This window comes from Ixodes scapularis, unplaced genomic scaffold (genome assembly GCF_016920785.2).
Source record: "Ixodes scapularis isolate PalLabHiFi unplaced genomic scaffold, ASM1692078v2 PGA_scaffold0__279_contigs__length_252992795, whole genome shotgun sequence".
Taxonomy (NCBI): domain Eukaryota; kingdom Metazoa; phylum Arthropoda; class Arachnida; order Ixodida; family Ixodidae; genus Ixodes; species Ixodes scapularis.
In genome coordinates, this window is record NW_024609835.1 from 104314249 (window position 1) to 104386337 (window position 72089).

The window sequence follows — 72089 nt, forward strand, 5'->3', positions numbered from 1 at the left end:
TTCATTAGACTTGAAAGGCTATTGTCTTAACTAGCACTGTCGTGTGATATGTTCATTTGAAACATTACCAGAAGTGGGAAAATATTGTGCCCGCGTTGTTCTATGAAAATAAAATACGAAAACAGCGCCCACGTCATTTTCGCGCTAACAATACCGCTCTGTCGCTGCGCGGCACTCTTAGCGCGAATACCACATCCGCGATTTTTCGGTTAGTGCTCCACATATTTACTTCCCAACTGCACTCGAAGAAAAAAAAGTTTGTAGTCGGGTGCATCGGGCGCACATGCTCCCCTTTCCTGGAAGACGCGCCCTCCGTTACCCAGCCAGTGTATACTTGTACACCGACCATAAGCCCCCTTCTCTACCTTAAAACCTATAGGTGTATCAATGCACTCAGCTTAGTAAACCGCCACGCTAGACACGCTTCCCGATCAGCTTGTGCTTAAATCGGATAAGATTGGATATTTCAGGCTTTGTGTTTTGGAACAGCATAAACAAGACGTCTCTCATATATTGATTAAACTTAAGCTAGTCTCAGTAATGTTTTATATAGGTGCTAGGATACTGATTTCCTGAGCCAACGGAAGCTAACAGCTTCGGTTAAAACCGCCACGGAAACGTTCAAAATTGAACCACACGTAAAAGAAAAAGAAAATGAACATCTCGACCTAGATATGCAGAACGCTGGTTTTGTTGTTAACAACGTGGTTGTTGGCGGGTGGTGGGCAACGCCGTGACGCTATTGGTGCTATCGTGGTGATTGACGCCAGTGATGCTCGGCCGTACTACACAGTAAAAGTGTTTACACCTTTAAGGGTGTAAAAGGGGTGTTATAGCAACTTACACCCTCGTCTACTCCCTTTTACAACCCTAAAAACTAGGAATACAACCTCATAATTTTAACGAAAAGGGTGCTGTTTCGTGTTACACCCTACATTTAGTGAAGATTGTGAGAAGGGTGTAGAAGAGGGTGCTAAATAAATAATGTGAAATGGTTTTGGAAAGCTTATACATGGCTCTGTCCATAACGTACAGGTAAGATTTCTGCTTGAAAAGCAACAGTTGTTAGCAGCCTAGTTTTTTATAATGTCAGTTGGAATTCATGCAAATAGCTGATAATAAAGTGCCTCTTTTGCATACAATTTTTATCTTTGCAATCGAAATTTTATATATGAGTTCATATTTCACTTTCTTACAAATCACTCCATGCTCAGAAATTGCAAAGTAGGGTGAAATGCTCTATACTAGCATTTTTTACATATATTTATTGATGGAACTGTACAGTAAAGAAATCAGTTAGTCTCGAGTTTATATCTGGCAACATGAAATCAAAATATAGTGAAAATGTTTGACAAATATTCATGACATGCTGCTAGAACCTGTCACATGACCATGTCAACCTGAGTAAAATATTCATTTGAGAATATGGTGACATGCACAAAAACTCACACACATAAAGGGGCAAATCAATACCACCTAGAACACAAGGCCTGCGCGTTTCCTCCTCTAAACGTCATCACTAGTAGATCCCCTCAGCGCCCCCTAGCTAGCCCGGATGAGCAACATTGTCTGCTACATCGTCTGCTCCATCGCCTGCTTCAGTGGTTTGTGTAACAGATAATGAAACAGATGCTCACGCCGAGTGTCTCTTGCAAATAGCATACGATGAAGTTAGACGTTCACGTGGAGCGTCAAATGCATGAGTGAAATTGCCTTACTGCTGCGCGAAGAGCTGAAAAGCCTTTCGTTGGACGCTGGGCGCTGACACTGGACGCCATTTTCGAGACGATGTTTGTAAACATACCCCGGGTAGCTGCTTCGAAGCGTCCTACCGCAGAACGAGCGCGCGCGCTAGAAATGCGCGTCTCAAAGCCAGGAGCACGTGCTAGCTCGCGCTCCTGGCCGAGGGAGCGTTCGCGTGCACGTCGCAAACGCACTGGAAGCTCGCTATCAGCTCGCGCTCAGCAGTCACGCACACAGCTGCGGTCGCAAGTGAATGCGACGTAGTTGCGACGCGGCTCCTATTCTCGTCAAGCTTCGGGGTGTTTGCCGCTTGGGGCGGGTCGGGGATCTACTAACGAAACGTCATGCGCAGGCCTTGTCTTCTAGGTGGTATTGGGCAAATCCCATAATAAACCAGTCCGAGACATCCCATACAAAAATGGCCTATGGTCGTGTATGGAAAATTCAATGGCAGGCTATCACCCCTTGTAGCTTTGCATGGTCGGCCTTAGAAATTTATAGATACAGCTACAGACAGGCATAGAAAAGTTTAGGGCCCTGTGTCTAAAGACTCGGGGCTATGTTTCAATAATAATAATAATAGTAATAATAATAATAATAATAATCAATAAGTTAGTGTTTTAACAGTGTCCAGGGACGTCCAATTGTTCTTCTTGCGGGCGCAGTGCAATAGAACGCACAAACAGACGCTTGCGCGCTCGCAGTCGCACTCATACACGCGCGCACGCACGTACACATGCATGCACACGCGCAAACCCACGCCCGCGCGCAGACGCACACGCACGCAAAACCAGAGACGCACACACGCATGCACGCGGACGCATCCACACGCGCGCGCACAAACACGCACGCGCATACACGCACACACACGCAAACAATTACGACGAAGGAAACGTTGCTTAAGTTAGTTTCGGTTCGGTTTACACAAAAAAGAAAAGAACCTAAAGTTTAAAAAAAAATTTAAGATTTACTCACTTTTTGTAATGTTTTACATTATTATTCTAAGGACATTCTTATTGCTACTAATATAATAATAATTTGCTTAGTATCGTTCTTAAAAAAATAACAATAAATAAAAAGGAAAAGAGACTCTTGAAGACTGCGCAAGGCAATCGCTATTGCAATCAGCTTCCGTTGTGCTCGGTTGAATGGTCGTTGAAGTTTAAGAGGTTTCGGAAATCTCTTTTTTTTACGTTTTAGCCGTTTTAGTGGATATTTTAGATATCTTCCTTACGAATACCGTGTTCAAGAATAGCAATCGATGACTGAGAGCTGGGAGACGCTGCGTCTTGCCAACGCCCGCAAGTTTAGAACCGCCCATGCACGACTCGTACAAACGCCGGTAAGCAACTTTCTTTTGTTTCTGCGAAGTGGGCTGCTGTTTCAAACTTGTCGTGTACCATGTGCTTGCTAAGCTATGATTGATTCTAACTATGCTTCTGCCCTCTGTTATTTCGTTATTTGAAAAGAGCGTAACTTCTTTAAAACCTGTGGATCGCTCCGCAGTGTGAGAAAGATTCCCGTGCGGCGGAACCGTGGGCATTTCTGGGCGCCGTCGTGCGGCGCTCGTCCGACGACGCTTGCGCGGAGCGTTCAAGTGCCGTCTGACGGCAGTTCAAGCATTCAGTCGCCGTCCCAAAGTGTTAATCACAGGTCATGCTAGTTCTGACGTCTTGTACCAACAGCCGCTCGCCACCGATTTGTTTCATATAGCGGGAGCGAGAAAAACGTTACAAGAGCGAGCATGCAGCATGATTTTTTGCATAAGCTAATTAATGCCTGTGCCGTAGAGATGCGCGGTCTCTTCGTCATATTTCCGAGGGTAAAAGCACTGAAAACAACAGACAAACAACGCCCTGTGTTGTTTGTTTCTTTTACTTGTACGTTGTTTTTAGAGCTTTTACCCTCTAATATTAGGTCTCTTCGCGTTTACCGAACCGGCACACTTTTTACGTTTACGATTGTGTGATGCAAAAAATAAAAGGAGTTTAGATGTCACGTTTTTTAGTAGTGGGGAAAGCCCTTACAAAAATCAGAGCAGCTAGAAAAAGCAAAAACATGAAAAAAGGCGGAAAAAATTAACTAATCTCAAACCTGAATATTTGATGGAGTTCAAACACTACCACCGTACCAACTCGCCCGGTTATTCTTTCTGTCAAAGAATAAGAGCCAAGAGTAATAAACATATAAATGCCAACTATTAATTGGTTACAAAGGCGTAATTGGTGCAGTGCAGCCCTACGCTACTCTACTCTTTTGATGATATCAGGTAATGTGTAAACGCATAGGGCAGTTCATAGCAACCATTTATGCCCGACCCATTATATTGAGTTTTTTCTTTATATAAAAGTTATATGAAAAAGTGCTCTTCCTAAATTTAGCCGCACCACTGTATGTACAATACCGTGTAACGTTTATGTATGTTCTCAGGAAAAGAAAAGGACGCATTAAAAAATGGCCAATAATTTTGTTTCCTCTCTGTTAGAGCTTTTTTTACGTACATGCAAAATGTGGGTCAATTTCACTCTAAAAGAGTGAAATTGACATTTCCTGCAGGGCTGGAAGGCCTGACTCAGTTTGGCTAGCAGCTTGAAACCTATGGGAACCTGGGGAACTGAACCACAGGAGTGAGAGTGACACCCGCCTTGCACTTCCTGAATGATGGCACCATGAGGAAGGGGTAGCTGCCCTAAAGTGAATGCAATAGCAGGTAGGTCGTTCCAGTGAGCCCCTATACAGATGATACCAAGCAGAAAATTATTAATAAATGTGTTTTAAAAACATGGAATGTTAATGGCACGGACAAGAAGGAGGAGATCAACACAGCGCTGTGTGGTGTTCATATCCTCCGTTCCCATATTCTCCATGATTTTTTCTTCAATAATTGGCTACTAACTAGTCCAATAATCAGCACTAGTTAATAAAAGTATGCTGCTATTTATCAGTATGCATTAACACCGTGCTTGCAGTTGAATCCTACAGTCATTTATTAGTAAACAAAAATGAGGGTGCAAGCTAGCTAAACAGGCTAAACAAATAATTTATTAAAGACGGATTCTCTGAAGGATGACAGAAACGCAGAGAAGTATCAAACACAGCTGAGTATTAATGGGCAAAAAATGAATAGGCGACCCAAAAAAGAAAACTTAGGGGAAGACATGAAGTCAGTCTTTACAATTCCTCTTCTGCTTGCAATCACTTTTCAAAGGGAATTGCTTCCTGGTCCATACAGCGCTTTACTGTTCACAACCCCTGACATACCCAAGGACAGTAAACATAAAAACGCAACCTAGTAACATTTGGGTAAATGTGATTGAACAAACAACAGGGAATGCCTTGAGCTTTCAACCTAGGAAATAAAAAATATGACAACATCAAGATTTAAAAAACAGACGGACGCATCACACCTGTTTCTAACAAAAATATAGGCCAAGAAACGTCTTCCACTCGATGGCAAAACACAGGGAAGGCACTAATAGATTTCTAGGTTTCATCATTGTTAGTGATTCTTTCAGTATACACTTGTGGTCACTCTCTTTAGTCAAAATTATTTCAGTAGTCTTCTATAACGCCACACAATTATTACATTAGATCACGTGTTTTGACACAGCTGAATACAGATCTTTATTTTTCTGCAACATTTATACTAAGTTCAATCGGTCCTTAATGCAGGGTTTTGTCGCGTGTAGTGTTCTATGAGTCGAGCGAGAATTTCTAGCGGTCCTTGGGACATGTCGTGCTGTAGACTTATGTATTGCTGGCTTTTCTTTGTTACTTTGTGGGATATGGCAAGCGGTATTGAATTTATTGCAGGTCCCAGCTGCACCAAGCGTGTAGACTCACCGTCTAAGACCGCAAGCCGCTATCTTCAAGCCGCGCAGAGTGTTCTATGAGGTGAGCAATCATGTTTGGCAGTCTTTGGTACATGCAGTGCTGGGGGTTTATGTAAAACTGGCCTTGTCCGTTGGAACCAGTTTTACTTCAGACAAAAGTGGACCTCTATAGTGGGATGGTGCACGGCTGCATGCACATGCACCCGGAATTTATTATATTTATATACATAAATACAAAGCTTTCTATTTTAATTCAAACAAAGTAAAAAAAAAAATACGGCGTGAGTGTTACTTGGATGTTGACTTCAATGTGTGTTTCTGGGGCTCAGAGGACATTACATAAGGGGAAAACCCTTAGCAGTATGTTATTCAAAACTAATTAACCAAATTTTTTAATAATGGTTTTATGGGGTATGTTTGAATTCTAGTTTCAAAGGCAGTGAATATTAAAGACTAACACAATTGACACAATTTGCGAATGGCAACAAGTTTCGAAATATTCAGTGATCAAAATCTGCCTTTTCGTCGCCCAATTCCAAAATCTTGCGCGCAGAAGGCCTCAGGATGTCGTGCGGACCTGGTTGCTTCGGACGCACCTTCACTATCCTGGAAGTATGACGCCGATGCTTCCGCCAAGGACACACTGTCGAGATTGTAACGACGTACCCGGTATGACTAGGGGACTCTTCTGCCCATTATTAACGGCACGAAATCTTGAGCTCAAGCTGAGCACGGTTTTAGCATCCGACATTAAAAACGCAAAAGTTGGACAATGAATACCTCCAAGCCGCTTGGCTTTTTGTGAATGGTTTAAATAGGTATAGCCTTTAATATTGACTGGCTTTTAACACTGCAGTTGCAACATGGTCCATAAAGCCATGAATTACAAAGCTAACAGATTTTGGTCAATTAGTCAACGTACTGTGACAGTTATCCCCTCTACTAATGTCCGCCGAGTCCCACGAACACGCAGTGAAGACATCGACAGAACTCTCACGGCCTTTTTTTAAAATTTTGTTAGCTTTCAAATAGAATGCTGTGCAGAGTGTATACACGTAAAACGACTTGTAGAATGTAATCATGCACATAATTGTTACAAAACTTTGCTTTTCACCCAATTAAGTATTGCATTTGTCATTGCAACCTTCCAAACATAAGCAAAGCATCCAGTTTGGTACTCAAAGTGTATTCTATTCGGCAATAAATCAACGGACTACTACTTGGTTCGCCTTTAACTTCACTGTGAAAATAATAGGCATCTGCGAATCATGGATTTTGGCTTAAAAGGGGATAATAATTTAAGCTTATTAACTTTTCAGTTGAATGTCATATAGTTTCTGCACATCTCTCCAAGCCCGTGAATTTTGGGTCCGTTTACATGAAGTCATCCAGCAGCCGCTGGTTACCTTTTGGGCCACTGAGATTGCTCTTCTCTTGACGCAGACAGCTCATTGTATATTTTGTCAGAACAACTTTGTCTGTCACGGATTCGAGGGGTGCATTGAGGTGCAAACGCAACAATGTATCATAGATAGCTGTAGAAATATATTATCACGAGCACCTTTTAATGTGTAATCACCCCCTCCACCGTTGAAAACCGGAGCCGTCAACCTTGACACGCGGCATGCTGGATTTTTGCTGCACCGGTTGGTGTTAGGACGGGGGAGTTCATATGGCCGGCGACTGTACTTAAAATGTAGCTCTTGAAAATTAATTTTTACAGCTATATGCGAAACATTTTTATGTTGGCTGTTTTCTGTAACCTTTTTCTTTGGGTTTTTCAGTGTAGAGGAGGAGGCAAAAAAAATTAACATTGGCCAAGGGACAAATATTAGCATCTACCGTTATGGTCAGTCGGCAGCTCTGTACGGTTCATAAATCCAGGGTGGCGAGGTGAGAAGGGTGCGTCTGTGGCAAACATAGATTGTAGCACCTAAGCTCCCCGCCTTCTGTCGGTGTTTGTCCCTTTTTTTTTTTTTTTGCAACTCGACTTCCCTTGGCTAGGTTCGCTGATACCGAAAAGAACCCATTATCGCACCCAATGAACGCTGGCGACCGATGACACCGCCTGACAAAGCGTATCTGCCCAAACGTCCCTGCTTTTTGCCTTCTTCTTTTATACATATTGTTTCTCATCTGTGCATTTGTTGTTGGCCTCTTACCCATACAATAACCTCACATGTACACAGGAAGACTGCTGTCAGCAGAAAGAAAACCGGCCGCTGTAGAAGTCAATGATGTGATTGCTGCGCCAATTGCGCCAAACTGCGCCAAAGAGCTAACCCTGCTACATCCTGCTACATTTTGCCAAAATATGGGTAATCTGCGCCAAGCCTGCGCCAAAACACCAATTTCGGTCACCTTTCAAGACCGAAACTACACTGAGTACCGTAATTGAGCATGCCTGCATGTGTTGTGTGGTGCAAGCGGCCACCCGACACAGAGTACCATGCATCCTGTCTTGTATGGTTTTCCCGCCGTCTCACGTCTCGCGCTCTCGTGGGTCTCATCTCGGGTCTTTTGTTTAAATATTTTCAACGAAAGACGCGAGTTTGTGCAGACGCTCCGACGCTACCGTGCCGGGTACCTGCCATGCCGTCATGCTGTGAAATGAAACCACGTTTTTGCCTGGTGGAAGTGACTTTGTGAGCTGAAGCACTCGCTCCTGAAAACAATGGCCGTGGGAAAACTATATATGGTCCCTGCCTTCCAGTCACCGTGGTCGTGCGACGTCGGGTGTTGCCGTCCCCACGTCGCTGCAGATATGGCGCTTTCTAAAACGAAACTAAGTACGGCTGCATGTTCATCAATATTCCTGCTCTTATTTAAATCATACGTTACTACAAAAATCCCTCTTTACCTCAAAGACTGCTGTGACGAAGTATTGATTACGTAAGTTTCTCTCGGGGGGCTTCCTTTCGAGAGGGACCCCAATACGTGAAAAATCTGCCGCGAAAGAAAGTTGATGAAGAGAAGAGAGCTAATACCAAGAAGGCAGTGTATGAACGCTGAACCCGCACATCGCGCTTGTTTGTCTCGAGCTCAGTCATTGCACAAGGCGCTCCAAGAACTTTCTGACCCTGGCTCGCGATGTCTTGCATCGACGTGCTCAGGTTCTTTTTTTTTTTTTTGTGCGTGTCTAGCTTGCACCTGGTTTGGCGTCCTGGCAAGCACGCGACGCTGGACGTTTTTGTGTCGTATGCCCGACAGTTACATTTTGCACACAATTTTGGGAATCGGTTGGTGACGGGGCAGAGTGGCATATGGTCTTGGTTTCGATCGAACAGCCGTTGTCTCCGCTCGCGCGACGAAGCACGTGCAACTGCAAGCCTGCCGAAGTCGCCCTCAAGTGAATGCGAACGTGATTGCACGACAGAGACACCAGCCGGGATGCTTGCAAATCCATCGTTTTACGTTTGCTTACTTTGGCCGAAAATGTGGCACGTCGGGAACCAGTAAAATGGTGGCAAGCGGTTTTTCGGAATTGCTCGGCAATGCCTACAGCACTGTACATTTGTGGGATGTCTCAGCACTAAAACTACAAGCAGCGAGTTCCGTTGCAACAAGACGCATCAGAACCCAACAAAGCACGAAGGGCCCTTCGTTAAAAGGAATATTTTTTTTCTAAGAATATTTTTCCCTAAAAGTCATTTTTGCTGCTTCTAAACATTGTCTTGGCTGCTCCAAAAGGCACTTTTGCTGCTCCAAAACACTGTTCTGGCTGCTCCAAAGGTCACATTTGCTGCTCCAAAACACTGTTTTGGCTGCTACGAAAGGTGCTCCAAAATGGCTTAGGCCAATCACATCACTGAGAAGTCAAAAGTGAGAGCAAAGCAAAAAGTCACTCATTGCCAAAATAAACCAGTGATGCGTCGGATTTTTGAGTGGCTTTTTTTTTAATCTCCAAACCTGTCAGCTCATTTCTAACAATAAATGTAACAAGATACATAAGTCTAGCAGCGTATCATAATACATCGCAAAAGTATTTCACTACTGAAACACAAATAAATTTCGGAAATGCATTTCGGTACAGAAATAGAGATGCTCACAAGTGCCCCTAAGATTACATCGCAATGCTTGCATGTTGTGATGTTGCCCCGATTGTAATTCTTCATTCGTTTTACATTGCTGCAGACGCCGGTTACTTGTTCCAACATAAGCCCTGTATGCCTGTGTGGAGGCTGATGCTCTTGGCCTTAACTGCAGCGAATAATAGCAGCTGACAAGAGCAAACATGTTTTGGCCTTCTACATTAAAATATGTTTTGCTTTATCCTTTTACCTAACGCAAGACGAGAACACCCCACCGGCACCATGTGTCCTCTACAACAAGCAAGAGCTGGACGATGCAGACTTTCTTCACCTTGTTGAGGATCGTGAGCGCTTGTTTTCCGTTTTTAATGCAGAAGAGGGGCTGTGCATGTTCTTGGCAGCATATTGGCTTTTCAGCATCCAGTACGAATGCAAGGCCTCCAACACACTGGTTGCTCTGGAGAAGATTTTCCTTGGCTTGAATGACGCTAATCCAAGGACAGTCGTAATTAAATTTTTGAATAAAGTTTGCAGAAAGGTACGTGGTTGAAGAGACGTTTTGTGAGCCGTTTTAAAAGTGTATAATCCCCTTTTCTCGCCAGTATTATCAGGCTAATTTTTATTTTGCTTCCAGAACGACTGATAGAAGGTTTTATGGAGGCATGTTTTCTTTTTCTTTCTTTAAATGTTGGGCACTTCCTGTGATAACTAATGCTGACCTCCCGTAGACGAGGTGCTTAGAATTTAGCTGTATGAGTTCCTTATCCATAGTCGTCTTCCAGAACTTTATAATGTTCTTTGTACGTGAGCAAGAGGATAGCGTCTTCTACTGAAACGTTTGCTTTTTTGCCGTAGAGCGCAAGTTCATTCTGTAATATTTTTCATTGCATGTTTGCAGATAGCATTATTTATTTCATGGAATTTATTTATTTCATTGTATTTTCCATTTCTCAAGGCTGCTCAATAAATGTTCAATTTAACACATTCTAATTGATGTCATAATTAGCTTCACCTAATGAAATACTGCTGTGGTTCAGTCAAGGGCTAAACCACCCCCCTCTACCCTGCTTCCAATTAGTAAACAGATGCGCGTAGGAGACAAGTGATAAGCGAAGCGTGTTGCCTGCAATCCTCTGAGACAAACAAAACATGTCACTTGATCTCCAAACAGGAAAGCTTTGCATGCTTCGTTTGTGGCAGACCATGATGTTCACAATGGTTCAGCCGTGTAGTGCGATGCTTGGGGCCACTGCTTGCTCACTTAGAGTTCGAGAATGCGGGGTGCCGTAACACTTCCCAAGTGCCCACGGGGTTATGATGTAACTTGCAAGGAGCTCTTTTGTATTACTTCTTCATGAAGTAAGTTGTGTTTAGTGTGACTCATTGTTTCTCTATCACGTGCCTCGTATCTGGTGATGTGGCAATCCCTCTAAGTGAAAAAAGTGTAAATGTGTTCAGTAAACATGATAAGCTATAAATCATATAATAAAAATTTAAGAATATGCAATACCATATATGATTTTCGTACAATTTACAAGTTCAGATATGTGTATTGGACACATTTCAATGAAATGTTCACTGGGGTCTATACTTCATTTCACCCTTCGTCCGTGCGCGGCGGACGCTACCAGCCAATCCAGCGTCGAGAGAGCGTCATGTGACCTTGAACTCCACATAACCAAAACGTCGCATATGATACTCTCCCGGCGCCAGATTGACTGGGGTGGCCCAGCATCCACTGGGCCACCCCAGCAGGTGCCGATTTCATGCCAAGCACCCTTCACCAAGGGTGTCAGCGAGCACCCTTTGTGAAGGGTGCTTGCCTGAACGCCATAAGGGTGTTAGCCCAGGGACAAACTGATTTACACCCTTAAGTGTGTAAAAACCTTTACTGTGTACTCAAGGCTTCTCTTTCCCATTAGTGCCAGTAAGCTTGTGTAAAGTGAAAAATTTTGTAACTGAACAGTAGAGAGTTTTAGTAGATCGCTCCCATGACTCCGATAACGAAACCCGATACTCCGCCACCGCGTCCCTTGCGCATGCATGGTATCGTTATCGGGACTATCGGAGGTATCGGAACGATCTACTAAGACTCTCTATTGTTGCACTGTCCCTTCACCTAAAGTTACTTCTTTTTATTTTTATTTTTACTGCTGCACTACCGAGGGATCTTAATGGTGGGACAACACACCATCCCTGAACCTACGACGACTGGCGTCGTAAGACTTAGTACTCAAAAAGTCCAATAAATATTGAGCAGCCTTGCAGCAGCTTCGCGTGTCATTACTATGTAAGTGTTTCTGGGGTTGAGTTATAAAACACGACCTCCCGAAACTCTAGACAGTCTCCTGAGGAACACTGAGGCAGTCTGTGATAAATTATGTATTAAGTGTATAACTACAGCCACTTTCGGCCAGTGACTGGCCGGAAGTTAGTGGCCAGTGGCTGGCCGAAAGTGACTGCCAAAGGTGAATGGCAAGTAACTGGCCTAAAGTGAATGGCTAGTCACTGGCCAAATGTGAATGGCCAGTCACTGGCCAAAGGTGAATGGCCAGTCTCTGACCTAAAGTGAATGGCCAGCCACTGGACAAAGGTGAATGGCCAGTCACTGGCTTAAAGTGAATGGCCAGTCACTGGCCTAAAGTGAATGGCCAGCGACTGGCATAAAGTGAATGGCAAGTCACCAGACGAGGACGAAAACACTTCTATTGCCGAGCACTTTGGCCAAGCTTGGGCCATCGAAAATCTGGTTGGCCATAGTACACTTGCCAGCGATGGCCCATTCACAACGTGCTGCTTGGGGTAGTCTCGTTTTTGTTCCTTGCAACGCACGTTTCTGCGATTCCTGATGATCTCAACTGTTTGCCCTCTCTTCCATTTGCCCAACCGATCCATCGGTGACGAAAAGCTAAGCTTCTCATCACCGTTGAATCGCTGGCCACCGGGGATACGGTGACGAAAAGCTAGGCTTCTCGTCACCGTTGAATCGCTGGCCACCGGGGATACGTACAGGGTGTCACAAAAGAAAATTTACACGGTCTTTTTTACCGCAAAAATAAACCAGGCATCGCCGAACGCTCATTCTCCGCCCAAAGGTAGAGCTAGAGGTCACAACCATATGCCAAAGTTTCAGCGCGATCCGATAACTTAATCGAAAGTTATAAGTGATTTTCTGAAAATTTCAATGGGAAAATGGAGCCCATTTTTGCCCGTTTTCGGTTTCGGGTGCCATAGAGCCCCATGTGTTTGAAAACTCCGTCGGCCGCCATTTTCCCATTGAAATTTTCAGAAAATCACTTATAACTTTTGATTAAGTTATCGGATCGGGCTGAAACTTTGGCATATGGTTGTGACCTCTAGCTCTACCTTTGGGCGGAAAATGAGCGTTCGACGATGCCTAGTTTATTTTTGTGGTAAAGAAGACCGTGTAAATTTTCTTTTCTGACACCCTGTAGAAACCTCGATGCTGTCGGCATATTGTCGGCGCACTGCGAAACAAAAAAAAACAGTACAATGTCCCAGCTGTTCACCGGGAACGAAGACTTTATTGTAGATAACCCCCTCTCTCCGCAAAGTAAGCGCGGCTCACGAGTTGGCATGCATAGTGTAACAAATTAAACGTGTTAGAATAAATATATACCAACACTCGTTCGCAAAACATTTTTTTACTCACCATAGACACACTTGCAAGGCTTATGTACCGTCATATGTCTTGGATCCCGGACTGCTGAAGAGTGATGTGTTCGCGGAATGCTGCCGTCGGTTAGTTTAGTAGTCCCTCTGAACTACCGCTTTGCTTGACGTGCTAATAGGTTGATGGTGCGTCATTAAAATAACAGCCGGATCGAAATGAATGTTCAGCAGAACCAAGCAGAATTATTAGCCCTCGTTGAGCGACGCCACGGCAATTTTGCTTCTAGGTACTGCTCCTCCCTCGGCGCCCCTGCTCTCCAAGTCACGTGACCTAGAATTCCCCCTTTTAGGGACAATAGTTAACTTTAAACCACGGTTCGCGTTCGAGAAAACGGGCCCAGGTGGCACAGCCTGTAGCGCGAGCCACGCGCTCCTCTGTTCGCATTTCATTTTTCCCCGATAGTGCAAATAAAAACCTTGGCGACCATAGATACCCTGTCAGTGACCCTTAAACCCCTTTGCACCGGGGCATCTCAGCGTGGCTGAATAATGGTGGGCTAGAAGGGAAGGTGTGACCAAATACTTTACTGGGGTAAATACATTCCACTCCGCTCATTTGCACTAGAGAGAACGCCTACAGCACCGAATCCAGCCCTGACGGAGGGGAACCCCGCGTCAGTTTGCGCGCATATGCACGAAGTTCGCGGCAGCCGCGGCGGTGTCGTCTCCGATTCCACCTAAAGCCCCTTCATGTTTTAAAAGTAGCACAAGGTGCGTCGATGCACGAGGCACGTGCAACGTGGAACCCTTGGGAAGATCATGGCGGCACAGCGCAGCAAACTGTTTGGCACAGCACTGAGCTAGATTTTAGACGCCATGTTCTTCCTAGAAGGGGCGCGCGTCACGTGTCTTGGGCATTTCCATAACAACGGATTTGGCATGTAGACGTGGTAATGGTTGGGTCCATGTGTTCCGTTCGCGGCTGCAAGACCCGCAGAGGATAGGGAAACACGTTTCCTTCTTTCGTTTTTCTCGATACCCAGACATTTAAGTATACAGCCTCTATTATCTCCTGTATTTCATACTGACCTAATTTTGATCAAGAATATATTTTGAGCATTTCATGCTGGGAATGGGCAGTTCGCTGCAGGTCTGGACATATTGACGCCGCTTTCGAAAAACAAAAACCGAAGTTTTTGCATAAAAAGCGCGTGTGTTCCGATCACTTTCAAGAGACGGATTACTGCAACCCGAACTTGAGAAGTCAGGGGTAAGTATACATACGGGTATTATCGATATTCTACCCCTTCAGCCTTAATATCTGAGTCATGAGTTTAAATGAAGTTAACGCCGTGGACTGGATTTTAAGATTGCCGACATTGGACGTGCTCGCGCTCCACAAACTCGTTCAAGCAGGCTCCGAATCGTTTCGTCGACACTCTCTTCATTGACAGCAGACTTCGTAAAAAACTCGTTTCATTGACAGCACGCTTAGGGAAATTTTGACGTGAGTGCATTACTGGAATCCGCGTCAATCTATGCCGACTACCCGTCCATGCCACCTCGCGGCGGCAGACAGGCGCTCATTAGAAAAAACAGCTATTTCGAGCTGTCGATAAAACGTCGCTCGATGAACTGATTGCCACCCTTCAAGCAAGAAGCTTACACTGGTGCACGTGTTATGTCCGCGTTTTCTGTACCGAAGCCTCAAGACGCCGCAATTTTGTACAATATACCCTTTTCAAAATATCTGGCAACGGTGAAAATCCGCTAAACGAGTGCCGCAACATTGGGCGGCCGACACCATCTTGCAGGGTTGTTCCGGACGCCCGGACGCGCGTGCGGCTGTAGGTGCTGCTCTCTCCAACGACACTTTCTTATTTACCTCGCTCCTGCATGGCTACAAGCGGGGTTTTCCCCATCACCGGCTGGGTAACCGACATCTCCCAACTTCCAGCTGTGAAAGACAACGAGGTGGAACGTTTCTACGAGAGTCGATCGGAATCGGTGCGTTGCTTCGAGAGAAGTTACAATTTCCTTGTGGAGGTGTTTGTCATCTCGTCGTCCGTGAAAGCAAACTACGCTAGAAAATGGTAAGAGCACCTTCGATATTGCAAAATTCGACAGGCTTCGATTCGCATAGGTGTCTCTCGCTGAGAAAAGCAACCGGCCAGCGATCGTCGAACAGATATCGCTGAGGTTCTCGCCGATCGTTGGATGTCCGTATTTTGTACCACGAAAAAATATTTTTACGGGGGCAGGCAGGCCGAACGCAGACGTTCACTTTCTTTGTTGCTGCCTCAAATAAGTACATCGCGTTACGCCAGTCGTACTGACTAACAGTGTACTACTACAAGCGATTGCGAAATGTAATTGCTCTTTCGTGCTGCTTCGCGCTCTTTAACCCCATTTTGCACGCTGCAATTCTTCTCCAAAAATAACGTGATCCCTGTCGCTTTCTGACTCAAATCGTAGTCATTTTCACCCACGGAGTGTGGAAAGTATCAGTCAGTGATACTGTGTAGTCTCCTTCCTAGCTGAAACAAGGGAATCGGACTACGAATGCTGCAAACTGCACTTAGGAACAGGGTATCCAAGGCACGATACTCAGTGCTGGCTTTTACTTTTGTTGGCCGCGCGATCGTGTCTAAACCCGTCAAAACATGACGCGAACATCGATAAGTACGTACCCTTGTTCCGGACGAGTCCAAATACCCACTCTGTTTACAGAGGGGCACGCAGCAGTAGGTAGGCATCACACACGTGGTCGAAAATGCACGCGCCGCACGCCAGTCACGCGAATTCAACTGGTATCGGCGCTGCCGCCGCCAACCCTGCAAAATGGCGGCTGACGCTGATTGCCGCTGCGTTTAATAGATGGCGCTGTTTTTTTTTTTGTTTTTTTAAAGGGTCTATAGTAAATTTGACCTTGCAGACTGAAAAGAGGAAGCCTACCATCAAATGCCTGCCGTCCCCATCTGAGCGGCTAGACATTATTCAAAGCGAGAATCTTGGGAATATCAGATATGGCCAAAAAAGTAAGAATGTTTTCAGCTTATTATAATCTCGTCTATCAGACTTGAGAATTTGACCCTTTGTGTACGCTCGTTCACATTATCTGATACAAGATGCACTCAACTTGCAGCACCCCTGTCGAGCCTGACCACTTTAACACGACCTGCCGAGCCTGACGTGGACAAGCTGCCACCAACAATGTTCAACGATAGCACGTAACTCTTTTGTGCAGCACAGTCACAGGGTGAGTAGGGTTTCCAAGACCATTTACTCATATTCTAAAAATTTAAAAGTTGGTTTGACCCTTTTATACGCTCGTTCATATTATCTGATACAAGATACCCTCAACTTGCAGCACCCCTGTCGAGCTTAACCGCTCCAACATGACCTGCCGGGCCTGACATAGGCGTGCTGGCATCAGTCACGTTCAACGATGCCATGTCAAAAGGGGCTGGACATAGGCTTGAAAATGCAAGAAAGCCAAAATGGTCGCAGAAACACTACCTTCAGTAGAATGCCCACCTGAAGGCCAAGCTGCGCAAATCCCAAAAGCTAGCATGTGCACAGAGAAGGCTTGTTAGGCGGGTAAAGACTGAGGTTAATTCTCTGGGGCAGGCTTCCTCATAAAACAGGATGTTCGATGATTTTGTGCGGAGATCGCCGTCTCGGGATTTTCTTCTCAGTCAGCTAAAATTTTATCAAGAGACACCAAAAGGCCGTCGCTACACAGAGTACGATAAGAACTTTGTGCAAGCATTACACTAATGTTCAGCAAGGTCATATGTATTCTTGCGGGAGACGGTTTGCTTGCCGAGTGTGTCTTCCCTCTGGAGGTGGCTGGCCACTCTTGAAGTGCGTCCAGGTCTGAGCGAGAGTATCCTGAGGATCTTGAAACTCAAGGAAAATGGCTCACTAGTTTCAGAAAGGCTCGCATCTTTTCTTTCAGACGAGATTGGGCTAAAGGAGCATATTTCTTACGATGCACGCGGCGACTACTTTGAGGGCTTTCTAGATGGCGCGGGCAAGATTGTTCACGCAAATAGAGCTCTTACGGTAATGATTAAAAACATCAAACAAGGGCATTAGCAGATCCTAGGGCACTTTCTAAATTCTCACACACGATGCCATGCCAGGAACAGCTTTAAAAGAGATTGTCCTGAACGCCCTGAATCGAATACGCCAGACTGGCTTCATTCCGAAGGTCGTCGTAGTATGGGATCGAGGACAAAACACCATCTCCCTGCGCAAGCTATTAGGATTGATTTCTGAGAATCCATTTTTTTAAACAAAAATGACAAAGTTTTTTTTTGTTTGTTTTTATGACCCTAAAGGGCGAAGCGGTAACAACCTCGAGAAGTTTGATTGTTTGCATGGTGATAAGGTCTACAAGTGGATCACATCAAGGCATTCTACGAGGACAAAAATATGATTCTAATAGCCTCGTCCCACTAGACGGACAAACACCGGTTTTTGTCCGATGACACTACAAAGTTCCGTGTCGCCGATGCTGTCTCACTGCAACGACCAACACCAGCGACAATCGCCGACAAGCGCCGATAAACGATCGACGACGGACGAGTTCTTGTCTGTCGCTGGACTTGAAGCGCAGCAAGCACTCCCACTGAGGAACATCTCTCGGAGACAAACTCATCCTCCTCGCCCACTTAAGCCTTCTGTTGCCTCCCTTCCCACCCTCTTACCCTTCCTCCCGGAACGAGAAGCCCTTGGCGGCCACTCCTCGTTCACGCTGTTCCGTCAGTTCTGTTCCCTCAATGGCGCGTAGTGGTCGCGGGAGTGGCTTGCTGGCCGGCGCCGGGCGGTCGTGTTGCGAAAGGGAATTTGCTGTTGCTGGTTTTCCTCGCGAAAACTTGGTGCGCGAGGTGGTGCTTCAAGACGCCGAAGTCTACGCCCCTGCATCAGGATGGATACACGCATGTGCGAGGACTGAACAAAGTAAGCCTGCTAACCGCGAAGTAGGACACGACGTTCCGCAGCAAGCCGTTCCGGCGGACGAGAGACTTGCCATCACGTTCTGTGATAATCGTGATACCGTATTGTCCACCGAAAAACGCCTGCCCTCGATCATTTGATTATGAAGCTATAAACATCTTTAAAATCGGCGTCACATTCCGTGGCGGTCACCTAGAATGCCTCGAACGGCCCAAAAAGGAACGATTCAGGAATTCTAGTTCGGAAAAAGTTTGGTGTCGATTGTCACTACTGTTTGCAAAAAATCGCCAACGGCAAATGATGAGAAGCAGAAGCTATAATCAAGAAATAAAATAATCGTCTCCACTTTCATCGTGTTTGTCGGCGCGTTTTATGCCAAAAGAGCAAAACACGAAAACTGCGTCGCGAGAATCTGTTTTTCTTTGTATTTTGAAGTGTTTTTTTGTTGACAACTCGATTCCCAAAAGGAATCCTCTTTCCTTGCCCCCGTGTTCTGCGTTGTGTCCGCCAGGTCGGACGGCAGACTCCGACAAACAGGCTGACTGTCGGTGTCGTCTGTAACTCGTTATCATGTGTCGCTGTCGTTTGTTGTTGTCTAGTGGGACGCGGCTAGAAGGGATAGAAGTGCACGCATGACAAACGGAGTACGCAACGTTGTCGTCGTCGTCGTCGTCTCCTTCACACACCGGAGATGCGACGGAAAAAAAACGCGGTTGGGGTGTAGCCATGCGACTTCCAGTACTTGGAGTACTTCCCTCTTCCTCTACATTTCACCCTCCTTGTTGGTACACATCATAGAGTCATTGTAATAACTCTATATGGTACACATCGCCCACATGTCGCAGCCATGAGCCTCCGTGCACATGCTTCAGTTTCGCTTTCAGACAGTTAAAGGGGCCCTGCAATGACTTTTTACTGTTTTTTTTAATTTGCACCGAACCTGAGCGCACTGAACGTAGTAACTTAGTGAAACTTTTCTTTTCGCGAAATTCGTTTTATTTTAAAAGTTATAGGCAATTTAGAATTACAAAAACAAGCAAAAAATAACCTCCTTCATGACGTCGTAGGTCCTGGCTTGAGTGGCCGTGAACTAGAGGAGGTATAGTGAGCTCATCGAGCGCTCACGGCCGCCGCACTCCGTGTCGACGGCGCGAGAGGGCGTCACTAAAGCATGTTCTGGATAGGCTGTATGCAGCGGGCAGCCAAAGCGGCTTTAATTGCATTTGCTGCGTGATTGAACACTAATTCGGCATGACACTTCATTGGCCACGAACGACAGCAAACACGGCGTAAAGATCAGGTCAGAATGGGAGCCACTTCGCGCTGCCATACCGCGAAACGGCCAAACCGCAAGACAAAGCCTCTCGCCGAAGGCCTTCGGAACGCTCGGAGCCGGTCGGATCCTCCTGTCCATACGACTGCAGTGCCACCGCGTACATCCGGGATTTTTCCGTGTCGGCGCCTTATCCCACTACTCCTTTCTAGTATGCGCCGCCTTTTCCACCGCTTGGCGGCGGGTATGTCGACGGGTCATTCCTTCTTTCCGTACTTTATAAACTGCATTTCTTTCTTTTTTTTTCATCTATAATAGTGAACAAAAACTACTTTTATAAATAATTGAAACGGTTCGCGCCTCTTATATTTTGTATTTCGACCAAAAAGAAGTTTTTAGAGGCTCTGACCAGTAGTAAGCCCAGGACCAAAGACGTCACATTTTGCGCGCTTTCGGTACCGCGGGTCGCCCTCGTCGGTGGAGGAGGTTTCCGCGTCGTCCGGTTAAAATATGACGCACTGATATTTAGTTACTCATTCCGTGACCGCTGGCTTGCCCGAGCCCCAAGAGACGTGGAAACCGCATAAAAGGTAGACGCTTAAATATGATTGCAGGGCCCCTTTAAGTATTTTTATTTGTTTTGTTTTTATTCTACGTAACTGTAGCAAATTATTAATTGGTTAGTATCCGGTCACCTTATTAGACTAACAAAAAATCTAAAAAAAATTATTTGTTGTTTGTCAAAACCGTGTTTTTTGACCCGGGTATATAAACTTCACGTCGGATAAAGCTCGAATTTCGTGAGAATATGACTGTAGCCGCTGTAATAGAACGCGGAAGTTTGAGAACATGACAATACCTGGAGCAAGAATAGTTGAAAAAAAACTATGTTGAATATACCTGAGACTGGGGTAGAAAAGAACGTAAAAGTCGAAGAAACAGAAAGGGACAGGACGACGTCTCTTGAGACGTCGTCCTGTCCCTTTCTGTTCCTTCAACTTTTGCGTTCTTTTCTACCCCAGCCGCAGGTATATTCAACATGGTTAGTATCCACCTGCTCGCCTGCACCCTTACTATTTTATCTTTGAAAAAAACTATTTTTGTTTTCTGGGTCGACTTTTTTTTTAAGCTTGATGTCGTGAAAACAAGAACTGGCATTAAGGACGCTTGTGGTATTTATATTCGTTGAAAAACACTTTTCAGCAAGAAAGAGGATATTGTTTCCTTTCTTGCTGAGAAGTTGTTTTAAACATATGTTACAATGTAAGTTCTTGTTTTAACAACGTTAAGCTAGGTGCACGTCGGCGCATAGAGGAATTTCGTTTTTCTAATTATCCTTTGATCCAGGTAATGTCATATTTCCAAACTATCAGGTTCTATCCCAAGCGCTATTGTTGCATTCTCAATTAATTTGAGCCATCTGCAATGCAAAACGAGTTTATTCACCCGGGCTAAAAAACACGGTTTGCTTTTCTCGAGAACTCCCCTGCATACCATACGCCGTGTACCTTCAAAGTTATTCTCTGACAGAGAATTGCATCAGTACTACTTATTGCTATGTTTCCATTATTCACTCATAAAAGGTGATATGGCTGCACACTCCTCCTAATGCAGTGTTTTATCTCTGAAAGCGACCCCTATGTACTGGACAATAAATATCAACTTTTCCAGGAAAGCTCGCTTCCGAGGACAGTGAAAGAAGAAAACTGCTCGGCCGTGTTCGTTGGTTCACTGCTCGCCTCGCCTGTTGTTCTTCGTCGTCCACACTTCCGAGAACACAAGGTGTCCTCTTTAAAGCGTCCGCCACGGGTGAGGGGATCCATGCAGAGACTGAGTAATTTTGAAACAGCAGCCTTGATTCTCATTGTTCTTGCGTTCATCACGAAAGCGGGTAAGTTCGCTGTTTGAACTGTGCTCCCAAAGCTTTTATTCCAAAGCCTGCACTGCTCGTCGAGCTCGGGGGCTCGGCGAACACTGCAAGTATTAAGAAAAAAGTCAGCACATGAAGCGTTCGAACGCTGAACGTAGGCATCCGGCGTTTGCGTCTGAACAGTAAGTAGAGACAAGGGCAGCTAAGTGGGTGCACTAAAAACACTAGCTGCCTTTGTCTCGTCTCTCTCTCTATGCGTTCGGACAGACAAAGGCGGCTAGCCTTGGCGTCTACCCACTAATAGACCTCTCGCGAAATTGAAGAGATCCTATAGCGGCGTGGCGCCGTGAAAACGTTTCAAGATCCTCTTGTACACAGTTCCGGTTTCGATTTGCCAAACTCACTTCACGACATTCTGTTACGATCATATACAATGCTCGCGTTTTGGAATTTGTGACTTTCCCTAAATTCACGTTAAAATGTAGGTGTTGCCAAATATTTAGGATAAAAGACTGGGACTCGTTTTTGGAGAATCTACCTACTCGCCAGAGTTTGTGACCACGAAAACAGAAATACGAAGGCGCATATGAAATAGGTTACTGATCCGGTCATCCTGTCCCAGCTGCTCAATGGGCTCCTTAAATTATCCGGTCGCCGCAAGGGCCATGCTTCGCTTTGTACTGGCAGCCAGGCGCCAGAAAAGTATGAGAGGCTGTTGACCGCTCCTCGCTTAACCTAGGCAGGTCCTTACAGCCGCTGGAGGTGCGTGTTTCAATGGTGGCATTCACGAAGATGAATAGGTGCAATCCTAGAGAGCGCTAATTTCATTTTCATACTGCGCTGAGATGTACCACTTCGTAATCGGTGCGAATGAAACCAAAACCATGCCACTCCTCTCCATGGCCAAAAAGATACCGTAATGCAACACGCTTAGTGTTGCACGCTGGGATTTTCGGAAGTAGTCTATTCTCCCAGTCAGAGCTCGGCTGCTCTGGCGTCCACCGCGCTTTCATTTTCTCCCCTTCCTCAGTCTCTACCCGTCTTGAGACGCCGTTTGTCCCCTTTTTTTCTTAATTCCTTCGTGCACGTTTGAATTTTTCGTTTTTATTACCCAAGCCTCAAGTCAGCTTACACCGTAGTAAACATCCACCAGTTCCTCCGCACCCCAAATGTTTCTATGCAAGGAATAGACGCTTTTTAAAGGTCCATTCGCCATTAGTTGGACACAAATCGTGTGATTGGATCGATCCAAGTCCTAGCCGAACTCTGGCATATCCCTCGTGTCCAATACGTGCTCAGAGTACGTGATCAAGCAATAGGGGACAGGCGATGGCGCGGATTCTTGAGAAGGGTCGATTGCGGCTCAGCCTACGTATAATCCGTTTCATAAATAGCTGGAGCGGGCACATTTTATGGTTTTGTCTGAGTGAGAACGCGTGAAAGCGATCTGCAAGATCAAACCCTGTGCTCGCGCCCGCAGCTTTGACAAAATTGTACACTAAGAATGAAACACAATATTCGTGGCGAGAATTTGTGGTATCGCCGCCTTGTAGAGTTTTAGACAACCCAGAGGGAAGATACTTCAAAGTTCCTCTGCTTGAACAAGCACGTGCATTGCCAAGCTTCTGTGCACTATGGAAATGTAAAACATAACAGCGTGTGTAGCACGTGCACTACCCATCAGGGTTGCGGAGTTGCCACCCCGGAGTTGGAATGATTCCGGAATCATTCCGCATTTTCACGACCCCGGAATGGAATGGGAATGGAATGGCGGCAACGTTGAGGGGAATGGAATGGGAATGGAATTAGGTGCCTTTTGCCCGGAATGGAATGGGAATGGAATTAGGTGCCTTTTGCCCGGAATGGAATGGGAATGGAATGGGCACGGTTCTTTTTCTTTTTTTTTTTTTTTTAGTGTCTACGGTCAGCTAAACCGAGCCAGTCACCGAGTCAGTTGCTCAGAAATAAAATGAGCGGGAAACTGCTAGCCCGCGTGGAGCCCTAACAGACTTATACGCCAAAAAAATGCAAGAGAAAAAACAAGCGTCAAAGCAAAGAGCAAAGGGGGAAAGGGGGGTAGCGTGGCGCCTTTCACGGACGCGCAGGCGTCGGGCTTCGATGGCGTTACACGAGAGCGAAACAAGAAACCAGGCACCAAGCAAAAGAAAAGGGAGCGGCAAAGAAAGAAACCGCCATGCACAACTCCTCATCGTCCTTCTTGTCATGCTTTTTTGTTGTTGTTGCGACGGTTTATAGAATGCACGCGCGCTCACAGACTGAGGTGTGGGAGCGGAAGCGACTCCTAACTCGCAGAGCTCGTATAACTCGTTGCGAGTGGCCGTGCTCGTTGACCCGGGCGCCGCCGAAAGATGATCAGGTATTGTTTTCTTAAAGTTCGAGGCGCGTTGTTTAGCAGGCAGCCAACCCTGCTGCCTTCCACGTTCATTCGTGCGCACTCATTTGAAGTGTGAAATGTGGGTTTGCTTCGGCATTAAAACAAAGCGAGATTCACTTCCCTCTTCTCCTCTTGCGCTTTGCTCCGAGGCTTGTTTTTTATACTGCGTTTGTAGTGTAAGTCCGCCTATTACTTGGTCTTTGTTCCGATGCTTGTTTTCTGTGTTATATATATTTTAGTGGGTTGGCGTTACAAGCAAGCTAGCGGATTCCCGCTCATTTCCTTTGACTTAGTCTCTGCATACTTCGTTTCACCTTGCGATGGACCGCTGCGGACGCTACGAGTCACCCTAGGCAATCCAGCACCGTTAGTGGGACTGCAGAGTCACGCGACACTCAGAAAGCACATTCGATGGCTCTGGTGCTGTCTGTTGAGGTCCATCGTAAGGTGAAGTAGACTATCGTCACCGCTTTTGGTGTGACCGAACTGACTAGACCTGGAGAAAGATCGTCCCGCGTCAGACGAGGCGCGACCGTTGCTGTGAGGGCAACTGAGAAGGAGAGCTGGCTGATAGCTGCCACTGAGGTTTTGGTTCCCCGCGGGCTGTCCGGTCTGCATTCGTGCTCTTTGTCCTGAACCCTATTTGAGGCGGTGAGAAGTCAGTTGGACGGTGTTGTTGAGGAAACACGGGGAATGTCAATTCGAACGGTGCGGTATTACCCCGTTAATTCTATCTTGATGTGAAGAGCTTTGTCAACGCTGACTTCCCGACCCGTCGCCACAACGCGAACAACCGACACCGAGGTAGAAGAATGAATCGGTTGGTTCCGTCTGCTGCCTGAACCCGCTACTCGATCAGCGCGAAGAGGAACATCACAACTCGGACGAGAAGACGAGATAAATACAAATCGAGTCATGGTATCGTAGAGGACATTTTTCTACATTAGTCACGAAGAAAATAAACAAGCTGCACGCTGAAAGTTGTTCAACGAAACTATACACGGTGCAGTCGGCGTATATCATCGAACTTTATTCGCAATCTGAAGAGGAAACACGAGAATGAGTATGCGAAGGGTGGAAAAGGGCAGGCGAACCAGCCAAAAAATTGAATTAAATATGATAAGAAATATCGAGTTTCGTAAAGCAAGCGTGAACTTATGCGTTTTAAAACAGGTTTCGTTACATGGTCTGTACGGTCCCTCGTGCTGTGCCGCAGAGGTTGCATTTTGTCAGAGGATGTGTTCTTGCCGCTGTGCATGGAGTCGCTTCCAGCAGTGTACTAGCCGTGTTGCTGTGCAGGTATTTAAAGAATACAGTAATATAGTTTATTTCTGCGCCAGGCACGAACTGGATATTTTTATGCTATTATCAAACAAACACGCTGGCCGTACGTGTATGCCCTTCAAGACAAATGCCAAAAAGTTTGCCGGAAAATTAGTGTATTTAAGTTTTGCTGTTTGTTACGAGCCACGTGGTCGCGAGACTGATGTCTTAAACAAGCATCGACATATCAAGGGGCTTTCTCGATGTTTGCAGTACATTTTAAATAAACACTTTTTGCCACCAGCGGTCCGCTTAGTGAAAATCGGTGCTTTTTTGAAGAATTTAGCTTTTTTTTTTTTTTTTTTTTTGCAATTGTCTCTGCATTTGACAATGTCAGCTTTATGCTGCTTATGCCGGCAACAAAATGCCAATTTTTACGGTTAGGAATTAAAGGAATGGAATGGAACGATTTAGCCATTCCAGGAGTGGGAATGGGCTCAGTGCCTCCATTCCTAGGAATTGAAAGGAATTGAATTATCGAAAACTCTAATTCCCCGGAATGGAATTGGAATGGAATGGGGGTGCCCATTCCGCAACACTGCTACCCATAGTGAGCTGAACCAATACCACCTAGAAGACAAGGCCTGCGCATGACGTTTCGTTAGTAGATCCCCGACCCGCCCCAAGCGGCAAACAGCCCGAAGCTTGACGAGAGTAGGAGCCGCGTCGCAACTACGTCGCATTCACTTGCGGCCGCAGCTGTGTGCGTGACTGCTGAGCGCGAGCTGATAGCGAGCTTCCAGTGCATTTGCGACGTGCACGCGAACGCTCCCTCGGCCAGGAGCGCGAGCTAGCACGCGCTCCTGGCTTTGAGACGCGCATTTCTAGCGCGCGCGCTCGTTCTGCGGTAGAACGCTTCGAAGCAGCTACCCGAGGTATAAACAGCGCCCTCAAAAATGGCGTCCAGTGTCAGCGTCCAGCGTCCAACGAAAGGCTTTTCAGCCCTTCGCGCAGCAGTAAAGCAATTTCGCTCATGCATTTGACGCTCCACGTGAACGTTTAACTTCATCGTATGCTATTTGCAAGAGACACTCGGCGTGAGCATCTGTTTCATTATCTGTTACACAAACCACTGAAGCAGGCGATGGAGCAGACGATGGAGCAGACGATGTTGCTCATCCGGGCTAGCTAGGGGGCGTTGAGGGGATCTACTAGTGATGACGTTTAGAGGAAGAAACGCGCAGGCCTTGTGTTCTAGGTGGTATTGGCTAAAGCCCCTTCATGTTTCAAAAGTAGCGCAAGGTTCGTCGATGCACGAGGCACGTGCAACGTGCAGCCCTTGGGAAGATTATGGCGGCACAGCGCAGCACTGAAGCACTGATACACTGCAGCACTGAGCTAGGTTTCAGACGCCATAAATTTCCCTGAAGTGGCGCGCGGCACGTGCTTCGAGAATTTCTACAACAATGAATGGCGCCACTTTTCCCAGGATAAAGGGGCTTTAACTACCCATAGTCAGCAAAACAGAAGCGCCCCTAGTAAGCTTCTCACCTCAAATACACCATTTCAATATTTACGAGTCCTCAGCCCAGCGCGCGATCTTCTCAGCCCAGCACGTGGATCTTCGTCGCTTCGGAAAGCGAGAAAATCACGCTCCATACGCAAGAGCACTCAAAATGGAACCGGCCAGAAGCCCTTTTTTGAAAAGGTCTATAGTGTTATATAGAGACTTTTTTAAGATATGTCTTTTCCCAGTAAACCTCACCATACATAAATTGTTTTAGAACGTACGCACATTTATACTCCGTTCCCCCTTAAAAGGATACTACAACGAAATTTCTTCGCTTATTTCTTAGTTTATTCGTGTTCAAGAGAGCACTGTCACATCAGACACACTAATTTCTTGTTGCCAAAGGCAAGAAAAGTAATTTTAAAACGAATTAAATGATTAGCAAAGAGCACCTGATGGATGTCGCTGAAGCCTCGTTCTTAATGCCCATCTAGGAACCTTGACAGGAAGTGACGCTGCCTGCCTCGCCTAAAATTGTACATGCATCATTGAACCTGACGTCATCCCGCCAGATCTTCAGTCACCACAAGAGAAGAGCGGCAGGACGAACTCCCCTGTCACCGGGACTCTGTTTTTTGTGTTCCAGACGTCCCTGTACAGCATCATAGAAGATAAACCCGTCACTCAAAATTCATACAAAAGCAGCTTGGGGGTTAGTTGCGGTGGCCCGATCCCTGGCTTGCTACGGCCGCTTCAGTGGCTGGAATGGCTAGGATATCCCCTCGACGTCAGCGTCGCCGCTGTTTTGCTTGTCCCGAGACAATCTACGTCACCATTGCGCCGGATGTGACGTGCTCTCCGCTGACTGCTCTCCGGGTGCTTGCCAGAGTGGCTGTTTATAACAAGAAATGCAGCCATCCTGCTCAAAATACAAACGTGCTATTGTCATTTACGGATATTGAGAATAAAAAATAGGCTGAGTAGCCTATTTCTGAAAACGACAGGAATATTTCAAAATTTGTTCAAGTACCCCTTTAAGCTAGAACTGCAGTCAATGCCACAAGCGCGATAGCACGAGCTCGCTGCTTTGAAACGTTCTGCCGCAGACCGAGCACTCACAGCAGAAATGCACCTTTCACAACCAAGAGCGCGGTTTAGCCCGAGCTGGTAGCTCTGGCTGCAGTCCCGGCTTAAGGGTGAACGGAGTATATATGTGCCTAACGCTCTAAAACAATTTATATGGTGTCAATGGAGTATAGGCGACCACACCTGGGTCTTCAGCTGCTGAGAGCGTGCTGACAGAGGGCTTCTACAGAGCTTCTATACGTGAACACCACGCAATCAAGATTACCGGTCTTCGCAGCCTATAAGTGTGGCGTCCACTGAATACACCCTATAGACGTTTTCTGTTTTCTATCGTTCTCAGTCACGTGGGTTTCGTATCGGGTACGCGAGACGAAAAAATAATAAAGTATTTAAATTTGAAATATGCGAAAAAATTATAGGTCAGGCAAAACAACAATATCTGACAATCACAGCATCTTTCGTGAACTCCTTCCAGCGAGTGGAGAGATCAAATCGATGTTTTACCGCATAGCAGAAGTGACGATGTTCAAGATGGCTGTGCCCTTGTAAATAAAGCATTAGGCCGCTGCGGAGGAGCTGCTATCGGCAAGGCGCATGCGCAGACGCTTCACGCGAACCGGGTTCTTGCGCATGCGCACTGCCTGCACCTCGTGTGGGAACTACCCGTTAGCCCACACCTCGAGTGGGTTTGTTCGTAAACAGCGCGTTGGCCGCCGAGAAACAGAGCAAGAGGAGCAGACGAGAGGGCGCGGGGACGTCAGAACGCCGAAGTCTGGGTGGAAGAATTATTGGAAAGACCTAAAGCTTTGTTTCCACTGCACTCGTCAAACTCGTAACAACGCGGAACGCCGAAGTCGGGCGTTCCGGAGGGCGGGCTAGCTCGCGCTTGTAGCTTTGGCTGCAGCTCCAACTTAGGGGTAAAACAGAGTATATATAGCTTTAAAGTCTACCCACTGATCCTTTCAACCACAGAACTCGGCGTTCTGACGCACGCCCCCCCCCCCCCCCCCCCCCCCCCCCCCCCGCCGCGCGCTCTCTTCTCGTCCTCTCACTGCTCTAGTAATACGTAATACTTTCGGTAAACCACTCTGACTGCGATTTGGTTTTCTTTCAGCAGAGAGGCCGCTAAATCGCTTCGTGCGTCACTACGAACCCCTTTCATACAAACCAATCATCGTGAGCCACAGCCAGAGCAGGCGGAAACGCTCCTTGGAACAAGAGCGCGAACGTGTGCGCTTCACAATCCAGAGCCAAAAGAGGTGAGCGGCAAAGAATGAGACGCGCATTGCTGGGTTTAATCCCTCAAGCTGTAAAAAATAGACAGCTTACATAAAGCACGTGGCGTTTAAAAATAAAATCTGATCCACTGCACATTGGTGAAACAACCGACACAGCGGAACGTGCAAGTAGCGCGAGTGGGTAGCTTCGACTTGTGCTCCCGCTACATGAGGGCTCGTGCAACCGGGGCGCAATCGAACGCCAGAAGCTCACACTTGTGTCCACCACTGTGCAGGGATTCCACAGCTTCCAGCGGAGGGCACAATTTCGAAAGGGGTCTATAGACCGATCTCACTAAGCGCTCCACGCTTGCGTAACGCCGCCATAACTGTAGTTCACAATATATGTATACGTGACCGTGCATGAGACAGCTCTTGCCGTCTCGTGCTCTGCTCGCACACTTCTCCAGCGGGGTTGTCGCGCACGCAGAAAGACTATGCAGTTCCCGCGATACATGGCGACAGCGATGGCGTACTCAAACAAGCCGGTAAGATCGCTATATTACGGATTGTACTTTCTTTACTGAAGTGCCATTATTGTTTCGCGGTAAACAAAGATTAGAGAGCGCGACATTTTGAATTAAGAAAACGGACAATTAGAAAGTGGGCACGCCAAGGAAAAAGGATAAAGATCGCCCAACGAACGACGACTGGCAACGACATTGGATCGACACCATCAGATTCTTTCACACCATGTGAACGGTAAACTTGTTATTTTTCTTAACATCGATTCTCGGCGTTTATTGCGCAAAACTTAATGGTGCTGAAGCCCGGGAACTTCAGGCCAGGAATGACCCTCAACGAAAACGAACTCAGTTGCGGAGCCCTGAACGAATGGACGCAAAAGGTGCGGTTACACTCCAACCTAACGTCGGCGGGCCCAACGTAACTCAGCGTAGCGAGCATACACAGATATTGATTGGTCGCCGATATCGAGTTCCTGCTCGCCGGCAAATTAAACGCGCGCGTTCTGCATTCTTCGTGCCCCAAACGCAGCGTATACGCTGCGTTTGGTGCACTCTTTGTCGGAGTATAACCGATCCTTAAGGACTCACTGTTGAGCGAAATTTTAATCGACATCGGGAGAAGGGAGCCGTTTTTTCAGCTGAAGCTTACCTACCCTTTGATTAATACAAACATGGAAAGAGTGCGAACGAAGAGGACTGCTCGCAGAGCACAGAACGCCCGAATCGTCAGAAGCCATCGCTAGTCTCGACACGACGGATACAACTGTAATCAAGCCGACCGCAAGAAAGCTGCAAGCAAATTATGAACTTGAGGGGGACTCACCCGCTCGTCACCTAATAGGGAAATTTCGATACACAAACCTGAATTTCAAGAATGCACAAGATTAATAATTCTTCTGAAGGCTCATTATAAAGACGTAAGGACGGTCGTACGGCCCTTTACTTTTTTGTTGAGCGCTGAACCGTTTTAATAAAGCCAGGAATATGACCGTTTTGACTGTTTTGAGCGCGTTTTCAGGCCTTTTTTAAATAAAATTACTACTTAAAAGAAAAACGTGACAAAGAGCTTGGCCGTACGTGGTAGAAGTGCCTCCAATCGTATTTTTAAGATCATGACGAAACAACTAAATATGGTTGTATTTGCGTATTTGTGTAAATAAACTCGCCCGGTTAATTTTATTTTCTGCATAAAAAACGAGATGGCGACACAAGTACTAAATGCCTTAAACCGGAGAATTTGTCGTTTCAGAGCGCAGCTCTTAGGCGCCCGTTTCCGGCTTGAGCGGCGTCGCCGGTGCATTATGGCACGCGTGACGTCACTGATGACGTCATCAGAATCGTCATCGTCACTGATGACGTCATCAGGGACGTCATCAGTGACGTCACCGTCATCGTCACTGATGACGTCATTAGTGACGTCACTGATGACGTAATCGGCATTGTCATCGTCACTGATGACGTCATCAGTGACGTCACTGATGACGTCATCGGCATCCGCATTGTCATCGTCATCGTCCCTGATGACGTCACCTGTGACATCACTGATGACGTCATCGGCATCGTCACTTATGACGTCATCAGTGACGTGACTGATGACGTCATCGACATCCGCATCGTTATCGTCATCGTCACTGATGACGTCATCGGCATCGTCATCGGCACTGATCACGTCGTCAGTGACGTCACTGATGACGTCATCGTCATCGTCACGTGAATAGAAGTGACGTGACCCCCGTGAAGTCACGTGACCTCGGTGACGTCACGTGACCCCCGTGAGGTCATGTGACCCTCGTGAGACGACGGCGACGCCGCTCGGAGGGAGGAGTAACAGACAGGATGAGAAGGTGAGGAGGAGGGAGGAGGGGTATACCTTCCCCTCCAGTACCTTTCCCTTCTCCTCCTCAAGAGCTGCGCTCTAATCCGGCGTTACAGGGAGTTGTAAACGGCTCTCATTTTTTCCTCTCGAGCTCGCATTCCACTAGATTCTTGATAGCTCGGGGATCGGTATACCACGTAGAGCAAAAGTTCGCGCTGCAAAACCAAGTAACACTGTAACCCAGTGATCGTGGATTCAATACACCTTTTGGCGATTTACCTAAGCATCAAAAAGAATGCCGGGGACGTAAGTACACGCGCTACTCGCGCTGGGATCTTCAGTTCGAACTGTTTGAAAGAAAAAATCTTATTCAAATGGCACTTCGCACGCGCGTTCAATGGACGCTTTATTTTGGGTATTTACTTCGATTTTTTTTTTTGAAGGGAAGGCGAGCACGTGCAGCGCGTGTACCTATGTTCCCAACGTTTTCTTTATTGCTTGGTTAATGTAGCGAAAGGTCTATCTGCGGCGAGATGTAGGGTGCCTTCATGTGCGCTTTGCTTAGGGTGGAGACATCTGGCTACTTTGTCCCACAGTTTTATTTTTATTTTTTGTTCAGAAGCGCGTGAAAGAGCGTGTCCTCGCACGCGTTTGTGGCGCTGACTGTGCTATGGCGACATTTTATTTTTGTCGATTTATTTGTATTTTACCCGTGAGCGCGTGCTGTCGGCATCGGGTACTATACGAACGGTGGCATCACCCTAAACAAGAGGACATTGAGGCACCCTAGTGAGATGTTTTGGTGGCGCAATCCTATGGTTCCCTCTCGTGACGTCATTACCTTGTGAGCAACGAGTTCGGTGGTCTTTGCAATGAGCATGGTGAAAGCTTGAGATCATTGCGGTCTGAAAGGCACACTGCCAACACTGTGAAGATTGAAGTTGTTACATTACTCTTATTTCTGTCGATGAGAAATCCTTTGCTCACGTCATAGTCAGCATTGGGCCAATGATGGAAGGCTAATCACAGCGACGCTTTCGCTTGCGCACGTCGAAAATGGGAAAGCAGCACGCTGGCGGCGTCGCCGCTGTCGCCTGTTGTTCGTAGAGGGCCTAGATTGTAGAGAGAATCCAACTCAAACCATGGGGAGCGTTTGCAGTTTAATGGCAGACGAATCCATCGGAGATTGGTGGCAATAGTGCGCATGCGCTCCGTTATCGCGTGGCTATATAGGAGGAAGTCAGGCTAAAGTCCCTAAATAATAGCTTTCCACAAGTAGCGACATTCATTGAAGCGCCGCCTGCGTGAACGTGCAGGTTTCAGGAAGCGAATGGCTGCGCACATCAGCGGTTTGAACTGAATGCCGCTATTTGCTTCCAGCGGAATGTGCTTTGTCATTCGTATTGGTTGTCGTTACTTGTAAAAGAAGTGTCAAGGGACTTTGAGGCAGGCGGAAAGCCAGAGACGCTAGCGGACGACCAACGCGTTTATTACTTGTAGATCGTATTCCAAACGCAGCTCATAAACAGCGTGACCCCCATCGAGCAGTTGGAAATTCTTTGTAACGCAGGCTTTCTGATTGTTCGCTGTCACCTGGCGGTTGTCGCCGCCTACTCGTCGGGAAGCAATTGTGACGAATTGCTTAAGCCTAGTGTGCCCCCCATTATTCCAACGGGATTTAAGGTTCTTGAAAAAGCCGAATTTTTTTTCTTTAGCGCAATACTTGATCGAACATAATCTGAGTTCAGCGGCTAAAAATGACCTACCGATGAGAAGTATATGTTTCCCACTAGGGGCACTTTGGTCGGAGCTTGAGCTATGTCCGCTCCTTCCTTATTCCCCTCCCCTATTTCATTCTGGGGACCTAACTTGGTACTTAGTTAAAATGTCGGCCAGAATCCCGGCGGCTGAGATTGGTCGGAGCCAAAGTCGAGTTCGGCGTCGGCCAAGCATCGTACCGGCGTACGGTCGTGTATCACAATTGCGTTGTGCACGTTAAAGACACCAGACTAGCAGCGGTATACTGCATTGGCTTCATCTCCAACAAGGGCACCAGACGCCCTCGGGGCTGACTTTCCGCTGTCTAAACATACATGCAACAAAAATACAATAGACCCTTTCCGAAATTCAGTGCCATCTGGTGGTTCGTAAAGCAGTTTAGGCTTTGCCATATCAATGGCGGAAATGATCTTGTATCGGCACCGTCACTTTCGCAAGTCAACGGCACGCAAGGAATTGTTCAGTGTGAGTTCTTTCTCGATCACTTTCAGTTCGATGGTGACCAAGAACCTGCATTCAGAACGAAGCTCCAACCCACTCAGATGCCTCGAGAAATTCTATGCACCGAAGTGCTTTAAAGCCGATTGTGTGCCGCCCACAGATTGACTGAATCTAAGTTATTAGAAATAAACGCTTAGTAGCGCTTGTGTTCCATTTCTACGTCGCGTCGTACTGACCCCCCGAATGTACAGGCCTCGCATCATCCGCGTAGGAGCATCTTCAACGTCTTCCGTTATTAGTCACTAGAAGGTCACCATTGGTATGGCACAGGTGCCGTTCTACAGATTATGATAGTTATCAAAGTGGCCAGACTGAATTTCGGAAAGGGTCTATTGACGTTGGTCAGCACTTTTTGAACGTTGCAGAAAAGAATAACTAACATGCCCATTCGTGACCGACCCAAGGTTCTGCAACCTTGTCGCGAAGCTGCCGCACACCCGCGATAACGTATACCCATCCTTTGTGACGCCTTATCGCCCCCTAGACGGGCCTCACGTGCGTTCATTGTGCAGGCTGCATGCCTTTCTTTGGCAACTGCGCTTACGAGCACAAATAAATACCTACCTACCTGCAAACAAATATTTTGGTTTGTTTAATGCGTTACATCAGTGAGAGCGGTCGCGTTCCTTGATGACACGTGGAAAAGATCAATGCTGGCAAGTGCTGCTGAAACCAGATTTGACGAACAATAAAGTAAATGCCTTTCATAATAGTGTTATGTTGTTGTTTTGTTGGCCTCGCTTATTTACGCTAGCGAGGGCGTCGCCGTCAACCTGCTGCGTCTGCGGCTCATATTGCCGTGCGGGAACCGATAAAAGCAGCTGCGCCCAGCAGTGCATGGGTCTTCTTCGTCCTGCTGCCGAGATGCAATAAACGCAGTCAGGCCAACTACAGTTTTCGTCTCGGTGGGCTGCCCGGAAACGCAACAATAGGGTGTTTAAAAAGAAGAAAAAAAATTAAAGCCGTTTACAACTCCCTGTAACGCCGAATTTGAGCGCAGCTCTTGAGGAGGAGGAGGGAAGGGTACTGGGGGGATCAGTTGACCTCGGAAGAGGGGGGTCACGTGACCTGGGAGATCACGTGACCTCGGGGGAGGGGTCACGTGACGATGACGTCATCAGTGATGATGACGATGCGGATGCCGATTACGTCATTGGCATCCGCACCGCCACCGTCATCATGACTGATGACGTCATCAGTGACGTCACTGATGACGTCATCGGCATCGTCATCGTCATCATCACTGATGACGTCATCGTCACGTGACCCCCCAGGTCACGTGACCCCCCCCTAGGTCCTCCCGAAGGAGCCCGAGGTCCTCCCGAGGTCCTCCCGAAGGAAGCCGAGGTCCTTCCGAGGTCCTCCCGAAGGAACCCGAGGTGCTTCCGAGGTCCTCCCGAAGGAACCCGAGGTGCTTCCGAGGTCCTCCCGAAGGAACCCGAGGTCCTAGGGGGGTCACGTGACGATGACGTCATCAGTGATGATGACGATGCGGATGCCGATGAAGTCATTGGCATCCGCATCGCCATCGTCATCGTCACTGATGACGTCGTCAGTGACGTCACTGATGACGTCATCGACATCCGCATTGGCATCGTCATCATCACTGATGACGTCATCGTCACGTGACCCCCCCCCCCCCCCTATGTGCTCCCGAAGGAACCCGAGGTCCTCCCGAGGCCCTCCCGAAGGAACCCGAGGTCCTTCCGAGGTCCTCCCGAAGGAACCCGAGGTCCTCCCGAAGGAACGGTCCTCCCGAAGGACCTCGGGTTCCTTCGGGAGGACCTCGGGAGGACCTCGGGTTCCTTCGGGAAAATTTACCCATAATGCACCGCGCGGTTACGCCGACGGCGACGGCGACGCCGACGCCGCTCAAGCCGGAAACGGGCGCCTAAGAGCTGCGCTCTAAAAAGTGGAAGCCGTTTACAACCACCTTTAACGCCGAATTAGGGCGCAGCTCTAGGAGGATAAGGGAAGGGTACTGAGGGGGGGGGGGGGGTGGTCATGTGACCCCCCCAAGGTCACGTGACACCCCCAGGTCACGTGACCTTGGGGGGGTCACGTGACCTGGGGCGTCACGTGACCTCGGGGGGTCATGTGGCCTGGGGGTATCACGTGACCTCGGGCGATCACATGACCCCGGGGGTGTCATGTGACCCCCCCAGAGAAACTGTTCCGCTAGATTTAGCGGGGAAATTTTCCCGCTAGATTTAGGGGGAACATTTTTTTCACTAGATTTAGCGGGGAAATTTTTCCACTAAATTTAGCGGGGAAATTTACCTATAATGGCACCACGCGGTTACGCCAACGGTGACGCCGACGCCGACCGCGACGCCGCTCAAGCCGGAAACAGGCACCTAAGAGCTGCGCTCTAAAAGAGTGTTACCGCTGGCTACCGCGGCCACGGTGCACTGCATCTGGCGCTCATTGAAGTGGGTCGTACAACGTCTCGGGCAGACTGAACGTTTATTCAAGGGCTCTGCTTCTTTTTATCAGCTAGTGTGTTAGTGAGCAGAAGAAAGAACAGAACAACAAAAAGGAGGGCAAGTAGATTAGAATAAGATAATAGCAGCGTCACTGTCTGTCATAGCACTCCTCCACCTTTAAGGTGGGTAACGGTCCGGTGGCTTCCGTCTTCTAGTGGAACGCCTCAGCTGGCTCGTTGGCCGAGTGGTGATAGTGACGGGGGTGTCATCCACGGGAGTCCTTGAAGGGTCTGTGACCAGCTCCTCTTCGCGGGGGTCGCCAGTATGGGCCGTTGATCCCTCCACGATCGGGGGTAGGGCCTCCACTGTAGTCGCATGCTCTGTGGGGACAATTCGGTTTTTCAATTGGTCATGGTGTCTTCGTTGTTGGCTCACCTGCGAGTCGCGCACACGAAAAATTCTAGCGCCCATGGTCGCGTCTATTGTAGCTGCTTCCCATTTGTTCCCCTTTCCGTAACTACAGCTCCACACCGCCTGCACTTTCTGAAAAGTTCGTTGTGGTACCTCCTTCGCCGTCCTGGGCCGAGGTACAACGTTGTCGAGGCACGAGCGGGCTTCGTATCCGAGAAACAACATGGCCGGTGGTTTTCCACATCCTAGCATAGTTCGACGACACTGATGGAGAAACCGGGCAAGACGAGTCTGAAGGGATCCCACGTAGTTTTTTTACCAGCCCTTACTTGATGGTGCGAACGGCCCGCTCGGCCAGCCCGTTCGACTGGGGCTGGTAGGGCGCCGTTGTCAGGTGGATGATGTTGCTCTGCTTCACGAACCTGCGAAGTTCGTCACTTGTAAATTGCGGCTCGTTGTCCGACACAACGGCAGTTGGCAACCCAAACCGTCCAAAAATGGCACGCAAGGCTTCGATAGTCGTAAGGGAACTGGCCGTCTTCATTGGAATAACCACGAGCCACTTGCTGTGCGAGTCAAGGACAATCAGCAGCATGTGATTATCGACCGGCCTCGCAAAATCGACATGCAATCTTGACCACCTTCCTCGCGTGTCCGGCCAGCTAACGGGAGACTTTGCTGGTGGCATACAGGATTATACGCAAACCTGGCAGAGTTTGGCCAAACGTTCAGCGTCGCTGTCAACTCAGGGGTACCAAAAAAGCGAGAACGCGAGCTTCTTCATCGCCGCAATTCCTTGGTGCGTGGCCTGTAACATCTCTAGCATTGTTTCTCTCGCCTTTGTTGGGATTACCGCACGGTGCCCCAGTAGTTAAGCCCATGACTCAGCGTCAGCTCGTCCCCTGCGGTCAAAATACAGGCACAACGCCAGCTGTGGCTCCGGCAAATGCTGTGGCTAGCCGTTCTGTATCAAACTACGAATTTGCCGTAATTGCAAATCGTTATCTGTGAGTGCCGTATAGTCGCTGGGCCGATATCACGCCGTCATTGAACTGTTCGGTCAGCAGTACATACTCCTTCGCATCTTTCTCAGCAAAACGTGCGCTTTGGTCCTCCATACCGGGGACCGGTAAGCGACTAAAGGCATCCTGCCGTAATGATGCTTTTTCCTGGCTTATTCTTGGTGGTGTATGAGTAGGCACTCAGCAGTAGCACCCAGCGCTGTATTCTCGGAGCCGCCATCGCGGGAATCGGTATTTCCGGGTGAAAGAGCCTCACGAGGGGTTTGTGGTCGGTAATTAGCCTGAAGGTATGCCCAAGCAAGTATTGACGAAATTTGGTACAACCAAACACAAGAGCAAGCGCCTCACGCTCGAGCTGCGAGTAATTTCGCTCCGCCGCCGAAAGCGCCCGAGAACGAAATCCGATCGGGCGCTCCTTGCCATCTTCTCTGTGCGAATGTACTGTCCCGATCCCTGTGGGTAACGCATCACATGCTAACCATAATGGCTTCTTCGGGTCGTAGTGCTCGAGGAAGTTTGCCTCCCGAAGTAGAGTCTTTGTTCGTTTGAAAGCTTCCTCCTGGACAACGCCCCACTTTAATACTATCCCCTTCTTCAGAAGATCGTACGAAGGCCCCAAGCTCGAGGCTACGTCTGACAGGAATTTGTGGTAATAGGTCACTAATCCCAAAAACGCCCTTAATTCTGTCACGCAGGTTGGTGAGGGTAATGAAATCATCGCAGCCACGTTTTCCGCTTAAGATGTAGGCTCTTTCGCGTCAATTCGCTGACCTAAGAAATCGATTTCTTGCTGCCGAAACTTGCATTTCTCTGGTTGCAGCCTTAACCCGGACTCTCGCAGCCGCCGCAACACCGTCTGGAGAAGGCTGCTGTCGTGTTGTTTCTCGGCCACAATAATCTCGTTCAGATATACCTGTACACCAGGCAATCCTTGCAACACCGCTTCAATGCGTCTTTGAAAAATAGCCGGAGCTGACGCGACACCGAAGGGTAGCCGATTAAAGGCAAACAAACCCTTCTGTGTGTTCACCACTTTCAGCATACTGGCTGCTTCATACAAGGGCAGCTGGTTATATGCATCTTTCAAGTCAATCGTGCTAAAGACTTCCCCGCCGTTTAGCGCCGCAAAAATGTCTTCAATTCGTGGCAGTTCGACATGGGAGGCACCGCTAACCGTTATTTTATATATCACCCCAAAGACATTTGCCATTCCTTTATACAACAACCAAAAGTGTCGCCCAGTCTCACGTTGTCACTGAGGACAATACACCTAACTTTACCAGCCGGACCAACTTATCAGAAACCTTCTTTTGCAGTGCGTATGCGGCACAGGTCGAGCTTTGTAGAACTAGGGGACCGCACCCTCGCGAAGTTGGAAGCGGCCTGGGGGACCCTTCAACAATCCTAGGCCCGGCTCGAACAAGTCGGAGAACTCCGCAAATGTCGGCCCGACGCCGGTAGCGCTTGTTCGCTCACCTTGACACTGATTGACGAAGGCTGGCGCTGGCAGCTGGTGGAAATCACGCAGCAGGTCACGGCCGCGTAGGTTCGGTCCGGGGCACTCCAGAACTGTCAATGTTCCGGTCACAGTCTTGTTCCCCAGCGAAACTTGCATATCGAGCTGTCCGCGCACGGGCAATTTCCCCAGGAAGCACGTCAGCTCTGTCGCCGTCTTACGAAGTTTCGGCCAGACGTCCTTGTGTCGCTGGTACGTGGCCCATGTGATCACGGACACCGGTGCCCCCGTGTCTAGCTGCATATCCACTGCTACATCACCCCAACGGAAGGTCCGTATGAACGGTTTGACTGCCCTGAGGTTCCCGATGAAATCCTGTATACTTCCATCGCAAAGAGACCGCCCTGGCCTTCGTCTCCGTCGGCCTGAATATTTAAGGCCATTGTGCTTTTCGGCTTGTTGCTCATAGCGAAGCAGCGTTTCGTCAGGTGGCCAGTTTTGCCGCAGCGGAAGCACCGCGCGTTGCAAAACTTGCACTCTTTTGCTTCATGCTTGCTTCCGCCGCACCTTGGGAAAGGTTCTCTGTTGCTCTTCCAAGCGTTTGGTCGAGGCGATCTTTCTTGGCTTTCTGCTGGTCGGCCGTGGAGTGCATGCACCACGTTGTTTCCTCCCCGGCTTCAGTTGTCGGGTCATCTGATGTACGTTGATCTTGGCCATTTCCGCAGCCAGGGCGATTTCCTCCACTGCGACAAGTGTCAAAGACGTCTTCGTGAGCATGTGTCTTCTCACGTCAGGATCCCGTATTCCACAGACGATGCGGTCACGCAACATTCGCTGTAGCAAGCTTCCAAAGTTGCAAGTGTCTGCCATCTGCCGAATAGCCACAATGAAATCCTTCACCGTTTCGTTCGGCTCTTGGTCTCTTGTACAAAAACAAGTACGACTGCGTAATCTCCTTCGTTTTCGGCGAGTAGTGCTCCTGAAGTAGTTGCGTGACTTCTTCGTACTGGAGGTCATTTACCTTGCTTGGGGCGCACCGACTGCTCAGCACCGTGGCCGTCCGTGTGTTTAGCGCGGCCACCAAGAATGCCCGTTTCTTCTTGGAGTCGCTCACGCCGTTCCCTTCAAAAAAGGCTTTCTGTCGCAACTTTTACGCGCGTCCCACTTGTCCACTGTCTCCTCCAACAGCGGGGGACTTAGTAATGCCGCCATGTCTGGCAATCCAAGTTGTCGGCATCAGCGGCCACACCGCTTCGCAAGTCTAACCATCCTCGTCGCCACTGAAGTGACTCGTACAACGTCTCGGGTAGACTGAACGTTTATTCAAAAACTCTGCTTCTTTTTATCAGCTAGTGTGTTAGTGAACAAAAGAAAGAACAGAACAACAAAAAGGAGGTCAAGTAGGTTAGGATAAGATAATAGGGAGTATTCACTGGTGGTAATAGCTGTGTGCGCGAATTCTGAGCGCGTGCTTATGGCGAGCTTCCACAGTTCTTTTGCAACGTGTATTCCGCACCATCGAGAGTGGCGGTCTTAGCAGCCTATTGACGTGAGCTCGTTCTGAGCATGCGCTTTAAACAGCACCCACAAATATGGCGTCCAGTGAATACTTCATATAAGGAGTATTTACTGGGCGCCATATTTGCGGGTGATGTCTAGAGCGCATGCTCTGAACGAGCCCACATTAATAGGCTGCTAAGACCGGCAATCTTGAGGGTGCGGAATGCACGTTACAAAAGAACTGTGGGATCTCTCCATCAGCACGCGCTCAGCAGTCGTGCACAAAGCTATGGCCGCCAGTGAATACTTCCTATAGAACTTTTCATTTTAGGAGTTGCCTCACCGGCGGATAGAGCGCGCTGACGCACTCGGCGCCATTGGGTAGCTTCAATTTGGTTGGTTTCGTTTTCAACATGAAAGCGACTATGTTGCTGTTTTACGTTGTTTTTGCTTAATTTTGCGATACGGCAATTTTTCTTGTACCACACAACCAATGAAACAGTGGTATTGAGCCACTTTGAGGCTACGAGGCGTATTTCAGCCTAAATTGCGGGATTTTATTTACCAACGTCTTTGATATACCTGATTATGGTCGGTTGCGAAACGCCTGACTGATGTACAGGGAAGATTACTATCGTCTACGGCGGTACCCGATAATACCAATTTAAAAAAAAAAATGATGACGAGACTAACGTGGTAATGTAAAGAAGCATATCGGGACAGCTTGGTTGGCAATGTGCTGATTCGGTCAGAACAGATGAATTCACGAGTTTACTACTCACTGTTTGGCTTTCGTGGGCACCCAACCCTTAGTGAACTTCGCTGACTAAAATGTATCGTGTAACTTACGCAGATAATTGATATAAACAAGTAGTATCGTATCGGCCTGTTTTTGTCTTTTTTTTAATTAGTACTCGAGTATGTTTTGATAGGCCGAATATGAAATTTCTTAAAGTATCAACCCTGCTAAGTACTCATAAGCAGCATTTCGCGATATTGGCGCAATAAAATAAATTATGGTTATATAAACATTTGCTTACTCAAGATATGATATAAGTTACAGGCCCGTCAAATTAAATCTGGCATTTGTCTTCCGAAAAATTGGCCAAATAAAATTAAAGGGCGCAGGAGGAGAAATACCTCGGAAAGTTATGCTGAATTCTAGCGCTGGGAAAAACTTCAGACCTGTGTGAACAAATATTCATTTGTTTGAACAGATTCGCTTTGTAGATTTCGGCGTCGCCAGCCACCGGAAGTAAACCTATATTCGCCATCGACTATCCTAAACTCAAGTAATTGTTATGCAGACGGCTCTTTTTTTTTTTTTTTTCGGCGCAAAATATCGCGGATTTTAGATACTGACAAAAAATAAAACAACGTACACAACAAAAAACGACAACAACAACAACAAACGTCGTAATTATTGCTTATGCGTCGAACCCAAACCGTGGTTTAGATTTGCGACGTTATTTCTTAGTGCACTTCTTTCTAAAACTCGCTACAGTTAAGTGTCTGTGTCAGTTTCTTACGCGGGAAGTCCCAACCTTTATGTTAAAATAAATTAAGTGCATTGAACTGGTTATTTAAATTTAATCAATAAATCACTTAAATAACTGTCGAAATGGGAGCGAGCACGGTATACAATTTCTTAAACTTCATAAGTGCAAAAAAATATATATATATTGAGAACCTACTACACATGTAGGTGGGATATTATGAACAAATAAATCGCCTGATGTTGACGTACCATTACTTCTAGCCTCAGATAAAATACGAGTTAAACGTTTGTTGTCTATCTCCTCTGCGAGTTTCCTCACCTAATCAAAAGAAAGGTTGCAAAGAACGATACTTTCAGAAGATAGAGATAGTTTCCTTGCGATGACTATGCTTGACGCCTTCCGATCCTAAATGCGCGATCTAAATATACGCGCTTCTTACTGAGAATGTCCCGCCACTATTAGTAAACAAACATCGGGAGTCATAAGGACATGTGAGCCCCCGAGATGTCTTAGTAGACGTATCGGACTACAGTTTCCGAAGTAAGGCAAGAAAGCGCGGTGAAACGCGACGAAAAACACGAATAGAACGCATCCGCCAAGGCGCGGTGGGGAGAGCGGAGCAGAAAGTTGAAGCAACCTAATGGCTGCCGCGTCGGGTGATTTCATGATGGCAGCGCCCATGCCGAGGAAGGTGAAAAGGTCTATAGCAGCGTTACTGTCTGTCACAGCGCGCATTGAAAAGCATGCTTCGATATCAGCGCGAGCTTCCGGTGGCACTGCCGCTCAAGGGCGTTGCCTACGGGATCGCTATGCTCACGCCCAAGTCCAACGAGCGCGACAAACAAACAATCAACACCGTCAAGCCTCAAGCAAGTGAAGCACGCACACGAATGTATCATTAGATGGTATGCGATCGCTCGTGCTTACTTCACAAGCATCGAGAGACAGCAAGCCTGTCAACAATACCTTTGCGTGCGTGCTTCATTTCCTTGAGGCTTATCGGTGTCGGTTGTTTCTATCTTTCGCTTCAGGGAGCTAGGGCATAATACACAAACCATTTGTGTTCCTTTTTTTTCTTTTTTACTGGGAGGAATTTTTGTGCTTCCCCTTACTTGGCCATGTCATCTCCTTACTTGATAGCGGAACTGGACGTCAGAAGGAAATATTCCTTCAGGGTACGGGAGTGAAAAACATAAAACAGGAGTCACATGTAACGCTTTAGAAACAGTGCTTCTAGCAAGCTCAATAAACCTTATCGAAAATTTGACTTACGCATGCAAGCTGTGGAATCCTTGCGCAATTACTGATACAAACTCCAGATCTTTGTGGTCGATAGCACTTCAGCTGCAAGAGTACTCATAGCGGGAGCGAAGGCCAAAGGTATAAGCATGCGATTGCAGCATTTTTTATTATCACCTCGTTTCATATTTCCAAGTTTCCACAGTGTCTGTTGTTCCGCCATTGTGCTGTGGGTCAACCGACGTCCACCTATGTCTCATATCGTCAACACGAGAACTAACGTTGTGGACGTATGTGGCACCTATATAAGTAAAAACACTTCGAAGCGAGAAAGACTATTGTTTTATTTCTTGCTGGCAAGTTGTTTTTTTTTTTACTGAAATAGCAGACTGGGTAATATTTTGACTGAAATATTACCCCAACTTCAAATTTACCATGACTGTGCATGTTGTTGTACGGAAAAGTAGGCACACAGGTAGTTTTTTTAAACCGAAGCAAAACACGAAAGGGGGGGGGGGGGGGGGGGTGCTCCGTTCTTCACCGCAGCGAGTGTGACGGCGAAATCTCCCTGCAGACAGCCCATTTATAGCTTACATTGTTTTGAGAGAAGATGACACCGTAATTTTAAAGCCCTCTTTTTTTATTCTCGGAAGATTTTTTTTTTCTAGTTTTTATTCTTGAATATGAATCGTACTTGAAATATTCTTCTTTCCACCCACAAACCTTAAACCTAGGGGTTGCGAGGCGATATTATAGATTTTCCTCTCCAAAGGACGCAGATTCATTTTCGGGGGCCGAAGCTTCAGGCGCCTCGACTTCAGCTTCATATGCCATAGCTTCACCTTCAGGAACATCAACTTTAGCTTCAGGACTTGCGGCTTCAGCTTCAAGAGAATCTAACACAGCTTCAGAAGTAGAGACTCCCGCGTCAAGAGCATCACCTTCAGCTGGAGGAATATCGACTGGGTCAGGAGAATATAATTCAGGCTTAGAAGTAGCGACTTCAGCGTCAGCACCATCTATTTGAGCGTCAGCAGCATCACCTTCATCTTCAGGAGTAGCGACTTCGGGGTCAGGAGCATCACCTTCAGCTGCAAGAGCAGCGACTTCAGCGTAACCACCATCTAACTGAGCGTCAGGGCAATCTAATTGAGCTTCAGGAGCGGCGACGTTAGCTTCAGGGTACTCCAGGTTTACTGTTTGAAGGACTGCCTTCGAGGGTATCTGTGGAAGTTGACTGACGCCATCGAAGAACCCGGGCTTGTCCCCGGATACAGTCGCCGAGCAAAGTGTAGCTTCGAATTGCTCATGGAATCCATTCCTAGTGAGTAGCGAGTGGATTCTTAGCTTGATGTATGGGGGCAGTATTATGTAGGGATTTGTCTGGAGAATCTGTACTTTCAGCTGTCCCTCTGCAGAAAAGATAGGGAGAATTCAAAGCGTTGGATTAGGTATTATAGGTGTAAAGACGTCTATATAAACAGCTGACACTTGCAAAGTGTCACTTGAATCAAAAGCGAGTCTTCTTCTTTCCCGAGAGAAATTTAAATCTTATTTTAGCCTCGAGAATCAGGCTTACGTGATAATACATTAACGTTCTGCGAACAGGAGTGAAAATTGTTTCTATAAGGTTGTATCAAATTGATGCACGCTGAACACTCAGTATGTCAGTCGTACTGCAGCGGTTGATTTTTGTTTCAATTATAGTGTGAATCATCGTCATCATACAAGTGCACACGAACCTGACCCGCTTTAAAGTCTGGGTCACACAGCACTGTTTCCTTACGCTACGAAGCTTACGTGCGCTTACGTCAAAATACGACCGCAAGTCACCGGGAGATCCATGCTTCGTAGTCCGCGTACCAAGCCAACTGGTTGCAAAGCTTCGTACGAAACACGGATGTGCCGGTCACTTTCGGTAGTATCTCCGCGAAAGCGTACGTAAGCTTTCTAACCTATCAAAACGGTGCTGAGCGAACAGGCCGTAACAGCTGAGGTATAATTTTCTTTGCCGTGCTTTTGGCGAAGCTCTTGTCGTTAGAAAATCCCCTCGTGTCTTCTTTCAAGATAGAAAGAAAAGAGCTCCAAGCGCGTGACGTCAGGAGAGACGTTTAATGAAATTGTCCGGTAATTGTTTTTTTTTTTTCAGAAAACAGTTAACTTATATTGTTTTAGCTATTAGCAATTTCATCCGCACAATATCCACGTTTTTAATCCTCCGCCGCACAAGTAATTTAGTTTTAAATAGAGCCCAACTGCTTAGGTTGCACCCGAAAAACACACAACGTTTTTGTTTGCGACTGCGGAAGCTCTGACGTAATACCATCGTAGAGAGCTACGATAGCTCTTGACTGCTGTCTAAGTAAATAACTTGGTTCTAAAAAATACAGGATTTAGGGTATTCAGGGAAGCTATATTCTTCGGCGATGATCTTAGTACGCACCATCGACCATGTTGATCGAAACCGGGAATAAGTCAACGCCCGCGACTCTGACGTTACCATGCCTGATGTGACGTCAAGACAGGACCAGCCATGCATATTTGCGACATGTGGCGGGAAGTTTCGTATGATATTCATAATTAGGTTCACAAATGTTGGGGCGTCTTTAAGGAAATAAATATTACACCTGACTATATTTGGGCACTCTCCGCGAGACTAGCGTAAAAGCTTAGTAACTCCCGGATATCACCGGACAATCTCTTTAAAGGGACCCTGCAGAGCGTTTCTCGACATATTTCTTTTTTGTGCATCGCGTTCGCTCTAACTAGTGAATTTGACTCTAGCAACACATTAAATATAAGATAAAGAAGAAATCTGATGTATTTCAAACATATGGGTAAAAAAGTTCAGTTTTTTAGCACATTTTCAATGTTAATGCTGTACTTGGTCTGAACCAATAGAGAACCGAAACGACAAGAGTGTGCGACAACCATGCGCGATAACGTCCGGGTATTTATTTATTATTTATTTATTTATTTATTTATTTATTTATTTATTTATTTATACTACATCTCCGATTGGAGATTTTGTAGGGGTGGGCAGTAAACAATCATCACTGCCTACTCACTGAGAGAAACATTAACAGGGTCAGCACTATGCATATTACAGCATTCAAAATGTCAACACGTTCAGGTGCACATAGAAAAGGAAACTTAACATCACGATACATATTAGGTTTACACAGCAAAGCCCGCCGAGCAAAAAGAATTAAAAAAAAAGAATTAAAAATGACGATAAACGAACACCGCAATGATCGTATTGTTTGTTACAGAGGGTAACACTTCATAATCCCTATTTGCAATACAGTAGTCGGTTCATGGCTTAAAGTTCAAGTTTTTCTTTTTCAAGAGCGAGATCCCGCCGTCTGTGCTGCTGTTTCGGTTTGAAATATGACTTATATACCGGTAGCTTGAAAATATCCGTTTCATTAGTGTGCCATGTCTCAGAGAGCATAATAACATAAAATAAAATAAAAACTAAACTGTTTAAATTACATTTCTAGCTCCGAAATTTTGTTTTTTTGCAGAACGTACGTTTAGAAGGAAATACTTTACTCTGTCATTTACATCATCGCCAATATATCTGCCTGTCTCCTACAGAAGTAGGATATCTCAAGTATATTTCTTTTTTTTCAATAATCAGAATGAACTTGCGGAAAGTTCTTGGTCACCCAAGTGTAAGGCCGCGGTAAATAGTGTGCATGTTGCGGCTGCTGCGCCGACGGGGTTGTGTTCTTTTATTATTTGTTTTCGCTCCCGCGCGTGTTACCCGATCCGGGCAGTCGGCGCTCAGGCGGCCGATTAGACAATGAATTTGGTTCTGGCGGTTAGAGAACTGATGGGTTCTTGTATTTACTGTCGCACGTTTATTGGACAGGTGTATACCACGTGATCACTTTCGGTATTAAAATTATTGGTCGGTCCTGGCCAGAGGGAAAGATGGACCTTTCCTGCAAAGGCCCGTGTCGGGCGGGAGAAGGGGGATTTTGGCGTACGAGCTGGGCGCGCACGCGGACTTCCAGGCGCGCAGCAATGATGCCGGGTCCCTGACTTTTTGTAACGAACGCATAGAGTCAGTAATTATTCTGACTAATAAACATTTTGAAAACGTCAACCATCTAACTGCTCCTGGATTCGACGTCAGCAACTGGAAGACGCCGAGGACCATTGTAATCAGACAAGTACGCAAAACCAAAAAAGAAACTTTTACTCCCAAGCCTTAAGACGTCATCTTTCGTGCTCAGCATAACAGCGTTCGTTCGCCTTGCGCCCTTCGCACAAGCACCTTCCCGTTCCTATCCCACGCGTACTGGTAGTTGTTTTCTTTCACCAATCCTTGGCCGTCCCATTCTTGGACGGCCAAATAAGATTACTCGCGGATCAAGCTCCTCTTCATCCACGATTGATCTTATTTCGGTGAACATGATAATATCTTCAGCAAAAGGCGTATAGTCACAAGTATACTATGCGCAATGTTGATGATAAAAATTGAAAAAAGTAAAGGCCCGAGCACCGATCCTTCGGGAACTCCTGAGTATATATCTTAGTGGGGTAATTCGCAGCTATGTACTTCAACATATTGACGTCTGTTGCTGAGGTATTCTCGAAGCCATAGCATTAACTTTTAATCTAGTAAAACTGAAGATAGTTTGACTAAAAGTTTATGGTGAGGAACTTTATCAACCGCTTTTCGATATGCAAACATATAACGTCCACCTTATGTGTATTATTAAGAAATCGCAAAAAGTCATGAATGGTTTCAACAGATTGAATTGTTCATAATCCCCGCCGGAAACCGTGCTAATTCGGGTTAAAACAAAATCTAGTCTTAAGGAACTCCGAAATGTCTTTAAAGATTTTCGAGCAGGAGCTTAACAATGAAATGGGGTGCAAGTTTGAGGCAGATCTGTACGATCCGGACTTGTAGATAGGAACGGCCCTGCCACATTTCCAACTTGAGAGAACACTTGAACTAAAAAAAAAAGATTTTTCAAACAGCAAAAGTAAATAATGGGAGCACCATTCACCACACCTTATCAGAAATGCGTTTCGAATATTGTCTGACCACCAGGAGATTTCTTCACACTCAAATTAAGTCAAGCTTCGAGAATTTACAGTGTTGCCGTGTCCACTGAACTGGAACTGTTGGGGACGCTCCTTTGTATGCTTGGCTGTGTGTGGCGCAACAAAACCACTCGGCGATGATAGGTCGTCGACTGCCACGGCTTCCACAAGTACCAGATGCTGAACAGGATTCGATACCGGAGCATGGCACGAAGCGAAATTCGTTGAAGATTGATCCGAGCACTTGACCACTGACGCAGCATAGCTGAGTAGAGGGGCAGCCTAAACAGAAAACAAGTATTTGGTTAGATGCATGTTCTTGACAGTGTTGCCGCGCCCACTGAAATGGAACTGTTGGGGATGCTTCTTTGGAGGTTGTGCTGTCTGCGCCGTAACAAAACCACTCGGCGATGATGGGTCCACGTGTGACACGGCTTCCACAGATAGCAGATGCTGACCAGAATTCAATACCAGAGCATGGCACGAAGCGAAATTCGGTGAGGGTTGATTCAAGCACTTGACTGCTGACGCAGCGAAGCTGAGTAGAAGGCTACGTTACTAAATTAGGTCAGTTGTGGAACCCTTGCAGTTGGGGGTACCCTCCTCACTCACTTCAGTCCGCCTCCCGTCGTTCGAAGCGCCATCCAGATTTTCGTTTCATGACTGCGTGTTCTATAGAGTACGGTGGAACGCCATCTAGACGCTGTGCTTCGAAACATACCTATTCCATAGAATACAATGCACTTACCATGCCAGTCGTCCACCGCGTTGAACGACGGTTAAAACTTTTTTTTTTCTTTTTTGGCCAGGCAATTTAGTATTGTTCCAGAAGACTACCGAATCAATATTTTGCTGCGGAGTAACGCATAATTTTAATAACGTCAAAAACACAGCAGCTCGAAATCAAAACCGAAATATATTTGCACGGAGGCGCTCAGAGGAGAGAGTTGCCGGAATTCACGTGGCTAACACTCCCTACCCAGAACCGTATATAGATGCTTTGCACACGCGCAAGATTACAGCCGCCATTGCCGACCTTCTCTTGTCTTACTGGGATGCCGAGCCACCGTAGCGTGCGCTGACGACCCTCAACGAAGGCCTATGCTAAGGAGAGGGACACAATAGCACCTAGAGTGGCACTAAACTTTCCTTCTGTGGAAATGATGAAGGGAAGCGAAAGAAATAAGAGGGAACAAAAACTGAAGGTCGGTTATGGCGGCGCCCATGTACAGCTGCAGCAAAGCGTCTATAGAGAAAATTTGGCCATGCATCGGGAGGTATGGCAGGCAAATGAGGAGGCGCCGCTGGTCGAAAGCGGGCTGGGCGTGTTCCAGGGCGTCTCCACAAATTCGAATGTGGCCAGCCAGAAGCCGCGAATGACCAACACCCCCTAGACAGAAGGCCTCGGCATGGTTTCCTCTTCTTCTGTGAAACGTCATCACAGTCGGATCGCGCTCGGTCGGCTATTGGACCCGAGCCCGACCTTCGACGCGCTGATTGGCCTCGAGCCGCAGCCGAACACTGACGCAGCACTCGTGCCCAATCTCTCGCCTCGATCGATCTGACTATGATGACGCGTGTGGAGGCCTTCTGTCTATACTTCGTTTCAGCTTCGGTCCGAGCGCGGCCGATGTTTTGAGCCGAAGGGCCAATCAAACAGCGAAAGAGGCACAGCGTCATGGCGTGCTCTTTGCAGCTGATAGGACCAGCAGGTATTCGCCGTCTCTCTGCGCGCGCTCCTCCGCCGGCTAGTCCTATCAAGCGCAGAGAGCACGCCATGACGCTGCGCTTTTTGCACTCTTCGATTGGCCCTTCGGCGCACAACATCGGCCGCGCTCGGGCCGAAGCTGAAACGAAGTATAGGTGGTGTTGGAATGACACCCTGGCAGCGGTCGCGAGAAACAAAAAGAGTGCGGCGGAATAACTCTCGGTGTCTGAAAATATGAAGCACGTGATTTCTTGATCACGGTCCTGCAAAATAAAAATCTAGCAGAACGATCGACGCAATCCGCACGCCAGGCGCCAAGGGCTGGAATTCTGCCGTCCGAGCGGTCAGACTCTGTCCGAGCAAAACAAAGTTCGAGTGGCTCATACGCTTATTACACTTTTTTGCATGAACATAATCAAAACATCGCGAGCAGCATATTTTCAACCATGAAAAACAACTACATTTAACTCTTACGCGCTAATAAAAACTGTTTCTCGCTACCGCCGCTAGGGGAATATTTTGGGCTTCTGGTTGGTCAAGAGGGCATGTCAATCCCTCTTTCTGCGTCTGCTGCACGCCCAGGTTCTGCCCGCTCCTCCCATTGACCAAACTCTCCCTATATACGACTCTGTCCCTACCCAGTTTTTTTTTTTTTTTTCTGCTTCTTTGTTTTTTAGGTTTGTGAAGGAAACAACGAGAACGAAGGCGTTGCTTTAACCGTCTGTCGTGCGATTAATTTGTTTCGCACTTATACCTCTTCCCCTCGCTGTTATGTGCTTGAAGGTCGATTGGTCGGTACCAGGGTTGCGGAGTTGCCACCCCGGAGTTGGAATGATTCCGGAATCATTCCGCATTTTCACGACCCCGGAATGGAATGGGAATGGAATGGCGGCAACGTTGAGGGGAATGGAATGGGAATGGAATTAGGTGCCTTTTGCCCGGAATGGAATGGGAATGGAATTAGGTGCCTTTTGCCCGGAATGGAATGGGAATGGAATGGGCACGGTTCTTTTTCTTTTTTTTTTTTTTTTTAGTGTCTACGGTCAGCTAAACCGAGCCAGTCACCGAGTCAGTTGCTCAGAAATAAAATGAGCGGGAAACTGCTAGCCCGCGTGGAGCCCTAACAGACTTATACGCCAAAAAAATGCAAGAGAAAAAACAAGCGTCAAAGCAAAGAGCAAAGGGGGAAAGGGGGGTAGCGTGGCGCCTTTCACGGACGCGCAGGCGTCGGGCTTCGATGGCGTTACACGAGAGCGAAACAAGAAACCAGGCACCAAGCAAAAGAAAAGGGAGCGGCAAAGAAAGAAACCGCCATGCACAACTCCTCATCGTCCTTCTTGTCATGCTTTTTTGTTGTTGTTGCGACGGTTTATAGAATGCACGCGCGCTCACAGACTGAGGTGTGGGAGCGGAAGCGACTCCTAACTCGCAGAGCTCGTATAACTCGTTGCGAGTGGCCGTGCTCGTTGACCCGGGCGCCGCCGAAAGATGATCAGGTATTGTTTTCTTAAAGTTCGAGGCGCGTTGTTTAGCAGGCAGCCAACCCTGCTGCCTTCCACGTTCATTCGTGCGCACTCATTTGAAGTGTGAAATGTGGGTTTGCTTCGGCATTAAAACAAAGCGAGATTCACTTCCCTCTTCTCCTCTTGCGCTTTGCTCCGAGGCTTGTTTTTTATACTGCGTTTGTAGTGTAAGTCCGCCTATTACTTGGTCTTTGTTCCGATGCTTGTTTTCTGTGTTATATATATTTTAGTGGGTTGGCGTTACAAGCAAGCTAGCGGATTCCCGCTCATTTCCTTTGACTTAGTCTCTGCATACTTCGTTTCACCTTGCGATGGACCGCTGCGGACGCTACGAGTCACCCTAGGCAATCCAGCACCGTTAGTGGGACTGCAGAGTCACGCGACACTCAGAAAGCACATTCGATGGCTCTGGTGCTGTCTGTTGAGGTCCATCGTAAGGTGAAGTAGACTATCGTCACCGCTTTTGGTGTGACCGAACTGACTAGACCTGGAGAAAGATCGTCCCGCGTCAGACGAGGCGCGACCGTTGCTGTGAGGGCAACTGAGAAGGAGAGCTGGCTGATAGCTGCCACTGAGGTTTTGGTTCCCCGCGGGCTGTCCGGTCTGCATTCGTGCTCTTTGTCCTGAACCCTATTTGAGGCGGTGAGAAGTCAGTTGGACGGTGTTGTTGAGGAAACACGGGGAATGTCAATTCGAACGGTGCGGTATTACCCCGTTAATTCTATCTTGATGTGAAGAGCTTTGTCAACGCTGACTTCCCGACCCGTCGCCACAACGCGAACAACCGACACCGAGGTAGAAGAATGAATCGGTTGGTTCCGTCTGCTGCCTGAACCCGCTACTCGATCAGCGCGAAGAGGAACATCACAACTCGGACGAGAAGACGAGATAAATACAAATCGAGTCATGGTATCGTAGAGGACATTTTTCTACATTAGTCACGAAGAAAATAAACAAGCTGCACGCTGAAAGTTGTTCAACGAAACTATACACGGTGCAGTCGGCGTATATCATCGAACTTTATTCGCAATCTGAAGAGGAAACACGAGAATGAGTATGCGAAGGGTGGAAAAGGGCAGGCGAACCAGCCAAAAAATTGAATTAAATATGATAAGAAATATCGAGTTTCGTAAAGCAAGCGTGAACTTATGCGTTTTAAAACAGGTTTCGTTACATGGTCTGTACGGTCCCTCGTGCTGTGCCGCAGAGGTTGCATTTTGTCAGAGGATGTGTTCTTGCCGCTGTGCATGGAGTCGCTTCCAGCAGTGTACTAGCCGTGTTGCTGTGCAGGTATTTAAAGAATACAGTAATATAGTTTATTTCTGCGCCAGGCACGAACTGGATATTTTTATGCTATTATCAAACAAACACGCTGGCCGTACGTGTATGCCCTTCAAGACAAATGCCAAAAAGTTTGCCGGAAAATTAGTGTATTTAAGTTTTGCTGTTTGTTACGAGCCACGTGGTCGCGAGACTGATGTCTTAAACAAGCATCGACATATCAAGGGGCTTTCTCGATGTTTGCAGTACATTTTAAATAAACACTTTTTGCCACCAGCGGTCCGCTTAGTGAAAATCGGTGCTTTTTTGAAGAATTTAGCTTTTTTTTTTTTTTTTTTTTTGCAATTGTCTCTGCATTTGACAATGTCAGCTTTATGCTGCTTATGCCGGCAACAAAATGCCAATTTTTACGGTTAGGAATTAAAGGAATGGAATGGAACGATTTAGCCATTCCAGGAGTGGGAATGGGCTCAGTGCCTCCATTCCTAGGAATTGAAAGGAATTGAATTATCGAAAACTCTAATTCCCCGGAATGGAATTGGAATGGAATGGGGGTGCCCATTCCGCAACACTGGTCGGTACTACGAACCACATTTCCCAAGTAGCGGTCCCACGTCCATCGCAACGCTGGTCCGTCGTGCGCCACCATTGAGTCGTCCAACCCGCTGCCAACGTTACTAATCCCGCGGTACATCGCCATATTGAGAATGACGTGTACATCTTCCTTTGATTTGTGCAACAATTATTTTCGATCAACGTATTTGCAGCTTCTCGGAAGCCACAAAAAAAAAATGTGGTTCGTATTTTTTTTCTGCTTTAAATATTGAATGTGTGCCTTAGATGACCCACGACTTTGAATATATTTGGTATGCGTCAGTTTGAACGGCATAAAAAAAGAGTGAGTGCGACTGAAACGGGCCAATGTTTTAGCGGTGGTTTTCGGGCGGAAAGAATACGAACTTCGAGCCACAAAATTGTCTTCTGGGTAGTTGGGTTCTTGTTGGTCAAATTCAAATAAAAACCTCGGCGACCATAAACACCCTGTTAGTGTCCATTTAACGTTCCCGCATCAAGTTGCTTCCCAAGCAAGTAGGATAAGTGAGAAGTGTACGCAACGCCGCTGATGTGTGCTGAGTGGATACCCTGTTATGCACGCGTCGTCAAAGATGAGAAGGTGGAGAGTTAATCTTTTCTTTATTCCGACGAACAAAACACATCTTCAAGCTAGAAGAGCAGCAATGTCGGAAAGGGTCGAGGGTACCCCTTCCTGAGTCAGCGAGGCGCGCCTACGCCTGGCTGGGCCTTGCTTGTGTACAAATTCGAGGGAATCGCAGGCGGGTTTGCGGGTCCATGTCTCTTTTTCCCTACCCGAAACTCGTAATGCGTGCGAAGGCTTAACAGCTTTAAGAAAAGTCTTCAGAGTGCCAAAACAGCTACATTTTGACTTTGGATCGCGGATTGAACTGGATTTTGAATTATAAAACAGGGCTGCCGAACGCAAGTCTCAAAAGGTGGCGCGTGATCGCCGAGAAACCGCCAACCGCGTGTCAGTGTGTCTGAACGGGGTCGCTCGTGAACCGCATTCGCAACCGCTTCGCCAACGCATCTCAACCTCCAGTGCGAATGCGCCATTAGTCCTACTTGAGCCCAAGTCAAAATACTTCATACAAAAGATATTTTGCGGACGCTGTCTGAGCTGCAGACACTCCCCGGGGCGTGTTTATCCCTCGTACGACGGTCCTACCACATTGGTCGACAAAAACTGTGTACAGACATGTTCGAAACAAACACATGTTTGCTTCACATACATACATACTTCAAACGTGTCCGTACATAATGTTGTCACTTTCTCTGCAGCGAACACCGGGTCTTTTGTATGATATATAAGTAACATGAAAGCGTTTCATAGGTCATTCGCTAGAGATATGAGGACACTATTTTGCCCAGTGTTTTTGTTTCTATTTACCATGAAACACCTGACAGGGCTTTTACCAGCTCGAGGGCTTTAGGACTGACAGATAATTTTAGATCACACCTGTTTCTTCATATTTGTTTCGTGATTACATGCTGAAGGCGGCGGATACCGCAATGGATGGAACCATTCTAGGAAAAAAAAAACATGAAGACCCCTTAGTTTAAACAAATTCCTAATCGAGATAAAACACGGCGGCAATGGTGCTGCTGCGGCCAATGCGGAGACCTGGTCATCGGCCTCTTAAGCGAGCTGCAACGATTGGACTTTTGCTAGCGGGTGGTTGCATGATGACAGCCATTGGGTTTTTGGCAGGCCCTGAGTACTTACGACGTTCAAAGCACGTGGCCAGTAAAATCCAGTTCACGTTATCCGTGTCCAGAAATTGTTGGAAGTACGGACCTGGAAAACATTAAGCGCGTGTAAAGGCAAAATGGCTTAAAAACAACCTTTATCAAACTAAGAATGACTACGCCAAAATCGAGTTCTTAATTGTTAGTATAAGGTGCCTCGCTCGACCAGCAACCTTTGCTGTAAAACGTACTCGAGTTATCCTTTGTCTGCTATCTGTTGCAGCTCGAAAAATGCCGGCACCCCAAATTCACTTAATGGGTACCCTCTCACTCCATCAAGAGTTTAGATATGCTCGTTGTACGAAATAAACAAAAGGAAAAAATAAAGCTTTACTGGAGCGGAAAGGGTGGCTTTCAAACTAAGCCAGAAGAGCAAAATAGTTTGTTGGCCTAGTTCGTTAAACATTACTAAACTTAAAAGCGCGGAAGACAACGAAAAGCTCTTCTCCTGTGTAGCTTTCTTCTCTTGTCCTTGTCTTTTGCACTTTTTAGTTTCGTAAGGCAGAACACCCTGCAGATGCCGGCATGCGCGGTCGGTGCAGTAGTTTGCTCGTAAGCGGCATGTTAACACAAATACAGCAAGTAGGTTTGGTTCCTGCCTAGTCAGTGTACAAACGGACTGAAGAGATCACCAGTCAAACGATCATCCCCTTTCATTGTTAAGTATACTCCTTTGAAGCGCATGAGAGCGCGTTCCTTGCTGTGTTTGTATGTCATGCCTGTGCACTTTCTGGCTGGCCACTATTGCGAGCGAGCGCTGGCTGAACTGTGATTTAGCAAGTGTGGACTGGGATCTTTGTAAACAGTGAAAACGTCTATAAGTGGTCTCCACTCCACCAAGTTTACATTTAACCACATTGAGGGACATCAACGCTTTCTCCGTGTCGCCAGTAACCCAAACATGCAGATAAGCCGATTGATTTTCCGGTTGCGGGACTGCTACTCTCTTCAAGTCACTGCCGAACTCTTCCAGCGTAAAACTACTTTGCGGGATAAGAGTAACTCAATATAGTGTGTGCATGTTGCTAATGGGATAAAGACGGGGAAATATCTTGAGGCCCAAGACTGTCGTGGTTCATGCCGTTACTGATTGATGACAATATGATCGGGTCGTATCACGATGCGGCACATTCTAGGCATGCAGCTATAAACCTAAATGACCTTGTTATATTATAAGTTTTGTGCGCTGCGTGCTGTGACCTTCCGTACGGGAATCTGATCTGGGCTGACCAGGTGGTCTTCCGGAGGCTCTGCCGTCCATTCGTCTCAAGCTCCAGTTCTATGTCGATGGTTTTGTGTGGACATTGATGTGCATTATTTGATGCTACCGGTAGACCATATACCGCTCTTAAGTTGGGCGCGATGTTCTAGTATAATATTGGAAATTTGAGAGGCTAATGTCTGGTACTGTTGCGATCTTGCTTGAATAAGTGTACGTACACCAATTAACAGACGCAACTGAAGCCTCATACATAAAAATGAACATTTCCAATTATGGTGGGTGGCATATAAAGCAACGAAATAAGCTTGCCGATCAGTTTTCAACATTAAAATTACGAAGAATGCTGATGTGGTTTTAATGTTGAACGAAAGCGCTCTTCGCATGTTACTTTTTTATGTATACATTGACGCATAAGAAAACATTTCGTGGTCTGACAACGAGGTGTTTAGAACATGATGAACGAAGGTCATTTTTGAAAAGTTGGCGTGTAGCCTAAATTTTATTTGCACGTCAAAATAACTTATCACGAGGTGATCTGTTTCGTACTCGTACCACCAGTCCTTTGCTGGGTCGTGCAGGATGCCGTCTTCGGTTTGATGTGTGAGCCCCCAAGATTGCAGCTTAAAAAAGCATTGACACGTCAAAATCTTTTTTTTTTTTTTTTCTATTGTCCGAAAACATCGAAAAGGATGCCGGGACATTACCCTCAAAATTCGAAACTTGGGAATTCAGTATTTCTGAATTAAAAAAAACGATTTCCGAATGCCGAATTTGAAGCTCCCGCGCAATCCGCGCCAGTGCAGTGACGTCGAATTTTGCGGTCTCGTTGGGTCGACTTTCTTTCAGACCTCCGCTCCACGCTACGAAGCAAAGCGCCGTTGCCACCGCGACCCGAAGCGAGAAGGAAGTGAGGGGCGGGATAGAAGGGCGCCGGCGCGGGAAAAAACCGGTTTCTTCCCCGAGTCACCGATCATCCTCTGCATGAACGCCGCCAAGTTTTCCGAGGGAGAACACAAATCCAGGAAGCGACATCACACCAAAATCTGATTTTTGGTATTTCAAAAAGAGGGGCCATGGTGTGTTCGCAATTGCGTTAAAAAACATGTTTTACGATTGCCGATAATAAATGTTATAGAAATGTCGCCTACAAAGCTTCTAAATTTTATAATTTTTACGTCACCAGTCAAAAGAAGCAAGGAGGTGATTTTGCGAGGGAGAAGAACGCCGAAAATAAAAAGGGAAGCTCGCGCGCGCGCAAAAAAAATAATGTTTTGCGCTGCGTTTTTTTTTTTTATTTTCTTTTTGCGTGTCTATGATTACAATTTGCATCGCTTTAGACAATAACAAAATATAACCTTTGGGGTGTCCGTGCCCCTTTAAGTCTAAGCACTGTTTTATGACAATTGATATACTGTAAAACCCTTTATTTTCGCGGCCCCTATTTTTCGCGAATCGGTCACAGATGGCACAATCGCGACCACTAAATTTCGCGAATTCCAGACGCATGCATTGAAAATCTTAAGGACCGAAATTTTCGCGCGCCCTTAAATTTCGCGAATTCTTCACTTCGTGAAATTCGCGAAAATTGAGGGCTCGAGAACATTAAGGGTTTTACAGTACAATGTAGTGTCCCCCAAAACAATACAGAGTTTTTTTTTTTTCACCGCCAAAGTCAACTACGGATTGCTGAACTCTTATTCTCCGCCCAAATGTAGCGCTAGCGGCCAGAACTAAGATGCAAAAGTTTCAGGACGATCTGTAATTTCATTACGTGAGTCTCTAAAAACTTCAATGGGAAAATTGGGCCCGTTTTCGCCCATTTTCGGCAACTGGCTTCATTTAGCTTTATGCATCCCAGAGCTTCGTCGGTCGCCATTTTCCCATTGCTGCTTTCAGAAAATCACTCGTAACTTTTGAATAAAATAACGGCTAGTTTTAAAACTCTGGCGTCTGGTTCGGACTACTAGCTCCACATTTCGCCGGAGAATGAGCGCTCGGCAAAGCGTAGTTTTCCCGGTAAAATATATATATATATATACAATAATAATTTTGGGGAAGACATCTTCTACATTATTTCATCACGGGTGCCGCATTTCTTCGAAATGCGGTGAAATGTGGTTCTTTTTATGTTTAGAACTGCTTTGTGTTCGCCAGTCGTATACAAAATTAAAAAAAAAAAAAAAAAAGAAATTAGACTCACCATTCGTGGCCTGGATGTCAAAGTCGGGATCCTTTTTGCGACTAAACTGAAATTTCATGCGGGACAAGACACTGCCTGTCGGACTGCAAAAAGTTGGGAAAAAAAAGGTGTGTATTGATATAAAAGGAATTAAAGTTAAATATTCTCCCATTTCAGATCGTCTAGGTGGAGAACGAGATTCCGAGTATTGCGTTTCGACGTTCGTTTGTGGGCGCCGCTTACGGCTGAGGAGCAAAACGCCGATTCTTTGGGAGTTCTCTTTTTTTTTTAGGTTTTTCTAGTCTTATAAATTACTACGAACCTAAGTATTTGACAAATGCATTTTGGTGGTTTGGATTGATTATTCTGACATTCAGCTTTGTCATTAAATTAAAAAAGACGTGTATTTTGTTTTTCTTAAAATGTTTCAAAGCCGTTGAAATCCACCGTAACCCTGCGTCACACGTTTACGATACTGCTATCAATATAGGGCACAAAAAATAGTCTAAAGCCGCTGTCCCAGTGCTCGTATACATGAAACAAAAGACACGGAGTTTCTCCGCAGACATGAGGACATAAATATCTGCGGACATGCCTCACTCACATTGGAGGCATGTTTGCTTCATACATGCTTCGAACATGGTACTTTTTGTATGACCAACGTGACAGTCATACAAGAAAGTAGATGCCTCAGACCGTGTCTACAGTCTGTCTTGTCTATATTGTGTGAACAGTGTGACTACATTCGAGTTGCCCGTGTGGTACGGGTATATACTTCTCCGAGATGCAAGCTCGGACCATGAGAAATAATCATGACAAAATTATCTGCGACCAGCCTGAAGCATTTTCGAAGCATGTTTACTTCACAGACATGTATGCTTCGAACAAGTCTGCGGGCAGTTTTTGTATGAAAAACTGTGAACTCACCCAAGTAAGAAACATGTCTCAGACAGTGCATGTGAGTGTATTTTGTATGATGTATTAGCGGTGTTGCCGCTACTTACTAAGGGGCTAGACAAGTTATCTTCGTTGCATTGAACGAAAGAAAAATACCGGATACCTGACTCTGTCTGTCCAATTCATGGCGTATTGTGCACTCGAGTAGTCGCGAACCACGCAGTGGTATCTAGTTGCCGGTGCTGACCACACTTCGTACCACCTTTGCCGTGCAATCTGCAAATATTCGCGCCATGCAACTCGTCTTCAATCAAAGCCTGTTCAATTCCCCCCCCCCCCCCCCCCCCCCGCTTTTTTTTATGCTCATTTTGGCGTGGTACTCCCGGATTTTAAAGGCATGAACATCCCGCATAGAAACGTAATGCGGCTGTTTCCAATGTGTTTCACTATTAATTCCAGTCATAATATTATAAATGAGGAATCAAAATTTCAATCTCAATTTCTTTTTTTTAGATTTGTGTTTGTCCTTTGTCCCTCTCGTTCCCCTTCTCCAGGGATTATTTTCGTCAATCTCAACTTCTTTTTGTAGAGATGTAAGCAATCTACCTTTCCGGAAATATGTGGTGCCCCCAGTGTTTGCTTTACCCATTGTGGCGTTCAAATCTACGGCACGTGAAATCATCCAAGACTCGAAGACGATGTCGACGTTTGTTTAACAGTTCGTTATTTCAGAACGCAGAGTAGGCAGAAGGAAAGCAAAACAAAGTATGTAATGACCTTCTTTTCTAATCACTTTATTTTTTTTGTGTGTTCGGAACCCCGAATGACAAGAAAGAATTCTTCGTGCCACTACCAGGATATACGAAGCGTTCCAGCCGTCAAAACCGTACATCCCAACAGCCCCACAATTCCCCTCGTCGCAAGGCCTCCTGGGATTTTCCGGAAAGGAATTTTTCCAAAAGACCGATCTCACCAGCCAGTTTGACTACGCCACCTCTGCCGCAATTAATCGAGGAAACTTTAGTTTTTCCGCACGTGTGACGATCTCGCTGGGCACTGCGAGTGTAGAACATGAGACGTCGCGAGCCCTGTAGCGCACCGCCGTCTGCCGGTTGTGAACTGAAGTAATGGTGGCGTCACGCATGCGCCGAACGCTAAGGGAGATCGATCTATTCAATTCGCTTTTCATTTCAGCACATCTATCTCTCTACCTAACCTAACCTAACCTAACCCAGAACAAAGTTCGCTGCTCTATTTATTTTTTTTGCAATTTATAAGTCAAAACTGTCTACTTAGATGGCGCAGGCAAATTCTAAACTTGATCTTGCAGACGTTAAACATGCTGTTTTCTTTAGGTTAGGCTGTGAATATAAAGATTCCGCTTAATCAAATCGAGCGCCATGCAACTTTCGCAATCGCATCATAAACGTGAGCATTTTATGAGCTATCGAACGATAATGAGACATTTAGGTACGTGTAGCTAGGTTTATGGTTTAGTATGTTATGCTTATCTGGTCATGACAAGGTTCGTTGGTTAGGGATCAGATCCCATTGAAATTATCGGCTGGTTCTACACTCTAAAACAAATCAGGTCGTAAAAGAACTCGGAAGTTCTTCGGCTTGTCCAAATTTTGCACCCTAAAAAATTATTTTAAGCACACTCTAAACTGGTTCTTCGCGAAAAACCTTAAAGGGTTCTTTCAAGCTCCTTTTAGAGCGCAGCTCTTAGGCGCATGTTTCCGGGGTGAGCGGCGTCGCCGTCAGCGTCGGCGTCGGCGTAACTGCGCGCGTTGCGCTATGGGAAATTTTCCCGCTAAATTTAGTGGGTTAAGTTTCCCAGCTAAATTTAGCGAGGAAATTGACGTCACGCGGACCTCAACACCAATTTAGTATCCCCGCTAAATTTAGCTAGAGAATTTTCGCTAAATTTCCCTGATCAAATTTAGCGGGAATATTTTCCTGCTAAATTTAGCGGAGAAATTTTCGCTAAATATAGGGGGAAATTTAGCGAAACTTTCGCGCTAAATAGGAGAGCAGCATGCAAGGAGGAGGGAAGGGGGAGGAGGGGGAAGAGGGGTATACCCTCCCCTCTTTACCCTTTTCTTTTCCTCCTCAAGAGGTGCGCTCTATTTCGGCATTACAGCGAATTGTAAACGTCTTTCGCTCGGCGGCGACGGAGATGGCGGCGTCGCCGTCGCCACGTGTTGCGCGTGTTGCATTATGGCGCGCTTTCCATAATGACGTCACACGTGACGTCACACGGCGCCTAAATTTGGCGGAAATTTTTTCCGCTAAATTTAGCGGGGAAATGTATTTTCTAAATTTAGCGGGGAAATTTTTACACCAAATTTAGGCGGGAAACTTCCCCTCTAAATATTGCGGGAGAATTTACCGGGAAATTGTCTCACGAATTCCCGGTAAATTCCCCTCCGAACCCTTCCCTCCTTTAAAAACTGCACTCTTATTAGGCGTTAAAGAAAATTGTAAACGTCTTTCATTTTTTTTTTTTTTTTATGCGAAATAGTTCGTTATTGCTTAGTTGCCTTTCCAGTGCGCCACGGGGGTGATAGTGCTTGAGGCGAAACCGTCTTTCACGAGCTGATAGAATTCTTGAGGCGTCGAACTGCCTTTCAAAAGCCGTTTTTTCTTTTCTTTTTTCTTTTTCCTTTTTTTTCTTTTTTAGAGTGTAGGTTGCGCTGAGCTTTTCGTTGAAAACGAAAATAATGCGGCAGGGCAGGTCCCGTCGCACACGTAAAAAACCTGGTACCATCAGATTTCCAGCCTTGTACATAAGCCTCCACTTACCCTAGGGAAGTTGTAGCGTCGAGAATAGCTCAAAGGCTGGCAAGAGCGTTGTGGGGGCCATCCAGAACTACATACAAACGTAATGGAAAAAACAGCGGTGGCCAAGAGGCACCTTATCCCCAAGCTGCTCATCGTCCTACAAGGCAACAAAACACAAAAAGCAGGAAAGCTTAACCGTCAGTATTGTAGCATTTTCGTTTTAGGATTTCCGTAACTTCATTTTCAATGGAACATTTCCACAGCTTCTAGACTGGACAATTTTAGGACACTAACCCAAACCTCGTAACCCTCCTCCCCCCCTTTCCCACACAAAAAAAAATATCTAGAACTATTAACGTTGTGTTGTTTTGTTTCCCCTTTCTGCCCCCTTTTTCGACTGTCGTTGTGTCCCCTTTGGCAAACGTCGTCACCGCGTTGTTTTTTGTTTGTTTGTTTTTTATGTGGAACATAAGTTGACATGCCTGTCTACTCACTCTATCTTCAATAGACTTATTCCTAAACTCGAAACGCCTCATCGCGGCGTAATACCACGTTATGCATTGTGGAAATCAGTGGGAAGCAAAATCCATACGAGCTCCGCTCTCCGGCCCCACAAGTTCCCACAATGCAACGCGCGCGGTGACGGCGCTTTTTTCCACTTCAACGTTTCAAATATAGTTTAAAATTAATAATTCTTTCTCGGGTTTGCGTCTATAGTTACCGACTATAGGCGCAAAACACTTTGCACACGCGGTAGATTACGGCCGTCGTTGCCAAGATACCGATCCACCGAAACGGGCGTTGACGAACCTCCACAACGGCCCAGTGCTAAGGAGAAGGACATGGTAGAATCAAAAATGGCAAATAACCTGGCCCGCTGCGGTAATGATAAAGCGAAGTAAGCTGAAGAAGAAGACGAAACCAAAACCGAAGGTCGGTAATGGCGGCACCCATGTGTGGCTGCTGCTTCAAAGCGTCTATATAATAGTAATAATAATAATAATATTAATGTTTTATTTTTCTTTAGTGCCCACAAACAGCTGTAATGCCTTTTGTGTGGTGCACTGTCATTTCGTGTTTACAGCAACACTATTTAAAATTCAAACATGCACAAAATTACATAGACAATTCTGAGGACACAAATACAGGTTTGCAGAGCTAATACAACCTTCCACTGACTCTTGGTAGAATAAGAGACACCTTTGCAAGGTCGACTTGAAATTAGCAAAATCAAGAAAAATATCTACGTCTCAATGGCATAAAATATTAAAGGTAGACTGCGTACGACATAATGGAGATGATTCACAAATTCTTGTAGGGTAAAATGTTAAAAAATGGCGACTAGCTCTGGAGGCACATGAAAGTCTATTTTCATATGTAAATTTTCAGTTTTAACAGCACCATGCACAACCTTATGAAGAAAAGGAATGTCTCTAAAAGCCCTCCTCGTTGATAGCTTTTTAGTTTAAATAAAGAGAGCAACAAGTCGCAACTAAAAAACAGATTCCGACCAATATATCGGTCATAAATAATTCGCATAATTTTCTTCTGCACCCTCCCAATCATTTCAAGTTGTGTTAAAGATATTGAATTCCAACTAATTGAACCAAGTTTAAGTCCTGAGCGTACAAGGCAACAAAACAGACGCACTACAAATAATCGTGAAGAAAGGCACGGCGTGGAGGGCAGCTCGTCATTGCGCCTCGGCCAATGAGATTTTTGAGAATGAGAACAAACTGCGAAGCCGGAAGAGAAAGCAAAATGCACCCTTCGTTTTTTTTTTGTTTTTGTTTTTTCTTTTTTTGCTTTTTGTTTAATTTGTTTAGTGACTACAGAGGAACCGAAAATAGTAGAACGAGAAACTAATCAGTCAGACAGCGGTTTTCATGGCGCCGAACGAGTCGGCGTCGATCCCGAATGAGGGCCGTCCCGGGCTGACAGCTGAATAAGCGTGGGGAGCGTGGCTTCATTTGTTTACGCGTCTTGCTTCGTGAGTGATTACTCGGCTCTCTGATCGGCCAATGTCTCAATTTCATGGGCTCCGGACTAACAGTAAAGTGCTCGGTGACTAAGATACTGCATTATGCTCAACTCCGGCGTCACCGCGCATTAATTATGGTGTATATCTTCCATGTGCGGAAACAAACTGAGAGCTGGTGGGAACGGATGAACAAGACCCCCCGAAACTAAAGAGTGTCCTATACGTACCGATATATAAGCGCAAGCTGTTACAGTGGACCTCCCTTTTGGACGCAGATATCAAAAAGCCCTCTGTTTAGTATTTGGAACCTCCGAAGGAAAGGAAAAACAAGCGATCACTACTGCGAAGACCTGATGCCTCTCTCTCGCTCTCTCTGGCTCTTGGATGCGGCGAGTCCTCATCTATATAAAGGATAGCTTTCTCTCTGCTCGACGGTAGTCCCAAGGGGCCTCACGTAATAGCGTCACACGTGTCTTATCAAACACATGTCGTTCTTAGTATTCCACCTTTCAATTTTGCATTGCGCCGAAAGTCTGAATCAATTTTCGACTTGTCAGAAAAGTTCTCGCAATCAAAGCACGCTGGGACAGACACTCGTGCTCAGCGTCTCTCTAGAAAGATATTAAATATTGGTTCATCTGCCAGTACTTTATTCAGCTTGCACTTTCCATACAAGAGATGTGTCGAAAGTTGTCCATCATAAGGTCGCCAGTCGTTCCACGTGTGACAAAAATATACGATGTGGAGGCCAGCCCGTATTAACACCATTTAATTTTTGACATCGTCGTTCTGAGAATTTTTACCGCAGATTCGTCGCTAAAAATATTTATCCCATAAAGGTAGGGCATTCTCATCGACATATATCATTCCGTTTCGACGCATAAACCGCCTGAAGGCCACACGAACATCTTGAAACCTCAAAATCACGAATTGGTTCAACATAGATTTTTTTAATCTATACCTCTGTTTGATTTGTAGCCGCATTCAACCGGTCGTAGGAGATTCTGGTAGAATGTTGAACTCAGACTAGGGGTGTCCTACAAGGGTATGCATAACATACTGCGGAGGGTTTTTATACAAGTTTTCAGTGGGTGCGAGAAAAATAAAAGCTCAGTGACAAGAGGAAAAAGTAAAACGCCCATGTAGTACAAAATGAGCGCTGCATTGTACGGGGAACCGGTCATATCTATGACGGTCACTCTGATTGATTTCACATTCTTATCGGAGAATGTTGCATGTTCACTGACTGCGCAGTCAATATAAGATGACAGAACAGCAGATCACTCACTGTCCTTTTTTTTTGTGTTGAAATGTGAGAATATGTGGTATATGAGGAGTAGCATATCACGAACATGGTAATGTCCTACGGCCTTTAAAACGAATCCCGTAGCAAAAGTGCACAGGAACAATTAACGTCCACTTAGACCGAAAACGGATGTATGGCTATTCAACAATGTGCTCACTGCTATTATACTTGGTTTAATAGGCATTTGACGCAGCGAGTGATCAATAACCAACCATTAAGGTACGCTTTGTGACTTCCATGCATTAACCACACGTTGAGTTCGGCTTTACTTACAGCATGAATCTGCATCTATAATGTAATATGTACGTTTGATATGGCGGTTGTGTTTTATGTTTTGCAGACGTTTCCGCTTAAGCCTTACCAAGGACACGTCAGTATTCTCCGACAATTTTGTTCTGATGACCGACCAGGGCCCCGTACAAGCTGAACTGGACCACCTCTACTCAGGCTACCTTGTCGGTAATGTTGTCATTCATTATGCGCAGAACTTCTCACGTGTTGTCATTTTGCTGGCTCGTCTCATGCGAGCACGATATAACGCTCAAAACATTCCTACTTCGAACCAACCAACCAACCTCTTAAAGTTGGCTATACCAGTAAATATAGCTTTTTTTCGGAAAATAGTTCATAAGGGACAAAAATAATTACGTATGGGATGGTGATTTTGGTTCTGTTGCAATATGCGCAGAAAGTGCATCTACCGTTACAAGTAATTTATTTATTTATTTTATATATTCACTCATTAATTTTTTCTTTCATTCGTTCAGTCAATAAATATATGGATTCATTCCTTCGTTCATTCGTTCAATCATTCAATTCATCAATCAATCAATCAGTCCATGAATGAATCAATCAACCAAGAATTTATTTATTTATTTATTTATTTATTTATTTATTACAGTAAAGTATTTATTTACTGTTGTATGACGCGCTTGAATTGTTTACAACACTGGTACATCCTCCTCCTTCCCTGCTCTTGATTTTGTACTAATGTAAAATTTCGTCAACAAAACTTGTTTCTTAAGATGCGGTCAGCAAGTACGAGATAGAGGCGACCACTTCACGCTGCCGGCATATTCAGAAAGCTAAAGCCATAAAACAACTCGTGTCATGCTCGCGGGCTGTGCTAACCATGTAGCAATTAGGGGGATGTGACTTTTCAGTTACAAAGCTCAATTAATTTTCCGCCTCGAGAGTGTAATTAACGCTTTGACGTCAGGCACACGAAAGAGGCGTCCTCGATGTATGTTTGGGGAGAAATTCGCACGCGCCTTTATCACTATGGCTACTGTTCCGCAGTATTGCTGTCAAAGTACACATGCACGCAAACATTGCTCTGACAAGCATCTATTTATCCTGAGGTTATTCGAGCACACCATTCCCTAATATTTTATGCTGCAACCGTCGTAGCGCAGGAAAGAACGATGGAACCCCGCCAGGTGGCTTAGGGCGCTTTTTGCTCCACCCTCCCAGACTAAATATTTATCGATGTACGCACGGCGATGTTTTTGTTTAAATAACGCGCACAGGCCCAAAAACTCGAAAGAAACTCTTCGCAATGAACGCAATACGGCTTTTCCGCGTCCTTCGAGAACCCGCCGCTTGGGGCTTGTCTCTCCCAGTTTTATTCGGTCACGTGCCAAGGCTTGACACAAAACTGAAAATATTTTACAAATAACAAACCGTCTGTGATGATTCTTTATTAATAAAAGTTTCATGTATCATAACATTTGTGACCACTGAAACAATTTAAAATGGTCGTTGATTATAAAAAAACCTTGAGCGCATAACGGCAGGAAACAATCAACGACGCCCAGCAACTCCAGGAGTCCTTCACGCCATAGCCCTCCGCACTAGGTGTTTTTATACATTTGATTTTACTTGTTGTTTTTCTTTTACAAAAACTGTTACTCTATAACAAAAACAAAATTATGGGCAATTGTTTTACATGGGAAACATTCAGGTATCGCTCCGGAACGTCACCGATCCTGGCGCCTATACGGCTCTCTTCATTAGATAACGCGTGGCCACGGTGCGCGTGGCATAGAAACTCGATAGCAGTTCCAGGAATAAAGATACTGAAACCAGTCGGGTTGCAAAGCATGGCGGTTTTCCAGAACCTCCCATACTCACCGGAATCAACCAATCAGCGTTGATCCCGTGACCTCTCCACCAGCCAATCAGTGTCGGGCTTCGCGGTCGACTTTTTGGGATTCACTAAATCTGGCTCCCCTTCCCCTCCCTCCCCCCTCACAATATCAGGGCCGGACTGGATACACACTCGCTGTCTTACGGCCTGTCCAGTGAAGCGTGGTGACACCTAGGTTTCCGAAGCGGCACTGGCATGTAGTAGGCTCTAAGAGCCTACAGGGCGGCCGGCACCTGCGCCACAGCGCGGCTGCAATCAGAAGTACGGGAGCGCACGCTTGAGCGCTGATCAAAGCTGTGCACGTGTTCTCTCTTCCTCTCTTTTGAAATGCCACAAAAAGTTGTCCACGAGTATAGACCCTGGCCAAAGCAAACTGGAGAAGCGGACAAAGGAGAAGCGAACGCGGGAATCGTTTGGAAACTATCGCGTAGCCTGCTATGCCCTATTCCTTACGTTGTGCCGGAGATGTGACATGCGCGTAAGGTGCTGCCAAATTCTCGGTGACAGGCGGTGAACGTTAAATCTGAGTATGAACTTTGAGAATCACTAGAAAAATCAAAATTGCAGCGCTGGGCCGAGACTTGAATGCTGACTCTCCCCGAGGTAATGCCACGGCACAAAAATCACAGAGTATGAAGATCGTCTTGTTTTTTCTCATTTGATTGCCATTAAAGCAATAATCTGCTAAATGCTTCACTAATGGAATAAAGGATCTTACGCACACATCGTAGATAGGTACTTGTTGATGACAAGGTCATTTCTTAGCATCTTCTTTTTTCACGGGGTGCTTGGGGATTCATCGCTGGGTAGCTGGTGGAAATGCATGCCAGAAGTCTTCCCCGATGTTGACGTGAAATATGAGACACAAAAATCACCCTGGGGGCACGGGAAAAAGACCCCTTTGAGCAGCAAGGTAGCAGAATGAAATCGCTAGAATTTTTGAAGTCTCTTGATAAAATCACGCTTTCAAGTACCGCCAACCATTGTCGTGGAAACGCACAAGACATCTGTCACGAGTGGGTGCTCCGCCGCCATTCGCTTCCAAGGGTCGCTTGAGGCACGGGCCTCGTGCGCTAGCGCATTTGACACTACTTGCAAGACAAATGAACGCCAACACATCGAGGGACTTTAAAGCCACGGTCCCACTGAATGTGGCAGTTTAGGTACTTTTTGGCAGGTCATTACTCATCTCCTTTTAAATACTGTTTTGTGGGATTGATGTCATTCGAAAGGCAAAGCAATCCTCTTTGATTCAATATTATGTATGTATTGGGTTATACTGCTCATACGCATTTGTTGCGTTGCGAATATGATGGCGCGGACCCTCACTTGCTCCGCTAGTTCATGTTTTATGAACGATCCATTAAAGATAGCACGCTTCCAATATAACAGATTTGTTAAGATGATGTCGGAGCAGAATGTAACGATACACTTTTTTGGTATTTGCACTACTTTGTTTTTTTCATCCCTCCAAATATTGCCCTAAAATTGACATTTTTCAGCACAAATATGTTTTTAATGAAAAGCGCTAGGGCAACGAAATTACCTACAGATGTAGTGCCTATAATTGGTAATATGCAGAAAAAAATTTATGTAAAATTGTTTTGTTTAAATATTTTATATCAAACGTAACACTTTTTTGTGCTTCGAGTCATGGTACTTCAAATGCCGCTGAGGAAATAATTAAACTATGATAAAATATTTTATAACATTTAGAGCTACAATGGTTACCCAAGAGGTGGACGATGGCTTTTTTTCATTTTCAAAGTCATAACGCTCCAGGAGCCCTTCAAACTTACCTGTTTTTGACGCATATCTTTTTGGACATCAAACAGATTTATTCGCATCTAATAATATTTATTCTTTGAAATAGATATACACTGCGATGTATTAAATTTTCACAATGACCTTGCTTTGGTTTCTTAATAGGTGTAGAGCTTAGCTAATATTGAAAACAATTAAAAACCGTTTGGGTGTTTCCTTGCGCTACCTGGCGGATGGCAGACAAAGTGCTGATTTCTAGTGTTCGAAAAATTTCCGAGGGCGGCGTTGGCGTCTGTATCATCATCAATCTCCGTGTCCTTTTACCTGCACATTTAAAAAATATATTGGAAGACTTACTATCGATAAATGAATGGTTTAAGTACTGGGTCAGGTTAATAAATCTAAGACAAATAATTACACACGCGTAGCGCGATAAAATGTGTTTATTATTCGATATGATTGAAATCAATAAACAATAAAGACGAAGAGGAAAATAATACACCCGAGTTCACTTCATGCCTAGAGTCACAAAATGAGCTTTAAAGTGTCGGCACTCCGTTCTCCAAAATTGTTTTGGGCGCCGCCATTTTGGGTCTCGTTCAGAGCAAACGCAACTGCCGATCGTCATGATCCAAAAGTACGACTTCCTCAGCATTAGATGCGGTGCTAGGAAGCTGATGCAATATTGCAATGCTCTGTCGCGGGTTGTTTAAACATTTGCAGGGGACGGAAAAGCGTTTCCTGTGATTTTAGATAAAGCTTCAGGTAACTGGCCACCATGATTTTAAGCCACAATATGGCCAAGTGTCCTTACTCTGAACCGTAGCTAATTTACTGGCACAAGCGGGAACAATGAGGAAGAGGCAGGTGTCAAAAGGTAGTGGCTTGTGGAATCCACCGGGCTTACGTCATGGCCCCTCCAAGTATTACAAGCCTCTTGAACAAGAGCATGAATAGTGTCATTAAATAAGCTACGCGTCAGAGTAGCGACACTTGGCCATATTGTGGCTTAAAATCATGGTTGCCCGTTATTTGAAGCTTTATCTGAAATCACAAGAAACGCTTTTCCGTCCTCCACTTTAAACAGTGTGCGACAAAGCAAAGCAACATTACATGAGCTTCCTAACACCGAATCTAATGCTGAGGATGTCGCACTTTTGAACTGTGACGATCGGCAGTTGTGCCTGCTCCGCACAAGAACCAGAATGGCGGCGTTCACAACACTGTCAGGGAAGAGAGTGCCGATACTCTAAGCGCAGCTAATTTATTTGCTCTAGTTCCCGCGAACCTCCTTTTCCCTGACTGAAACTGAAAGTAAATATGAATAATACACCATTATTATAGCCTATTTAGTTATAACCAACTACGCATAATGAGAGGAGGAAGTGGCCGGGTACGAGAAACGCGGGTTTTATGTGCGACCGTTCTAACCCTCTCAAAAGAGAGAACGCGCGAGCTTGCGCTGGTTTCAAAAAAGGCATCCAAAGAAAAGTGGCGGCACGCTTTGCTCTTTGTTATTATGCGTCTAATTGCAAATTGTTGTGTGTATGTTTATACAGCCGGAAGTTAGTCCGCCTTAGTGGGCGTCTGGCTCTCAGCTGTAGATGAGCAATTTAGCCAGTGCGGTACAACCGCAAACCTGGGTGGGGTCTTTAACGTGCACCACGCAGTGGCGATACACGACCGCACGCCGGTACGCTGCTCTTCCAGATCGAAACGGGCAGGGGCGGGGTGGCTTCTGCAGCGCGAGCTTTCGCTCCAAGTGCTCCGAGCTGGTGTGCGCTAGACCATGCACTCGGCCACCGACCCCCCCCCCCCCCCCCCCCCCCCCCCCCGTTGAGCGTTTAATTTATATAAAGGTATAAGTACTTGAAGATCGACGATGGACGTCGATCGTCTCGAGGTAATGTAACGTAATAACATTATATAAATAATAAACTTGTTGAAGGACTGAACGACTCAATTTTTCAATTCTTGGATTGTAATATGGCGGTAGCCTATTGTACTTACTGTTGATGAAGAGCAATATGAGGTGACGAGGTAATGATTAAATGATGAGGCCCTATAAGGACGACGACATTAGTGTGTGTCGAACTACAACGTACAGTGCCAGACTTGTTTCAAGTATTGTGTACCCAAAGACTTTCTTCACCCGCAACAAAATATGGCAGAATCAGTGAGGATGCTGCTTTACAACTGTACGTGGAACAGGAAAACTGCACTGTGCAGAAGTGCGGCTTATTCGTTAATAGGAGGGACGGATTTCTAGCAGCATTCCCTGATTGACTACTTGGAACAAATGGCCTCGTTGACGTAAAGTGTCCGCGTTCCAAAAGATTCTTGAAGCACACTTAAACTGCAAAGGAGTATGAGGCGAAAAATAAGAAAAAAGAGCCTGGTGTGGAAGGTTCAAATCACCACCATAGCTTCTACTATCAAATACAAGGGCAGTTACACAATACGCAAAGAGAGTTTTGTGATTTAGTTATATTTACACTCAAGGGCATTGATATCCAACGTATTCAGAGAGATGACACCTTCTGGTCAACCAACATAGAGCCTTTTCTACTCAAGTTTTACATGGAAGGCCCGACTTCCGCTGAAATTCGTTACGTGGACGAGTTGTCCGACCGAATAAACTGTAATTACTCCCAATCTGAGAATCTTTAGATCTTCGTTCGTAAGCCATAGTATCATGAGATCGAAGGGTGTGGCTCTTCGTCCGCCGAATTTTGCTTCGGCGGGTGTTTTTACCGTGTAAAATGAGACCGTCGCGTGCTGCTGGAACAACAACCTGGCGATTCTTCACTGAACTGCTTCTTCCGTAAGCTTCAAAAGGGCCTTTTTTTTTTTCGCACACCATGTGTTTTGCATGCCCGTTAGTTGCAGGATGGTATGGTGCACTATGGCG